Here is a 72,089-nt window from a genome sequence, read left to right as displayed (position 1 = left end):
AGAATTTTAAAAACTATATTGACACAATATTGAAAATATGAAGAGTTCAGGCGCAAAACGCGATATAAACCATTTTCTTTCTTGTTTTAGTTAAAGCCATTATTGTATGTCAGTAAGGGCTAATTGTAGGCCCGCTGATTTGCCACAAAACTCGATTGATCCTTATGAAATTGTATTGGGTAAATCCCGGTTGTTGTTGTTTTGTTTGTTGTTTTGTTTTGTTTTTATCAAAACGCGATATACGCCAATTAAAAAAATCACTTTTAATGAATTTATTTTTAAAATGTATATATCGCGTTTTGCGCCTAAACTTCATATGCTTTCTGAAGCTGTTTAATATTCGCAGATAGCACTGACATATATGTCAATTGCTTGAATAGAATACACCAAACGTACCTAGACAATTTTGACTTGACAGCTAATTCAGGCGATCATTCATGAGATCAGAAAAATTCGAAGAGTATGCCTTCCAAAACTCGAAAGCACAAATAAAAAAAATAAAGCTGTTTGATCTGCCAACAAACACAAATTGATGAAGACATGATGTTTAAATACACTAAAAGAGAGTGTAAAAATACATTCTAAAATAATTACTTTACCAAAGCCTGAATTGACAGAATATGGAAAACACAAACTTTATTTTTGGCAGCCCATCAAAATTGCTCAAATCATTTGAAACCTTTTCGGCCAAGCAATAAAAAATATATTTTGGGACTTAACCTTTTTTAGTTCCAGAAATGAGTAGAATGATCAGTTCTCCATTTTTTAGGCCTTAGGTCTTTGACCTAACTGATAAATTTGTTCCAAATTCCGCCCACATCAAATCCCCCCCCCCCCCCCCCCCCCCACACACACACACTCCTGTCCTGTCAGAGGTTACGTCTGGGATGAGTGTGTTGGAAACCTGTGTGGTATAACTAGCATCCTATCCTATCCGAACATTCAGACCAATTGTAGGAAGCCATAAGTATTACACACCTGTCATTTGTTTGATCAAATATTACAACATTTTTCTGCTAATGTATCAAGTTACATTTGAGATGATATTGATTTTTTACGTATCGGACATTAGAGCTGCTATGAATACACTAAGTGACGAATATGATACGTATCACGAATATGGGGTCTCGAATACGAATAATTATTAACGAATACCAATATTTACAGTGAATTTATCAATACTGTACTACTGACTTGCTGAATGAAGCAACACACCAGTGAACATAAATCAAAAATAGCATTTAAACAGTTGGCTGTGTTTAACATTAAAATTGGAAATATTAGGCGTTGAAAATTAAATAATTAAATGCCAGTTATAAAACCAAAATTATAATTAAAAAAAAAAAACATAACAAGACGGAAAAAACAAAACAAGCATGTAAACACTGTCTAGAAGAAAAAGCGGCTCTATAGGCAATGATCATATCTCCTGTGCTGAACACCCTTTATTAGTAAAAATTGATGTAGTCAGTTTCCATTCAGGTATTATGACAACTCATTTAGATATAGATCCATAAAGTCCTGGCTTAACAACAGCAGGTATATAATTGACAGTAGATTTAGTGAGAATTTCATTTCTGAAGCTATTGCTATTGTATTGAAAAGAAATACAGGGTACAGGTATGGGTACTAAAATAACACCAACGTATGCCACTTTATTTCTTGGCTATTATATCATAAATAGAGAATGTAAATATGGAGATCATTTCAATATGTTTTTTATACAAAAGTTTCAAATGAGTTTTAGATTACAGTTTCGTCATTTTGGACATCCACAGTTGAAGTGCATACATTTTATAATAAACTTAATTTATAACACCCTTCTTTGCAATTTACAATGAGATCCGAAATTGATAACACACAACATATCAACTGACATTTATAGTAAACCTACTGATACAAGAAGTTATTTAAACTATAACTGATGCTACCCAAAATATACAAAATTAATATTCCGTTTAGTAACAATAGTGTCGGATAAAAGTGAGAGAAAACATGGTCTCAAAAAAAAACAACGAAAAAAACAAAAAAAACCCTGGTGCACGGGTGAAATATTATCTATGAGAATAACTAATACAGTACAACTCCTCTTTTGAGGCACCTTGTTGGCCGTGAGGTGCATCCCGTAATGCTGGATGATGGGATCCTGGTGCTTGAGTTGGGAGCATATCTGCGGGTATGTTTTCTGGCAACACACCACTTTGACCTGGAGTTCAGCAGCTAGACGGGTGGTCAAGGAAGTCCTACCTGATCAATTGGCTGGTCACGCCAAGCTCAAGAGCAATCACCTTTTCTTTTGTTATATTTGCCAAGAACAAACATTGCCTGAATGAATTGTGTTTGATCTTGCGCCAGATCAAACAGAATTTTAGGTGGTGTAATACACCAAGGTGGTAAAACAAAATATGAAGGAGTTTCCAAAGTGTCAATTAAATCAATGTTGGAAAGCGACAAAAAATGCTTAATGTGAAGATCAAATGTACGGATAGCATTTGGCCTTGCATCAAACAACATCATATATCAAACACTGCATTATGTGTAGGATGTTTTGGTAATGATCTAATCTTGGTAGCCTACTGCAGAGAAAGCTTTGCACATCTAGCACCCAAACAAGATTCGTGTGCATCCATGTGCAAGCTCTCTACAGTTTTTACCTCTGAAGAGGTCTATACAGACAGAGCATAACCTTGTGGTCTGCTCCCCATTATGTATAGCCAGTAACTTTTAACATATTGAGAGCCTTTAAGCCCTTCTTTTTAACATATTTAAGATGGGGGGCACAAAGGATAGTGTCCTGTCAAATATAACCCCCAGACATTTAGTCTTGTCCACAACTGGAATTGGATTTTTGTCCAAAAACAACTGTGGATCTAAGTGAAGACCTCTTTTCTGGCAGATATGCATACAGACCATTTTTCCTTTGAGAATTGAAAGCCATTGTCAGTTGCTGATTGATGAAGTGTATTCAAACAAAGCTGCAACTTACTTTCAGTGATACTCATATTGGACAATCTATAGCAAATCTGGAAATCATCGACATATAACGAGCAATCCACACCAGGTGTTAAATGCTGGGTGATACTGTTAATTTTCACAGAAAATAAAGTTACAGACAGGATGCTACCTTGACGCACACCCATCACTTGTGGGTGAATATCAAACAAAGTCGACACCACCTGGACTTTAAAAGATCTATCTTTTAAAAGTTGATATATAAAAACTGGAAATCGACCTCTAAGGCCCATGACATACTTCTACGTGGTATCGTAAGTTTTCTCCAAATGAAAGAGCACTGAAACCAAGTGCTGATTATGGATGAAAGCTTCCCGACAAAACGTTTCAAATCTAACAAGATAATCAACTGTGCTACGTTTAGATTTGAACCCACATTGCACGTTAGTAAGCAATTTGTGGGATTCAAGATACCAGAGAAATCTACGATTGATAATTCGTTCCATGGTTTTAAAAAGGCAACTTGCCAAAGTGATAGGGTGATAACTAGTAGGACTTGTTGGAACCTTACCAGGCTTTGTAATAGGAATAACAATTGCTTTCCTCTAATCAGACAGTCACCAGAAAGTCAGATGTTATTAAAAAGATTCAAAAGAACCATCAACGATGATTTCGGTAAATGTTTCAATAACTGATAATGAATTTCATCTGGTCCTACTGAAGTATTGTGGGCTCTACGAAGAGCATCCTACAATTCATCCATAGAGAAATGTCTGTTATATACTTCAGCATTTTCGGATGAGAAATTAATGGACTGCTTTTCAGCCATATTTCTGACCGATGTAAAAACATCTGTACTGAAAGCAGAAGTTGAGTTATTAGAAAAGTTGTCTGCCAGTGCATTAGCAATGTCACGATGAGACGTAACATCTGTATCATTGACAGACAAATGATGAACTGTATTACTGGATTCTTTACCTTTGATTTTAAGGATCCTATTCCAGGCAGATTTTACTGATGTTTGTGAATTCAACATGGAGACAAAACTTCTCCAAGATGATGTTTTACTCTGTCTTCTCTCTCTTCGAACCTTAGCAATACAATAAGCATCCAGGTTATCCACAGTAGGTTCACGTTTGAACCTCTCAAGGAACCTGTTTCTCTCTTTAAGTGCATCCTTGCATGTATCAGTGAACCATGATTTATTGAAGCACTTTGGCACTGTGAAAGTCTTAGGAATAGTTCCATCTGCAATGTCCTTCAAGATGGAAGTGAACAAAGACATGGGAACATCAGCATCAATAATGGCAAACTGTTGCAGACGAGTGCTGCACAGATGCTGAAAATGACCCCAATTTGCCATCGCCAACTTCCACCTTTGAACCCTTTCAAGCAATGGAGGTCCATCATTCTCCAAAATAATGGGAAAGTGGTCATTACCACAAGGGTCGGAACCACCTTTCCAGGAGAAATCAAGAAAAGGTGAAGGATACAAAGGGTAAATAACATTTGCAGCATGAAAATATGTATCACTTATATCATTAAATAAAAATAAGTAATTCTTGAGAATTCCACTTGTTTACCTCTAATATTAATATCCTCACATCCCCACAAACTCCCATAATAATAAAGAGAGTAGGGAGCTGGTCAATTAGATCTTGAAGATCTCTTGGATTAAAATTAAAATGATTTCGACGTGGCAAGTAAACAGAACATAGAGTAATAGTTTTATGAGTCGCGTTTTTTACAGCCACAGTTTGTAAATTAGTATTTAATGACACTATAATCTGAGAAATGTTTTCATTAACAAGAATGGAAACACCCACAGATGTTCTATTTTCAGATTCTCTAAACGTATGATAGAGGTTAAATCCTCTCATGGTAATATGATCAGTGTTCTCCAAGAAAGTTTCCTGAAGACACACTGCAAGAGGACTATGTTTTTTAATTAAAAAACTTAATTCATCAAAATTGGACCTAAGCCGACGGCAATTCCACTGTAGGAATTTATTTGCCATTGGGTAGAAGTATGGGGTTTAGTTTTACCGTTTCCTTTGTCCTAGGTCGTGATGGTTTTGTGACTGAAAATAATCCTGACTTGAGACATCCATGTCATCACAAACATCCATCGACAAAGGATCAAAATGTGTTATGTATTGGGACGGATCTCTGCTCAATCTTCTTCATCTGTCTTGAAGAACTATTTTTATTACTTTTAGTGTCTTTTCCTGTCTGAGGGACACTATGACCTGGCATCCCAGTATTCAACCTACTTGATGGATTCTCAGAATCCAAAGACACTTGAACTGACTTACATTCTTTCTATTATTCAACAGCATCTTTCATTTCGTTAACAGCTTGATGTTGTCCCTGAACTTGTTTTGCTATCTGCTTTTCAGCTTTTTCAATATCTGAAAGGTTTTTTTTTTTTATATTGACTTTCATCATAACACCATGTTATATCAGAATTGACTGACATACTTCTGGTAGACACCTTAGCAGCAGCATATGACTGATATTCAGTGACAGGTCCTGTGGCCTCCGCCAGTTTCCTGGCTTCAGGAAAAGACAAGCATTTCTCAACTTTCACCTGTTGAACCTTTTTTCCCCCAACTTCCACGTTGCACACTCACGAGTATGCAAAGTGACTTCCCTTGCAATTGATGCAGTTGATGTCATTATTGCATGACTTGCTCTCATGATCAGCCTGCTCACGAGCACAGGTCAGTTTATTTTTCAGTGTTTTTTCCATGACCATACTGCTGACACTTAAAACAATGCAAGGGATTTGGTATATAAGGCTCAACAGGTATATCTAAATGCCCAGCCTTAATCGACTGTGGAAGGATTGGCTTTCCAAAAGTTAGGATAAAGGTATTCATAGGAATTAAGTCATTATTCCTATGAACCTTAATCCTCTTGACAGCAGAAACGCCCTGTAATGGCAAAATTTCACAAACTTAGTCATCACTTACACCTTCCAAGTCACGAGACCGAATCACCCACTTTAATATGTTTGGGGAGAAATGTGGTGTTACAATGATACAGATATTGCCAAAACTGGTTGACTTCAACAAGCACTTTGAATGACTCTCAGTACTGCATTCAACCAACAGCGATCCATTTTTCTTCTCTTTTTTTTTAAATCTTTACAGTTTTATGCTCGCCAGCTAAGCCAACACGCCCTTTCTGTACAGCAAAAGGTTATAACCTCTTCAAGGCTCCGTCATCAGATGAACTGATGACCAAAAAACTTGGCTAGGAATCTGACGTTAACAACTTCGATTTTTTTCACAATTAAAGGATTAGTCATAGATACTTTATCAGATGATGAAGAATCTGAAATCTCGGTGTGGACCCTTTTCAGGCATGGTTGGAAGCCATAATGTAGGGAAAGTGATTCATCAACTATGCTCCCCACCCAACATGGGGACATGGAGCTGCAGATAACCAGCAGACACCCATGCCAGGGATACATGGTTAATATACTCAGGCAATGAAATAATCAAACACCTGATTGACCCTAACAGCCGCCCAAGAGCATCAAATACGAAAGGTAACTAAATCAATGTTTGTTCTTGGCTACTATAAACAAAACACAATTTGTGTGTTCTGGAGCTTGGCGTGACCAGCCGATTGATCAGGTCGGGCCTCCCTGACCACCCGTCTGGCTGAACTCCAGGTCAAAGTGGTGTGTTGCCAGAAAACATACTCGCAGATATGCTCCCAACTCATTACGGGATGCACCTCACGGCCAACAAGGTGCCTCAAACGAGGAGTTGTACTGTATTAGCCATTCTCATAGAGAATGTTTCACCCCTGCACCACGGTGAGTTTACAGTACTTGCAGGGGCAGTAGTAGTAGTAATAGCAGTATTACTACTAGTAGTAGTAATAGTAGTCCTAGTAGTAGTAATCGTAATAGTGGTAGTAGTAATCGCAGTAGTAGTAGTAGTCATAGTAATAGTAGTAGCGGTAGTAGTCATAGTAGTATTAGTCATAGTAATAGTAGTAGTCGTAGTAGTAGTAATATTGGTAGCAGTAGTGGTAGTTGTTGTAGTGGTAGTAGTACTAGTAAACGTAGGCATGGTAGTACTATGTCCAGTAGTAGAAGTCATATTAGTAATATGCCTAGTGATAATAGTATTTTTTATTTATTTTTTTATTATTATTATTAAAAATAATCATAATAATTGCCTTGATCCGAAAATATTTAAGTTTTTCTCTTGTTCTTAAAGGGACATACCCTAGTTTCAGCTCATGAAAATTAGCATTTAGTTTCTTTAATCTAGAAACATGTAACCCATTTGGATAAAGTTACAATAGAGTGAAACATGAGTCTGTGACTTTGAAATGGTGAAATACCCTCTGAAAATAGACTAAAACTCGACTCCATAATTGTTACCTCTCAGACACACGTGCGTGTTTAAACATATTAAAAATGCATTATGTGGTATTAAAAACACCAGGGTGACCAAACACACCTCGAATGTACGGAAATGGATAATCTAAACAATAAAATCTAAGTAAAGTATGATTTCACTTATCAAATAGTTAAGAATATGCCATAATGTTTAAAACTAGGGTATATTCCTTTAATATGTAACAAACAAAGCTAGCATTCAAATGGCAGATTATATTAATAATATATGTGAGAAATTGTTAAAACACATTAAAACATAATAAGGTATAAACAATGTTTTATGTAATTTTTCTTTTTTCTATAGCTTCTGCCGAAGGAAATGATGGTAAGTATTATGGAGTTTTTTTTTCTTATTAACGAACTTTGTAACATATGCATTGATGTATCTATGAAGGAACTGTAATAGGAAATGTAAACTTCATAGCTGTACAGGTTGTCACGCTCATATTTTCAACTTAGTTTGATGCTTGCCTTGTTCATTCAAGTTATTTAAAACTTGTGTAGTCGAGGCTTAACGAGCACAGCATATACTTTGTCAAACAGAATGCAAGTAAGTAAAGATTCATGAAATATGTAAGTTATACCATTTGATAGAACCGAGTCTCGGTGTATTGTGTGATTTCATGCAACAACAATCCAAATAGGTTCGTTTTAATACAATACAATGCAATACAGTACAACCTGCTTTATATGTTTTATTGCTCCTGACGTTATTGGTCAATTTTTGCTATATGTTTTGTTGTTACTTGTGTTTTATATTTTATGTTTTATTATACAATTACCATACTTAATTACAAGTAGTTACCCTTTTTTCTACAAAATTATGTTGACTGGAACAGAAAGACCAAATAACAAAATATATGAACGTCAACTGATGTAAAAGAGGCAACATCTTGATGATAAAAAATAACTAAAATGTATATCAAGTAAGTTAGATATAATGAAACTCATGCATAATGATCTGTTACACACCGTAATGTTTTTTTGTTTTTTTTAAATTTGGTATTTGTGATGGAGTACATACTGGAAAAAACAGAATTCCAAACGGATACTATTTTCTTTTGAAAACGGCAAACCGAATTTTAAAATATATATTGGCACAAGTTGGAAACGTTCATTAAATGAATGTAAAGATGTTTTCTGGAGCTGTTTAGTATTCGCATATAGCGCTACAATATATGTCAATTGGTTGAATAGGAATACACCAAATGTACCTAGACAAGTATGACTTGACAGCTAATTTCAGACATGAGTAGAATGATCAGATTTCCACATTTGGCCTTAGTTCTTTGACCTAACTGCTAAACCTATTCCAAATGTCTTTAATACTAAATTTCTTTAATACCAAATTTCTCTATTCAAAACTTTAATATGTAAAACGTGTGGTGATATTTACGTACAAAGAAAAACACTGGAGACTTAAACCTAAGCATTAGTGGTCACAGATAACAAACTAAATCAAATTAATTACGTTTCTTGAATGTTAACATTTTCATTATTGTCCAGAAAACTATTTTTAGTGTGTCCCCCATTCAAAATATTCTCTGAAAATATTGTATAGATAGAAATATAGATAGATAGATAGATAGATATCAAAGGTCAAAATTGGCTGAAATTTCTTCTGCTGGCCAAAAACCAGATGGACCAAACGATTGACTCCAATTAATATGAAAATATAAACGTAAATTAAACTCCCAGTCCGTGATGATGTTCACCCTCCATATACTAATATAGCGCAGATATATGTAGATACATATTCTTGTTTCAGGTGCCAGTGTCCATGTAGCATCAACTTATATGGTTATCTTCTGGACCGTTGCAGGGTAAGAATACATATACACACACACACACACACACACACACACACACACATACACACACACGAACAAACACACACGAACACACACACACAGACACGAACAAACGCACACACACAGAGAGAGAGAGAGAGAGAGAGAGAGAGAGAGAGAGAGAGAGAGAGAGAGAGAGAGAGAGAGAGAGAGAGACAGACAGACAGACAGACAGACAGACAGACAGACAGACAGACAGAGAGAGAGAGAGACGAACGAACACACACACAGACACCCAAACCCACACACACACAGGCACACACTTACACAGACACACACAAACACAGAGAAACACACACACACACACACACACACACACACACACATACATACATACAGACACACACACACATGCGCACATACACACACGAACACATACACACACAAACACACACGAACAAACACAGACACACAGGCATACACATATAAACACACATAGAGAGACAGACAAACACACACACACACACACACACACGAACAAACACACACGTACACATACACACAGATACACGCACACATACACACGTATACACAAACACACACACACACACACACACACACACACACACACACACACACACACACACACACTCATTAAAAATGTTTTACATGCCACCTTTGAAATATGGCTGTATATTCCTATTGTTTCAACACGATTCAGTATTAATACATTTTACCAACACGTCATATTCGTGTCATGTCTAATTTACTCCTCAAATTATTTAAATATATTAATTAGCAGTCATGTGTCCAGGGCAGGTGGGTGTCTGATGCCGATCAACCTAGTCAAACTGAATGTATTGATTTTTTTTTTCTCGTTCCAACTGTTGCACCACAACTGATCAAAGGCTGTGGCATGTGATCTTCTGTCTGGGACGTTTTATAACTATGTGATCTGGGCCCTTGCTTATAAGACGTTTAGAGTGTGTAATGACGTCAAGTGCATACAGTTTCTATGGCGTTGTAATGACAGACTCTATTAAGAGTCTAGCCTCTAAACATTTTATAAACACCAGTCCAGAAGCTGAACAAAATTCAAATAGTAGTTTGATGTAAGGTTGTTGTTTTTTTTTCTATTTTTATTTGACGTTTCTTTCTCTCTATTTACAGACTGACCGCAAACTTGCAGAGGACTATCTCCTTTTTCTTCAACTAACTCAGCTCTGAAGACATCGTTCATTTTAACATATTTTAAAAACCTACCCAAGCATGTTTATAGTGGAAACATAACACTTTTTTTTATAGCCTGACCATAAGTCAGCTGAACATGATCGCCATGGTCTTTTACTAATTCACATGCTAGAGACAAGATTCAGAAAACAGAGAGAGAGAGAGAGAGAGAGAGAGAGAGAGAGAGAGAGAGAGAGAGAGAGAGAGAGAGAGAGAGAGAGAGAGAGAGAGAGAGAGAGAGAGAGAGAGAGAGAGAGAGAGAGAGAGCATGAAGCCCGACATTGTACACACCTGGACCCATATTCACAAAAAAGTGTAAATTTACGTCTACGACTAGCACTTACGTGTGCCGTAGATTTACGTTTACGTGCAAGAAGCACCTTATTCTCAAAGATGGTTGTAAATATACACGTAACTTAGTTGGACGTAAATCTACGATTTAACATTATCACTGGAGTAATTAATAAAAACACATTAGAAACGATGGCTACTGGGTAAATAACAAATGCGCAAAACGCAATTTTGTTTGTCGTCTGCTAACAATAACATTGCGAACAGTGAACCATGGCATTTTGGTATTGGTGGGGATCCGCGTTTTGGTACGAACTTGAGGACATTTCTTAAAAAGGAAAAGATAACTCAGGAGAAATTGGCCAAGTCGAAAACATCCGTTCGATCACGAACAAAAATATGTTCAATCCGTGGGCTTTTGCCATAGCAAACTGCTTCATTTATTGGAAATGCTGCTAGTTTCCATAAATAATAGTAAATAACGGCGATCGTGCTTGATTTATTATATGTACACAACTTACGTACAGCGTTAGTTGCAACCTGAGGCACTCTTATATTTACGTCCAACTTTACACGTAACTTACGTTTTCGTTGTTTCGTGAATAGCTCTTGAGTCGTAGATTTACGTTTACGTGTAAAACTAGGCTTACGATATTTTGTGAATATGGGTCCTGTCCTTTCTCTCTGCCTCCCTCTCTCTCTCTCTCTCTCTCTCTCTCTCTCTCTCTCTCTCTCTCTCTCTCTCTCTCTCTCTCTCTCTCTTTCACTGTCTGACAGCTTGCATTGTTTTGCTTTAAAATAGTGAAGATGCTATAACTTGTTAGCATTGGAATTCAGTATTTTTTTATCTTGAATTTTTCTCCCACCATCTATTCACTACTCTTTAAAGTGTTATTTTTAGAATTTGTTCAGGTCCACTGGGTTTCTGTCTTCTGTATGGGAAGTCTGATATTATACATGCTGGTTTTTATAGTTTAACCTAAAGGTTTGCTTGTTCCTTGCTACTTGTTTTGTTGTTAATTGGTTCTTTTGCATTTTAATTGTCATCAAAATTCTTTGATGTGTATTATGTAATGACACTCCGTGTCCGGTGGTTTGGCACACTCACTATTTGATATATCCTCATTCATTGATTAACCCCATGAAGAAGACGAAATATAAATAGATCAGATGTTGATAAGTGATTTTTTTTTTTTTTTAAATGCATACATAAATAAATACTCTTCAACATTTTTTAATTTGACATTGATTTTCAAAGTTTAATTTTTTTTTAATCTGGTACATATGATACAAGCAGCCATGGGAAGAAGATTACCCTGTACATGTCTAGAACAGTATCTCTGGGAATTCACCTGAAACATGTACACAGGCATATGTGTGACATAGGGGAGGGCAAAATGTCAGTATCTGTTATGACCACCACGAGGCCTGACAACGGCGACGCATGGAAGCAATCAAACATTGCACAACACGTTGTGGAATGTTCTGCCACTCATGCTGCAGTACAGTAAGAAGTTGCGGAAGTGTCTGGGGTGGTGGATTCTTCCGGCACACACGCTGAAGCAGTGCATCACATAGATGGTCTACTGAATTTAAATCCGGCGAACTGGCAGGCAAAGGTAATGTCTGGACATTGTGGCGCTGCAGAAACTCATGACTAACATGTGCGGCATGTAGTCTGGCATTGTCATTCTGAAACATTCCACCGTTGACGTTCATGTGCGGAATGAAGTGATGCTGTAGGATTTTGTCTCCATCTCTGATGCCCGTCAGTGCGTTTATAGACATGTGTGCGTCCATCAGCACGTGCCAGGAGAAAACGAGACTCATCTGAGAACAAAACAATCCTCCACCTGGCAAGTGTCCATGCTACCATCTGCTGGCACCACTGCACACGCTCCGCTAAGTGACGTGGATTATTTTTTTTTTAATTTTTTTTTATGTCGCAATGGTCTTCTAGGGAGAATTCCTGCCTTCCTCGGCCGATTACGAACTGTCTGGTCAGAAATTCTGTATAATCCAGGGATATCACTATGGTTGTTGCTCTTGTGGTTCAGTTTTGAAGATGAAGCATCCGGATGTATCGATCTTGAGCGGCAGGTGTTACTCTGGGATGACCTGACCTTGGCCTGTCATTAACACCTTAAGTGGTGTTGTACCGTGCCCATAAAGCAGAGATGGTCTGTCTGGAGACACACAAAGTGCCTGGCCACAGCTTGTTGAGTTGCTCCAGCTTGCAATCTCCCAATGGCATTATTCTGTTGATCTGACATCAATCTTGGCATTATTGCGTTACCTACAGTGTCATTATGCGGTCTGTTTGAATCACTGCTGATGGTACAAATATACCAAATAAAATCCCATAGGCGACCATGTTAACATTTGTGTTTAAAAACACTATATGCAATATATCAACCAAACTAGGACCCATAAATACCAGTACTACAACCTCTAAAAGTATTAACTACAGGAAATGGTACCTTCCATGGCTCATTTTCGGTATAACCAGATGTGTTTACAACACACCTAGTTTCGCAAAAAATTTGTGTACTTTCTTTTACAGATACCCCATACAGGTTCCAAGCACAAGGCTACTTGACACAGTGGTACTAGATGAAATAAAATTGCATACATTTTTAGCCCAGATGAAACTGTTTTTTGTTGGTTTTTTAACAACCAAAACACTCACATTTATAACCAATAGCAGGACTTGTGGCGTTAACTTCTCTATCAAAAGTTCGGTGCACCTCAAACTTTGGCACAACAGGTAGTTATTTGGTTTAGTGCTAGCTATAGTGGTTTTTTATGTCCCACCAACGGAGGGCTCGGCATGCAAAGTTACAGAACTTTATGATGCATGTGCTTCCCTGAGGGTTGCGCTTTCGAGTTTCAGTACAAATGTTGACTGGCTACGTTTATGCGAATTGAACGTATTTGCTAGTGTTTTTGCATCACCATTCGCTCACTTTCGTGCTTGTCTTTACGATGTCCTTGATTTTATAATTTTTTTGAAGTGTATATATAGAGAGAGAGGATTCGTCAGAGCGTTTTTTAATATGAGAAATATCTGGGATATAACTTATCTGGGTATACACTGGCGTTTGCCAGTGGTACAATGTTGCCCCATGCACTGAACGTGAACAATGTGGTGGCAAAAAGTCATGGAATTGGACAAACAACCCTTTTTTCATCATTCATGGGAATCTGAATGCTCAGTATTACAGTGTTCAAATCATCATATTAGTTGTCATTCCGTTTACACTGTGCATACAGGAGTTGCTACGAGCTGACGTCACTTCGCCGCAAGCTAGAGTACCGGACGCAACCAAAACAAAGTGGCTGACCCCAGTTATCTGGTAAGTGGTAAGTGCATACAAAAATATAAAAGACCCCTCGCTGCTACAGGACAAATTATCTCAAGCTATTGAATTATTATTATTAACTCATCATCAAGTATGTCCATTTTGCAATTCTCTTTTTGGTTGGGCGCGGATGCGGTTTAGCTCAGTCGGTTGAGTGCTTGCCTGAGGTGCTTGTATCGCAGGATTGAACCACTTTGGGGGATCCATTCAGTTGTTTTGTTTTCCTCGTTCCAACCAGTGCACCACAACTGATCAAAGGCCGTGGTGTTTGTTTTCCTGTTTGTGAAAATGTGCATATAAAAAGATCCCTTGCTACTAATGGAACAAGGTAGCTTATGATCTTGTGCTCTCAACTTATTATCTCAAGCTATGTATTATGTCAAGCGCTCAGCATATTAATTATCGTCAACATGTATGGGTGGGGTTTTTTCTGTCTTTTTTTTTTTTTTTTTTTTTGCAATTCTTTTTGGCTGTACAGTTCTGATGCAGAATTCGAGAGCTCAAGATAATAAGTTGAGATAAATTTCAATGTTGCATCCTGGAAGATCAATTGCTAAAACAGTAGCAATATTCGGTGTAAGCAGTGATCTAACACCAAAAATAATATTCAAAAAATGCAAGTTTATTTTATTAAATTTTAAATAATCACCCCCATGCCAACAAAAGAAAAGAAAGAAAAGAACTAAATAGACACTGAACAATCAAACATTTTATTTGTTTAAACAAAATTAGCATAATCATTTATCAAGCACATGCTCATTTAAGGAGGTGTGAGAGTTGTGGTGGTCTTCGTATTCTGTCACCTGGTAATGATTGGCATAATGCCACCACTGATTTTAATTTAAAATTTCAATTTTTTTCTGGATATACATATATGGATCAAGGACAAAGTCACCGGCTCTCCACAATAATCTACCCTAATTGACCCAAGTACAATAAGCCACTCTACACACCCAGCCAAATCAATAAGTTTAACAAGTCCTCCTTGCAAACTATGATGACACATTCTTTTAATTTAATACATATTCAATACTCTGCAAACCCATAGATTTTGTTATACTAGTATATATATATATATATATATATATATATATATATATATATATACACACATGTGGCGAATGTCTGTGGCGATTTTTTTTAACTAAAAAATAAATAAATACGAGCTCAATTGTAGGTATGAATGAATGAATGAATGAATGAATGTTTAACGACACCCCAGCACGAAAAATACATCGGCTATTGGGTGTCAAACTATGGTAATGCAAATAAATAAAGTGATGATCAACATCAATATAAATATTCAAGGTTTAAACAAAAACAGTATAAAGAACTGTGCAAAAATACAAATACAAATATCACAGAATTTTACGGACACCGAATTTTACTCTAAACTTCAATTTGTGCTGTATTGGCCATTCTCAAAGAGAATGTTACACCCCTGCACCACGGTGAGGTTACAGCACGCGCAGGGGTTGTAGGTATCAAGTAATAAAGAATCATTCAACCATTATATAAAAATTTGGGTCTGTCGGGCCAGGTTATGGAATCTCTGACTGGACAAATAATGCATGGATTCGTTTTATTTTCTTTGTTTATTGCTATATGTAGATTTCTGTCCATTGTTATTTAAACATATAATAGCACCAGACACCTGAGCACATTGCATATTGTCAGAGCACATGATATCAGATTCTGACGAGTTTCATTCGATAGTGTTCCCGTTTCTTGTTCACCCTCGTGGCAAAACAAAATAATCGCCAATCAGGCTTGACGAATATTTCATCTTACTGTTGATCTGCATAGAACACAATGCGATATAACTTTTGAATAATTCTGAATCACAAATATTATTGGTAGTAAATCATAGTATTGGATAGTCACGAGGAGTGAATTTCAAAAAAAATCCAACCATTATATTTCGGCCGAACCGTTCAAAATTAGCGTCCAAATCAACTAAACTTTCGACCTAATACCAAAATTAAGACAAATTGTTTTGGCTTAATTCTCCTACTTGGAAACATTGCAAAATCAGGCTACCTCCTCTCTCGTTTATATCGGAACCGACATAGCTGCAGTGCTCATTTTGGGAGAGTTTTGTAGTTTGAAATCTCTCCCTGCTCAAGCAAATTTTCTTTTTTTCTAAATATGTTTTCCGAGGAAGCATGACTCGACCGCGTTACAAACGTCGGTCGCCAGTCTAGACATACCCTCCCTGCTAAAATTCCTGTACACGTGCCTGCTTAAGATAAACTAATACTGTATTATCGTTTTAAGATATAAAAATATTGTGTGACATGATTCGTTTTAAGCCTCGTACATGCCTATAGTGACCATTATATACAGGTTCGACTATTACCCCCCCCCCCCAAAAAAAAAAAAAAAAAAACAAACAAAAAACAAACAAACAAGCCAACCAAAAACAACAAAACAAAACAACAACAAACAAAAAAAACATCGCTAATGGTAAAAAGTGGGGGCATATATATATATATATATATATTCTTGTTTTAATATTTAGATTATTAGTGTCTGTATAATCAATGCATGTTTTGGTACGCCGATAACTAGATTTGGTATTCCAATACCTTCACAAATCTCACATTTGAATTGTTTATTACCACAATGAATAAATATGTTGTCTTAAGTTCTGTACTGAATTCTGTCCTGATGGATACAACCGAGATGTGTCGCAGGTAGCGATCAGGACGGACGTGCCTGAACCTTCAGTCGAGATAGAGTAACTAGAGTTTTGGTTGGTTGGTTTATACTGAAAAAAACAACAAAAAAACAACAAAAAACAAACACCACAAACAAGCAATAAACAAAGATTTGAAAAACGTTTTTAAGACCTCTCACACTTCGTTAGCTTTTTTCACCAGAATGAATCAACGTATGTTCTTTCAGGCTGGGACTTTGCATAAAACATTTTGCGCACATATCATATTTAAAATGCTTCTCCCCAGCATCAATCGCTATACGTTTCAAGTCTGTTGCACTTCCAAAGTATTTTGTGCACATATCGCATTTGAAAGTTTTGTCACCAGGTTGCATTAATATATGGCGTTTTAAGTCTGCAGGTTTTGAAAAACATTTTTTGCTCAGCTCACATTTGAAAGATTTCTTACCCTTATGAAGCCTTTTATGTTTTTCCAAATTGTAACTCCGTGTAAAACATTTTGTGCACAGATCACATTTGAAAGGTTTCTCACCACTATGAACCAACATATGACGTTTTAAGTCTGTAGTGCTTGTAAATCCTTTTGTGCACATCTCACACTTAAAGGGCCTCTCACCATTATGCGTCCACGTATGGCGTTTTAAGTCTCTACCGCTTGTAAATTCCTTTGTGCACATTTCACATTTGAAAGGATTTTCACCATCATGAAGCCTTTTATGCTTTTTCAAAATTGAATTCTGTGTAAAACATTTGGTGCACATATCACATTTGAAAGGTCTCTCGCCGGTATGAATTCTCACATGGTGTTTCAAGTCTGTAAATGTTGTGAATCCTTTCGTGCACATGCCACATTTGAAACGCTTATTGACAGAGTGTATCAAAGCATGAGTCTTCAATTTCCAGTGGTCGGAGAACGTTCTCTTACACATATCACACTCGAAGTTTCTGCCAGCGTGCACCAAAACATGAGCTTTCAAGCTACTGCTGTTTGCAAAATTCTTCTTGCACACACCACACGTGTGTTTCTCTTCAGTGTGAAGCCACATGTGTTGTATAATGTTACTCCTGTAAGTGAAATCCTTCAAACATATTCCACATTTGAATGGCCTCTCTCCAGTATGAACGCGCATGTGTATTTCTAGATCGTATATACTCCTGCAACACTTTGAGCAGACTTCACATGTGGTAAATTTCCCACCAGCGTGAATGTTCATATGCTGTAGAATGTTACTCTTGGTAGAGAAATTCTTCAAACACATTCCACATCTGAACGGTTTCTCTCCAGTATGGACGCGCATGTGTATTTCTAGATTATGTTTACTTATATAAGACTTTGAACACACTTCACATTTGACAGGTGTGACACGTTTGAACGGCATAATGGTTTGCTGGTGGCTGGTGGATGGTTTCAGGTCACCCTGTGCATACAGGTCTTCTTTTGTCCAATATTAGGATCACAGCGTATAGGTTCCTGATGAGCAAGAGATTCTCTCAAACTAGAAAGGAATACACGTCTGGTGTATCTCCAGCATTGTAGTAGGAAGACATCAAGTACTGAAATAAAAACAATAAATGAATACATAAAACAGATTGATGCACACTGTCAAGTACTGAACTAAACACAATAAATGAATACATAAAACAGATTGATGCACACTGTCAAGTACTGAACTAAACACAATAAATGAATACATAAAACAGATTGATGCACACTGTCAAGTACTGAAATAAAAACAATAAATGAATACACAAAACAGATTGATGCACACTGTCAAGTACTGAAATAAAAACAATACATGAAGACATCAAACAGATTGATGCATACTGTAAAGTACTGAAATAAAAACAATAAATGAATACACACAACAGATTGATGCACACTGTCAAGTACTGAAATAAAAACAATACATGAATACATACAACAGATTGATGCACACTGCCAAGTACTGAAATAAAAACAATAAATGAATACATAAAACAGATTGAAGCACACGGTCAAGTACTGAAATAAAAACAATAAATGAATACACAAAACAGATTGAGGCATACTGTCAAGTACTGAAATAAAAACAATAAATGAATACACAAAACAGATTGAGGCACATTGTCAAGTACTGAAATAAAAACAATAAATGAATACATAACACAGATTGATGCACACTGTCAAGTACTGAAATAAAAACAATAAATGAACACACAAAACAGATTGATGGACACTGTCAAGTACTGAAATAAAAACAATAAATGAATACATAACACAGATTGATGCACACTGTCAAGTACTGAAATAAAAACAATAAATGAATACACAAAACAGATTGATGCATACTGTCAAGTACTGAAATAAAACAAATGAATACACAAAACAGATTGATGGACACTGTCAGGTACGTAAACAAAAACAATAAATGAATACATAAAAAAGATTAAATGCACACTGTCAAGTACTGAAATAAAAACACTAAATGAACAAGAATTCTGAGAGTACTGCTAAAGAAATACATGTCACCTACCGGGCTCACCAAATGTTCTTAACTCTATGTTTAAGTTAAAGTTTGTTTTGTTTAACGACACCACTGAGAACATTGATTTATTAATGATCGGCTGGTGGATGTCAAACCTTTGGTAATATGATATATACTCTGCGAGGAAATCTGCTATGTTGTAATTAGTAACAACATATCTTTTATATTCACCCTCCCACAGATAGGACAGCACGTATCATGTTCTTTCAGGCCTCTACATTTCGAATGAATTGGTCGCACATGCGACAATTTGTTTTCGTTTCGTGACTGTAATATTTTATACGGTAGCTCCCCTGGCGACTGAATCAAAGTTGATAAAACCGACCAGCAATATTCATGCAAGGGGAAAATTCTGGGGACATAGTCATTATATACCACTAAACCTCACCTTGTTAAGCGCATACGCGAATCGAATTCAATTTCGCGGAGCTAAAAATCATTACATCATCAATAGTATGATCACTACGAAAACAGACAGCAACCTTGTTTTCGTCAAGCAATCTAAGTCAAATTGTAACAAGTATATAATATCAGAGAAAAAATAACTAAATAATTATAAAACGTTTCTTGGTACACCTTATAAAACACTTTATTTAAAAAGGAAAGTAAAAGTCTTTAAGAAAACGTTACAATTGTATCAACAATTAAACAAATAAATGAATAATTGATCACGTGACTGACATAGACCGAGATCTGTGGCAACCATTTATATGCAGCACGCAAACACATCGTCAGAATAAAGTAGAAAACCAGTTAACTATCGGCGAATCGGAATCCTGAATATATACACAAATTCCCGAACGTTCTTGCGATGTTACGACTATGAGGCACCCCACCCCCCACCCCTCCCCCGCCTTTTCCATGGAAAATACTTAGTACTTGTATTTTTTCAAATATAGTTACAAATAAAATGTCACATTGATGCATGAATTACAAAGCAAACGAAAACAATTTTCAAACTTGTATTTCTGCTTATCACATATTTATAACAGCATACATCAATCAATTTAAATACTGTGTAGCGTTTTGTAAATAGGACTCCTTTTAGTAAAGGGTTATTTCAGATTATTAGAATGTACTTTCTGATGTAATACTAAACGGACAATTAAAGATGCTAGTCACCCCAGCATATAATACATTGCATAATTTTTGTTTCTCTGATACACTTCATGCTTTTCAAAGTTCATTGATATTTGTACCAATGGGTAGACTGTTTAAACACACACACACTGGGAACACTTGATATCATCACTGTTTTGACAGTGATTCACGAGTGCATGTCATCACACCTGTAATAGGTATTTATGGCAATGATCTCAGTCCTGTGCTAGTTTTGATTTAGTAAACTAGTATGGGAATGGCAATACTCTTTGTGGCGGTGCAGGAAGGGTGGAATCCCCAGTAGAGGATCCCTAATCAGATGTGGCTGTCCTCCTATAGACAATGCACTAGAAGGATCATAGAATCGACCACTGTTTTGATTTAGTAAACTAGTCTGGGAATGACAATACTCTTTGTGGTGGTGCAGGAAGGGTGGAATCCCCAGTAGAGGATCCCTAATCAGATGTGGCTGTCCTCCTATAGACAAGGACCTAGAATCATCATAGAATCGACGACTGTTTTGATTTAGTAAACTAGTCTGGGAATGACAATACTCACTGTAGCGGTGCAGGAAAGGTGGAATTCCCTGTAAAGGATCCCTAATCAGATGTGGCTGTCCTCCTATAGACAAGGAACTAGAATCATCATAGAATCGACCACTGTTTTGATTTAATAAACTAGTATCTGAATGGCAATACTCTTTGTGGCGGTGCAGGAAGAGTGGAATCCCCAGTAGAGGATCCCTAATCAGATGTGGCCGTCCTCCTATAGACAAGGCACTAGAATCATAGAATCGACCACTGTTTTGATTTAGTAAACTAGTATGGGAATGGCAATACTCTTTGTGGCGGTGCAGGAAGGGTGGAATCCCCAGTAGAGGATCCCTAATCAGATGTGGCTGTCCTCCTATAGACAATGCACTAGAATCATCATAGAATCGACCACTGTTTTGATTTAGTAAACTAGTATGGGAATGGCAATACTCTTTGTGGCGGTGCAGGAAGGGTGGAATCCCCAGTAGAGGATCCCTAATCAGATGTGGCTGTCCTATAGACAATGCACTAGAATCATCATAGAATCGACCACTGTTTTGATTTAGTAAACTAGTATCTGAATGACAATACTCTTTGTGGCGGTGCAGGAAGGGTGGAATCCCCAGTAGAGGATCCCTAATCAGATGTGGCTGTCCTCCTATAGACAAGGACCTAGAATCATCATAGAATTTTGATTTAGTAAACTAGTATGGGAATGGCAATACTCTTTGTGGCGGTGCAGGAAGGGTGGAATCCCCAGTAAAGGATCCCTAATCAGATGTGGCTGTCCTCCTATAGACAAGGAACTAGAATCATCATAGAATCGACCACTGTTTTGATTTAGTAAACTAGTATGGGAATGGCAATACTCTTTGTGGCGGTGCAGGAAGAGTGGAATCCCCAGTAGAGGATCCCTAATCAGATGTGGCTGTCCTCCTATAGACAAGGCACTAGAATCAAAATAGAATCGACCACTGTTTTGATTTATTAAACTAGTATGGGAATGGCAATACTCTTTGTGGCGGTGCAGGAAGGGTGGAATCCCCAGTAGAGTATCCCTAATCAGATGTGACTGTCCTCCTGTAGACAATGCACTAGAATCATCATAGAATCGACCACTGTTTTGATTTAGTAAACTAGTATGGGAATGGCAATACTCTTTGTGGCGGTGCAGGAAGGGTGGAATCCCCAGTAGAGGATCCCTAATCAGATGTGGCTGTCCTCCTATAGACAATGCACTAGAATCATCATAGAATCGACCACTGTTTTGATTTAGTAAACAAGTATGGGAATGGCAATACTCTTTGTGGCGGTGAAGGAAGGGTGGAATCCCCAGTAGACGATCCCTAATCAGATGTGGCTGTCCTATAGACAAGAACCTAGAATCATCATAGAATCGACCACTGTTTTGATTTAGTAAACTAGTATGGGAATGGCAATACTCTTTGTGGCGGTGAAGGAAGGGTGGAATCCCCAGTAGACGATCCCTAATCAGATGTGGCTGTCCTATAGACAAGGACCTAGAATCATCATAGAATCGACCACTGTTTTGATTTAGTAAACTAGTACGGGAATGGCAATACTCTTTGTGGCGGTGCAGGAAGGGTGGAATCCCCAGTAGACGATCCCTAATCAGATGTGTCTGTCCTCCTATAGACAAGGACCTAGAATCATCATAGAATCGACCAGTTTTGATTTAGTAAACTAGTATGGGAATGGCAATACTCTTTGTGGCGGTGCAGGAAGGGTGGAATCCCCAGTAGAGGATCCCTAATCAGATGTGGCTGTCCTCCTATAGACAATGCACTAGAATCATCATAGAATCGACCACTGTTTTGATTTAGTAAACAAGTATGGGAATGGCAATACTCTTTGTGGCGGTGAAGGAAGGGTGGAATCCCCAGTAGACGATCCCTAATCAGATGTGGCTGTCCTATAGACAAGGACCTAGAATCATCATAGAATCGACCACTGTTTTGATTTAGTAAACTAGTATGGGAATGGCAATACTCTTTGTGGCGGTGCAGGAAGGGTGGAATCCCCAGTAGACGATCCCTAATCAGATGTGTCTGTCCTCCTATAGACAAGGACCTAGAATCATCATAGAATCGACCAGTTTTGATTTAGTAAACTAGTATGGGAATGGCAATACTCTTTGTGGCGGTGCAGGAAGGGTGGAATCCCCAGTAGAGGATCCCTAATCAGATGTGGCTGTCCTCCTATAGACAAGGACCTAGAATCATCATAGAATCGACCACTGTTTTGACAAATACTCGTTCCACTCTGCATTGTGCAGATATACGGCCTTGATTACGTATTACTATTACGCTAAAGCGATCTTAGAGCTAAGATCACCTTAAGTTAATTTAAGCACTAAGACCGTTTTGTGGAACAGGGTCCAGACAGTGGCGTATATACGAAAATATAGTGTGCCCCCCCCTCCCCCGGTAATATTTGGTTCTCCTAATATCTGATATGATCACTGCTTTCACAGTGATTCAAGGGTGCATGTCATAACAGCTGTACTTATTCCAATGAGCTCTGCCCTGTGCTAGTTTTGATTTAGTAAACTAGTCTGGGAATGGCAGTCATTTTTGTGCAAGAAGGACGAAATCTCCAGAACGAGAGGAAATCTCGTTCCTCAGAAGTGGCTGCCCTCATACATACGTACATACATATATACGTACATACATACATTCATACATACATATATTATTGCAAATTAAATGTAAATTAATCAGGTCACAGCAGCATATATAAATAAACGTACTACGGCGAGGAGAACAGCATGAGGAAGGGAATGAATGAATGAATGAATGAATGTTTAACGACACCCCAGCACGAAAAATACATCGGCTATTGGGTGTCAAACTATGGTAATGCAAATAAATAAAGTGATGATCAACATCAATATAAAAATTCAAGGTTTAAACAAAAACAGTGTAAAGAACTGTGCAAAAATACAAATACAAATATCACAGAATTTTACGGACACCGAATTTTACTCTAAACTTCAATTTGTGCTGTATTGGCCATTCTCAAAGAGAATGTTACACCCCTGCACCACGATGAGGTTACAGCACGCGCAGGGGCATGAGGAAGGGAGATATCACACAAATATACAGTCACCCAAAAAACCGGATATCATCATGTGGGTTGAGTAGTGGGAAATATGTTCACTGTAAGATAAGTTCGATCATTAAATATACTTGAAAGTCAACATTAATTTATCGCCAAAACTGGGAAATGTCCAAACATGCACACGCAAACACATTTACATAACTAGATACACATACAGATGCGCATGAACAAACACGAATAAACACGAACAAACATGCATGCATCCTATCCATCAATCCATTCATTCACCTGCTAATGAAATGTGTGACAGGTTTCCTCTCAAGACTTTATGTCAGAATTACCAATTGTTTGACATCCAATAGCCGATGATTAATTAATTAATGTGTTCTAGAGGTGTCGTTAAACAAAAACAATTTGAACGCTTTAAACAAATGTAACAAAGTGTATATGACATCTCTTGGCCCAAAATGTCCCGACTGGGATATCTTGGGAATTTGGGACATTTGTCACAGATAGAACTCCTACCATCCCTCACCCTTTAAGTGAATTAGAAAAAATGGGGGTCAAGCTGCTCATTTCTGAGATAACCGGTCGTGTCTATGACTACCCTAGTTTCGCACAAATACTGATAACACACACATTTCAAAAAGTGTCCAGCTATGTGTTTTCTTTTGGGTTTTTTATGACAACCTGGATCTGGTGTATTCTGACATAAACTGACAACCTCAATGAAACTGTTGTTTATACAGTGCAACCTAGCATAATGTACACCTCATAAGGCATATATATTGCATAGTTTTGTACAAGTGTCGTATTAAACAACAAAATGTTTTAAAAAAAAACGCCCTGAAGATATTTACTGTCAGTTGGGTGTGTGTACTTAGGTATATATGTAGAGACAACAAAGATAGTCACAGTATCTCTACCCCTTTAAAGAATTCCATTAAAACACATGCACTTTGCTGACCCCTAGATTATGAAGACCTTAACAGGCACATCAAAGAAATATCAGTATTAAAAAAAATACACTGTTTGAAGTAATGACTTAATGTCCTGAACATTAGTTTTAGGTGGAAATCCTGTATGCTGGGTGTGGGTGTCTTCAAGTTACCAAGTGTGAGAATTTCAAATCCATACGCCATGCTGATTTTCATAATGAACCAACAAAACCATTGGCAGCCACCAATATTCCTGACTATATTTTATTTATAGCCTACTGTAGTTGGAGGTTTTAATATTTGTGATATCTGGAATTATCATCCAACTTTCATACATTTATTTTTGATTAATTACTGAAAAAACCCCAACTATTTTTAAATGACATAATTACACAAACATCTATTTTCTTGCATTATTTTCTAATCCAGATGAATACAATATGTATATTGGATGTATTCCTGCTATCTGTAATCCAGTATTTTATTTATCTAGTAACATTGGGTAATACAGCTCTAACAATAAAATAAATTATCAACTTACTCCAAGGCAGATAATCAAATCAGCAAAAATTGGTTCTGAATCTAGTATAAACTTAAAATGCTCTTCATGAGAGCAAATTAAGTGATTATTTAAACAAAACAAATTGATTTGGAGAACTTAATACATGTTTAACAAGCTTATTTTTATGTATAAATAAGAACAGAAGGCAAAATAGTGACAACAAATTTAATTATGTCTTTAGTAAAGCTTTTCTTCAAATTTACTTAAAATTTGCAAAAAACTACAAATTTGTCTAAAATATAACTTAGCACGCTATAAATATGTCAAAATGACAATAAAAATCAAGTTGTTTACAATTTGAGTTTTCAGAATATCATACATGAAAAATTAACTATGTTAATGGAAACTAAAGACATTAACCCACCATTGGCACATGCTATTTTTAATATAAGAATAAATTGCTATTAAAATCTAAGTTGAGGTTGCCTATATACAATACCATATTTAAGAGCAGTTATATATGGCAAGTCAAATACCATGTAAAAAAGAAATTATTGATATCTTTACAGTATGAATTATAGGCCAAAACCAACTTTTCATCGGTGCTAACTTTGAATCAAACTCCATCCAGAGCCATGTACAGTGATTATTGCAAAGGTCAAGGTCATTGTGAACTTGCATGGTCAAGTGACGGCTATTCAACCAGTATAGTTTAATTAAATAAAATGACAAAATCATTTTTTTTTTTAAATTATGCACTGAATATGTGCTATAGGGTGTATACTATCAAATTAAATCCCATAGATGACAATAGTAACATATGTGGCTAAAACTCCTACATGCAGTGTATCAATCAACATAAATGCCAGGATATAAATACTACCACCATTAACCCTTAAAGTGAATCAGAAAAAATGGGGGTCAAGCTGCTCGTATCTGAGAAAACGGGTAGCGTCTACGACTACCCCAGTTCCACACAAAATTTGAGTACTTTTTTTTACAGGTACCCCATACATGTTTCAAGGAAAAGGCTACTTGACGCAGTGGTACTAGATAAACAAAATTGCATACATTTTTTTGCCCAGATGAAACTTTTTTTTTTTTTACAACTAACACACTCACATTTACAACCAATCACAGGACTTGTGGTATTCACTTCTCTATCAAAAGTAGGATGCACCTCGAACTTTGACCCAGCCGGAAGTTATTTTGTTAAGTACTACTATAAACATGGCTCCTAATTTTGTTATTTGATGCCTAAAAAATAGAAGTAGGCGCCATCTGGCAGATAGAGGGTTGCCTTTGATAAACCAACCTGCCTCGGTTGCGTCATAGATAAACCATCGGGCAAAGGCTGGTAGGTACAGGGTTCACAGCCCAGTACCAGCTCCCACCCAGAGCGAGTTTAACTACTCGATGGGTAAGTGTAAGACCACTACACCCTCTTCTCTCTCACTAACCATTAACAACTAACCCACTATCCTGGACAGACAGCCCATATAGCTGAGGTGTGCGCCTCGGACAGTATGCTTGAACCATAGGATTTAAACACGAAAATAAAGTTGAAATGAAAAAAAAAATTAAAATGATAAACCAGTCTTGTTTCACTGGGTGAAACAAGAAATAGCCCAACGGGTTCCCTGGTGGGGATCGATCCTAGAATGACTGTGCATCGAGTGTGCTTTACCACTGGGCTACATCTCATCCCAAAATAAACTAAGATAATTAAAGTACTGTTGGAAATAGAATAAAAATTATTTTCGTCGATTATTTCAGACATCAAACAGAGAAATAAATATTTTGTAAATACCTATTTAATAATAGTCTACCTAATTGAGTATTTACTTGTTTTGGCTCTCATTGATGTACAAGGTGGTGTTTATTCTTGAAAGTAAAAGAAAGATGTCATTAAACAGGTGATTTGTGCACTTTATTTTAACAGAATATAACAAATTTTGCTCACCATGTGTCAATTTCATTGTCTTTACAATATGTGAGGCACCTTTTCTGATGACCGTTTACCCCTATCCCTCTCCAAAACAATTGTAGACATTTATAAGTAACTTTTGAGCAAAACTGTCAAGAACCATTCTGAGTTTGTGATCTATTATACCGGTATTAAAGGAAAGAAGGAAATGTTTTATTTAACAATGCACTCAACACATTTTATTTACAGTTATATGGCATCGGACATATGGTTAAGGACTATGCAGGTATTGAGAGAGGAAACCCGCTGTCGCCACTTCATGGGTTACTCTTTTCGATTAGCAGCAAGGGCTCTTTTATATGCACCATCCCACAGACAGGGTAGTACATACCATGGCCTTTGTTACATCAGTTGTGGAGCACTGGCTGGAACGAGAAATATCCCAATGGGTCCACCAACGGGGATCGATCCCAGACCGACCTCGCATCAAGCGAACTCTTTACCACTGGGTTACGTCCCGCCCCTCGGTATTAAAGGTGCTATCTCAAAGTTGCATAATGACAGCTATTATAAATCATGTTTTTATTAAATTTTGCTTTAACATTTAAAGACTACACCTTTCACTATATGCTTATAAATGATTATAGGAAATAATTTTATTTACTAGTAGAAAATACATTTTTATTGGAGAATCTTTATCACAAACAGATGCTCATATATAATTGATATAACATATAACTGATATAGCACCTTTAAGTGGTTGCAAGATTGTGTAAATTTCTAATGTACTTATAGTGAATTTATATTCACTAAATATGCTGGTCATGATTAATAATTTATGCTGCAATTCAAAATAATCAGTTAATTTGCAGTTTTAAATTAAAAGTTTGTTTAAGGGTAAATGAAATGGACACATATCATCAAAATGTGTTATAGTCTGTTCCAATAAAGGTCACAAATCTCCTGTTTACTGATATCTTTATTTTAATTTCAAGTGTAAACACCACCTTGTACATCAATGAGAGCCCAATCAAGTAAATGCTAAATTAGGTAGAGTATCATTAAATAGGTATTTACAAAATATTTACTTCTCAGTTTAATATGAAAGAAATAATTGACGAAAATAAGTTTTATTCTATTTCCGACAATACTTTAGTAACAACCTTCTCCCACTAAAGACAGAAACAAAGAACAACAACAATGTTAACATATTGACTTTTAAATCATTTTGTCTCACCAGTAACCCACTCACCTGCATGTGTGGTGGTGGTGGGGGTGGTGGGGAATCCCCTATACAATCTGCTTGACTGTTTCCCATTAAAAGTTGAATGGGTCTCCCTAAGTCAAACCTGCTAGCAACGGGCTTCGTTAGCGTTATTATTATTTTAAAAAAAATTATATATACAAATATGACGTCCTACAATATCAAACTACAGACTTGACGAACAGTCCGGTTTTGCGTTCCGTTCCGTTTATCAAATACTATGACTGCTGCAATGCCCGTCATCTACATTAAACTATCTTTGTTTAAAAAAAAAAAAAAAAAAGTGACCATGCACAATGTATGTAGTTACTTACTTCAATGTTCGTTTGCATTTTACAGGTGATTGTCCAACAAAAAACAAACAAAACAACACCAACACTCTGTAAACAAAACATGGCTTACTAAAGAGGAAACAGATATCAGAAAGCTATTCCGACCTCATGTTCGGACTATACGGTGTATTCATATGCGGATTTAGATTAATCTCTTCAAATACACTTCTATAATTAGTTTGTTGCTACAGTGTAAATCAAATGCGCTTATAAATAGTAATTCATGTTATATCATATGGATTAATTTCTTAATGGAGTGTTATTACATAAAAACACCTAAGTGGGGGGTTTTGGGGTTTTGTTGTTTTTTGTTTTTTTTAAACTAGTGCAAGGCAGACATTAATGGTAACATTAATATTATTATCTTATTTGTTGTATTAGTACAACAGATATATACACAGTAGAATTCAATATGGTAATTAATCATGATAAAATATAATTTTTAGACATTGATATTACAAAGGAAGAAAACATAATTAATTACAGATATTTATTACATATTATATATTAATGACATATATAGATCTACGGAAACCATAAATGTGATATCCGGTGAAAAGTCATATTTTCACTGTATTTTAGCTACAGTGAAAATATAGAAATCGTATTTACTTTTTTGTAAATGTGCATGCTTAAATTATCTCCCTTTGTCTCGTTTCTTCGTATTTAAGTTTGATGATTACCAATACATCTGACCGTATTTGATTTTTTTTTTAAATTTGTTTAATGTAATTTAAATAACTGTACCAATATAAAAAAAAAAAAATGATATGAAGAAGAAGAAGGATGTGTGTTATTTAACGACGCACTCAACACATTGTATTCGAGGTTATATGGCGTCGGACATAATTATGGTTAAGGACCACAGAGAGATTGAGGGAGGAAACCCGCTGTCGCCACTTTAGGGGCTACTCGTTTCGGTTAGCAGCAAGGGATCTTTTATATGCACCATCCCACATACAGGATAACACATACCACGGCCTTTGATATACCAGTCGTAGTGCACTGGCTGGAGCGAGAAATAGCCCAATGGGCTAGAATCGATCCTACACAGACCGCTTTACCACTGGGCTACATGCCGCACCAGGGATATGAAGTACAATTACGATAAAATATCTAAAGCGAATTGAATAGGAAGCTAAATAATGATGACAAAATGTAATGTCACTGAGTTAAGTATAAGAATTTAACGCCGTTCGATTCGTTTTGTTTTTGGAAGATCGTTTTGTCAGGTATGTTTGCACAGCAGTATTATTAAATAAATGTTAATTTAATAATTAAATAAAGATACCTATTATTCAAATTTATTTTAAAATGTCTATGGTCAAGTAAATGTTCTGGAAAAGTTCCACAGGAAGAAATATATTTGGCGGTACGTGTTTTCGACAGGATAAGCGAAAGATATTAACTAAAAACGAATATATTGTCAAAAATTATGAAACATGTATATAATAAATGTAATAACACATGTGTGAAAACCATATTCACACATCTCTCGTTGACATTCGATAAAACCCCAACATGCAATTATAAATCAACCGATACCCGCCGATATCTTCACTTTGAACTCTTGTCACACAAGACTTACTAAACTAAGTATCCCATACACTAACCGGCCTCGGTGGCGTCGTGGTTAGGGCATTGGTCAACAGGCTGGTAGGTACTGGGTTCGGGTCCCAGTCGAGGCATGGGATTTTTAATCCAGATACCGACTCCAAACCCTGAGTGAGTTCTCCGCAAGGCTCAATGGGTAGGTGTAAACCACTTGCACCGACCAGTGATCCATAACTGGTTCAACAAAGGCCATGGTTTGTGCTAGCCTGCCTGTGGGAAGTGCACATATGGGAAAGAGTAGCCCATGAAGTGGCGACAGCGGGTTCCCTCTCAAAATCTGTGTGGTCCAAAACCATATGTCTGACGCCATATAACCGTAAATAAAATGTGTCGAGTACATCGTTAAATAAAACATTTCTTTCTTTCTTTTCCCACACACTATGGCAAAACATATATGTACTATTATTAGCAACCCTGGTAGAAGAACTAACCTGAAACAAATATTCTGTCCCTCTGTATTAGTTCCAACTTGTACAAACCAGTCAGTAAATGTGGTGATAAAAGATGCGGTACTTGTGATATTTTAGTTGAAGGTTCCACATTTAAACTGCAGAGGCCAAATCATTCCTGGCTGATGCATGCATTGTGCTTTCTTCCTTTTAATTAGTATTTAATTATCTAAGCGATATTTATCACAAGTTTCTTACTGTTATCAATATTAGGGGTGTGTAACGCAATATGACACATTTCGGGAGAATGACTCGAACAACGTTGGATATCTTACAACTCAACACATTTTATTTATGGTTGTATGGCGTCGGACATATGGTTAAGGATCATACATATATTGAGGAAAGAAACCCGCTGTCACTATTTCATGGGTTAGTCTTTTCGATTAGCAGCAGGGGATATTTTATATGCACCATCCCATAGACAGGATGACACATACCACGACCTTTGCTATACCGTCATGGTGCAATGGCTGACGTGAGAAATAGCCCAATGGGCCCACTGACAGGGATCGATCCCAAACCGACCGCGCATCAAGCAAGCGCTTTGCCACTGGGCTACGTCTCTCCCCACTAATTAAAAACTCGCAGAGAAATTTCATAGCACAAAGGCACCTGAATTTATGAACAAATATTTCATTTAATATGATGAAAAACCTGAAATGACCATGACACAAATCAAGGCCTTGAGACTGAACCTAAATCAAAATAACGCAAAACTGATTTCATTCAGTATTTTATAACAATCAGTCCATTAATAAAGACCTGAAGATGAAACACGTCTTCTTAGGCTGAAATTGCATTGATGGTTTATTTTACAAGATTATCCTTCTATGCAAATAACACGTCAACACCGTAACGCCGGTCAGCAATCATAGCCTATGATGTATACTGATAAATCAAGACATGCCACTAGACTTCTTTCAAGTAGAGGAAACCACAATCTTGTCAAGTGCCGTCAAATTTATTTTTTCTAAATGTTCAGACAAAAACGGGAGGGTTCACTCATATGTTTATTTTCTGTCAACACCGTAATGGGCATAATTAATATATTGATGAATTAAATACATATTATTCTTTCAGCGATCATCATAAATGGATGCATCGAAGATAGCTTGGCAATTCAACATAGCTAATCAACAATAATGAGATAAACATTTGTGCTTTTGTTGTGTCAACACCGTAACGGTCAACACCGTAACATTATCACGTGACGATTTTTATCAAGTGTCAAAACAACCACATGTTCACCATGATTTAGCTTTAAAATGTACTGAGGTGTCGCTAAACAAATATTAATTGTTTAAGCCATTCAATGTTGTGAACATGCAATAATTGCGTCCAACATTATCTTTTCGGGGCATTTTAGGCGAGGAGGCCAGGTGACACGCCCCCTCTATTTTTGTCAAACAATATATATTACGAAATACACAAAAAATGAAAACTTATCCCATCCACCTGTTCAAAAGCAACAACGGGTTTTGGACCCGCACAATTAAAAAACTTCTGGATCTGCGCCTCCTATGTCATTAATGTAATAAACTGAAAGAAAGAAATAAATGTTTTATTGAACGACGCACTCAACACATTTTATTTACGGTTATATGGCGTCAGACATATGGTTAAGGACCACTCAGATTTTGAGAGGAAACCCGCTGTCGCCACTACATGGGCTACTCTTTCCGATTAGCAGCAAGGGATCTTTTATTTGCGCTTCCCACAGGCAGAATAGCACAAACCATGGCCTCTGTTGAACCAGTTATGGATCACTGGTCGGTGCAAGTGGTTTACACCTACCCATTGAGCCTTACGGAGCACTCACTCAGGGTTTGGAACCGGTATCTGGATTAAAAATCCTATGCCTCGACTGGGATCCGAACCCAGTACCTACCAGCCTGTAGACAGAAGGCCTACTACGGCGCCACCGAGGCCGGTGTAATACACTGATACATGTACACAAATAAATACGTTGCTACTGGGGATAAAAAATTGTAAAGTAACTGTGAGATAGGTTGATACATTATGACTGTCAGGTTGTATGTCCATGAATAATATATATTTATTATTCACCAATGTACGGGCAAGTGTTCATCTGAAGGTCACGTTCCCTTTTAGGGACGGGGGCGAGTGGGGGGCGGGGTGAGGTCTCAATCTCGTGATGCTCATTGTGACATATTGCATACACACGTGGCCATACTATTGTATACCCGCGATTGATGGAGGCGTGGCCCTCTGCTCAACCCCACACCACACTCTGGCTTCGTATGTAGATGCATTTTATACCGTTTTATATGGATTGTTAGTGCTTTGTAATACATGTTTGTATTTGTCCAACTGATATGTTGTTTTATAGTGACTGATAATGAATGTCATGGGAATAAATTGTGTTCAGTGTTAAAGACTTAATAAATGCATTGAATGTTATATGATTGATGGGTAGGGAGAAGCAACTTAATCATTCGACAAACTCAATTTCTTCATCACCGTCTTCGTTAAAGGAGACTATCACAGATAGTATTTTATTTCTTATAAAATTATTTTGCTTTCTAAAATCTTCTTCGATCGTTATTGCATGTTTAACGGCGTCAAAGAAGTTTGTAAGCGTGACAATTAACGTACCGTGGCCGTTTTACTATCATTATAAGCGGCTGATATTAGTCTTCAAAATAATCAAAACACTTCTCAATACAAGATTTTACATCGACTGAAATGCTTTTCGATTTACCCATATTTTTACTCAAATAGCAATAATGCATGGAATGCCCAGTAATACAAGCAATGTTATCGTATGTTGGACATTTGGGGCCTTGTCTAGGGGATGGGCAAGTGGTGGATCCCCCGAAAACATCTGAACAATAGCTTTTTGGTTTAAAAATGTGCTTTGTGCATAATGCAAATAGCAGTAGTTATTTATAGGAGAAAGAACCTGCATTCAAAACATACATAGATGTTTGTAAATGTCAACTTCGTGCATTTTAGATGATGAATTATATATAAACCTGTCGGGTTTTGGGTTTATTTCCATGCAAATGTAAAGAAAAAAGGACTTAATAGGAATTAAACGTAACATCTGCAAAACACTTAGGGTCTGAACAATAGAATAGGACTATAGTTATTGCAACGACTGGTTCAACGTGATATGAAGATTTCTTTTTATTAGCATATGGACTAAAATATCTGGGATAATACGTTCTCTCGATAATTGTATAATGTGGAGATTACTTCTACAGACACTGACTGGCAAAATATAACATATCCTCTTGATAATTGCATAATGTACAGATTGCTTCTACAGACACTGATTGGCCGACTATAATATGTTCTCTTGATAATTGCATAGTGTGCAGATTGCTTCTATACACACTGATTGGCCGACTATAATATGTTCTCTTGATAATTGCATAGTGTGCAGATTGCTTCTATACACACTGATTGGCCGACTATAATATGTTCTCTTGATAATTGCATAGTGTGCAGATTGCTTCAACAGACACTGATTGGCCGACTATCGTAAGTTATCTTGATAATTGCATAGTGTGCAGATTGCTTCTACACACACTGATTGGCCGACTATCATAAGTTCTCTTGATAATTGCAGTCTGCAGATTGCTTCGACACACACTAATTTGCCGACTATAATATGTTCTCTTGAAAATTGCATAGTGTGCAGATTTCTTCTACAGACACTAATTGGCCGACTATAATATGTTCTCTCGATAATTGCATAGTGTGCAGATTGCTTCTGCATACACTGATTGGCCGACTATCATATGTTCTCTCGATAATTGCACTGATTGGCCAACTATCAAATGACGTTTGATTGGTTCTTTGCTAAACCCAGAGTTTGACTTTCGCCAAAGGTTCGGGTCTACAACATTCACTCACTCCAGCCAGATCATCCATAATTCCTACTTGTTAATAGATAGTTGTAAATTATGTAATATGCAAGCTAACAAAAAGGAATATCGCTTTGTTTTATAAATATTTACGATAAATGTATTTGAATACAATTTATAAAATATGTTTAATATCTTGTGATAATCCCAAAATTGGACTAATTTCACATACACGCACGCACGCACACACACACACACACATCTTGACATATGATCCTCGATATGGCGTCAAAGTTCCACAGTGTTTGAAATGAGTTTTCAAACTTCACACATTTGACAAGTTTCTAACCTGTGTTGTTTTAAGTCACAAACTTTGGAGTAAAACGTTTTTGAAACATCATATCTGAACAGTTTGTTACCAGAATGTATGGGCATCTGTGTAAAACATTTTGTGCCAATCTCACATTTGAATAATTACTCGCCAGATTGAATCGATATATTGTGTTTTAGGTCACATTTGAAAGGTTTCTCACCATAATGAAATATTTTATGGATTGTTAAACTGGAAGTTTGTGTAAAATAGTTTGTGCATATATCCTAGTTGAAAGGTTTCTGACCACTATGCAGCATCCTATAGGTTTTCAAACTGGAACTCTGTGTAAACATGTTGAGCACATACCACATTTGAGGTGTTTCTCACCAGTATGAACTAACAAAAGCAAATGTTTTTTTGTTTTTGTTTACATACATCACATCTGAATTGTTTGTCACCAGCATGGATCGTCATGTGTGTTTTAATGTTACTCTTGTAAGAGAAATCCTTTAGACACATGCCACATGTAAACGGTCTCTCTCCAGTATGGATGTGTGTGTGTGTGTGAATTTCTGAGATCACATTTACTTATACAGCACGTTGAGCACACTTCACATTCCATAGACATAACAGGATTGAGAGACATCATACTTTTCCGATGGAAGACTTTAGTTGGTGTTTTGCAAATGCATCTCATTATGTACCAGTAAGGATAAAAATGTACCAGTAGCGTCACCGACATGTTTGTCCAAATGACTACTCTATGCAAACCACTTCATGTGTGTACTTCATATGGATCCTAGCAATGGATATGGACCAACATACGCATATATCTCATTTAATGTTTACGTTTTCCCACACAATCCTTAAACGTTCTACTGTGTTTGATATGTGTTTTCAAAATCAACATTTTAAAGGTTTCTCTCCTGCATTAATTGACGTATGTTGTTTTAGGATAATATTGAGAAGTACGCTATCTACACATCACACGTGAAAGGTTTCAAGCCGGAATTCTGTGTAAACCATTTTATGCACATGTCTTATTTGAAAGGTTTCTCACCAGTATGAATCATTATATGTCGTTTTAATTTTGAAGTTGTTGTACAATATTTTGTCCACGTATCACATTTAAAAGGTTTCTCACCAGTATGACGCATTTTATGAGTTTTCAAACTGGAACTTCTTGCAAAACACTTTGTGCACATATCACATTTGAAAGGTTTCTCACCAGTATGACGCATTTTATGAGTTTTCAAACTGGAACTTCTTGCAAAACACTTTGTGCACATATCACATTTGAAAGGTTTCTCACCAGTATGAGTCAACATATGGCATTTTAAGTCTGCATTTCTTTTAAAACAGTTGGGGCACATATCACATTTGAAAGGTTTCTCATTGTTATGGAACATTTTATGTCGTTTCAGAAGGTTACGGTGTGTAAAACACTTTGTGCAGATGTCGCATTTGAAAGCTTTCTCACCAGTATGAATTGACATATGATATTTTAAGTCTGTAGTGTTTGTATATCCTTTTGAACATATCTCACATTTCAACAGTTTCGCAACATAATGAAACATTTTATGTTGTTTCAAAAAGGTGTTTCGTGTAAAACATTTGGTGCAACTATCACATTTGAATAGGTTTTCACCAGTATGGATTCTCATATGAATTTTAATGCTCCTCTTGGTTGAAAAGGTATTTAAACACATTCCACATTTGAAAGGTTTCACACCAATATGCAACATTTTATGTTGTTTCAAATAGGATCTCTGTGTAAAACATTTGGTGCAGATATCGCATTTGAATGGCTTTTCACCAGTGTGGATTCTCATATGCACTTTTATGTTTCCCTTAGAAGACAAATTCTTTAAACACATTCCGCATTTGAACGGTCTCTCTCCAGTATGAACTTGCATGTGTGCTTCTAATTTGGATTTAGTTCTACAACACTTTGAGCAGACTTCACATTGGTTCACTTCACCACCAGCGTGCATCATCATATGTTTTTAGATGTTACTCTGGTCAGAGCAATTCTTTAAACACATTCCACATCTGAAGTGTTTCTCTCCAGTAGGGATGCGCATGTATGTCTAGATCATGTTGCCTTCTACAACACTCTGAGCACACTTCACATTTGATAGCTGTAACAGAATTGAAAGAAAGAAAGAAAATGTTTTATTTAACGACGCAATCAACACATTATTTTACGGTTATATGGCATCAGATATATGGTTAAGGACCACACAGATTTTGAGAGGAAACCCGCTGTCACCACTACATGGGCTACTCTTCCGATTAGCAGCAAGGGATCTTTTATTTGCGCTTCCCACAGGCAGGATAGCACAAACCATGGCCTTTGTTGAACCAGTTATGGATCACTGATCGGTGCAAGTGGTTTACACCTACCCATTGAGCCTTGCAAAAGACTCACTCAGGGTTTGGAGTCGTTATCTGGATTAAAAATCCCATGCCTCGATTGGGATCCGAACCCAGTACCTACCAGCCTGTAGACCGATGGCCTAACCACTACACCACCGAGGCCGGTCTAACAGGATTGAGTGACATACAACTTTTCTGATGGAAGGCTTTAGTTCACGATTTGGACACACGTTATTTTTTACCAGTAAGGATCAGAATATAGTTTCCTGATGATCTTCAACCAAACTAAAAAGGATTATGCACTCGACACATCTTCATAATTGTTGCATGAACGCAGCAGGCTGTGAAATAGAAAACAATAAAAAAATAAAAGGAAGAGAAACTAAGATTGGTACACAGTTGCATTCGTGGCATGGCCATTATTGATTGATTGAAACATATTTTATTGCATATAAGGTACAAATGGATTGGGCACAAGTTATCCAACTTACGAGGCCCTCTCCTAATAACATACAATAATGACAATATGACAATATGAAAATAACAGCAACTACAATTATTAGAAGAATATTATACATTAAAATATATATATTCAAAGAGAAGTATATACATGAGAGAAAAACAAAACACAGGAAAAACAAAACAAAAGCACCCCAAAACAAACAAAATAATAAATAAACAATGAATGTTCAGGTCAGGTCTAGAAGGTGAAGGGTACAACACTCAAACTGCAGGGGAATCCAATAACTAAGACATGGGACGGTATAGATATCTGCCAGAACAGCTTCCTTTGTCATTTTCCAAGACCCGCTAGGCAGAGATACGAAAACAGAGCATTTGTGTTGGGGTTGTTTTTGCAATGCAGTGCTTACAGCTACACTAGTGTTCGGTCCGAATATTTGCGAATATTCGCTTGCTATTCGAAATATTCGAATAGTATTTTCAAGTATTTGACCATCTGGGATTTCTCTAGGTCGAATGGGGAAAATTACTCCAAAAGATACAGATAATGTGGTTTCTTTTAATTCTAACTTCTAAGGATGGTTCTGCATACGACTTGCCACCTGTATTCCATTGGGAGCATAAAGCATGTCTCGACTTTCATAATAGTGTATTAGTACTGACGTCTGATGCGCGTGGCTGCAATTCACGCAAAAAAACCGAGAGTATGTTTGATAACACAGAAGATTAGGCAGAAAAGGTTGGACCTTGGCCATAGAAAGATTATACCAAATTAATTATTTTATTAATATTTTAGATTATTTAGGGTGAAAGGGTCCCATTGAGGAGTTGAGTGTGCAGAGGGTAAGGGAGGGGGGGGGGGGGTAAGGAGGGAGAGGGAGGGAGACCAGTCTAGCCTAGCTGCCTGCGCCTAACATTAGACTCCTCAAACACACCCTGACCATATCCCTACCGTTGTCCGCTCCTTTTCCAATTCCCCTTTTTAATAAATTTAACAACATTTGTTAATTTTAATATTATCTATAATTGTTTTTTTGCCCCAATATGCAATGGATACAGAGAAGAAAAACAATATATTCTAATTACAATATTTTAAAATCATGTATAATAAACATAGTAAAATGAGTATTAAAAAGCATGTTGGTAACCTAATATCTAAAATACAATATTTATTAATGTTAAAAATGAGTACTAAAAAGGAACTCCAGTCGGGGGCTGAAGAAGCCACTGCTGGATGGTGGCGGAGACAGAAAGCTATGAGGGTAAATTCATTAATTTATTTATTTTTTAGTAGATAATAACTTTAGTATTTTTGACATATTTAATAATTAATTGATCTATAACATTTTTGGAAAATTATATTTAGATGGATTGAATAAACTATCAACACCAAAGTTTATATTATATTTAGTTAAATCCTCTTTTAAATCATTGCGCTCAATATCTTTCTTCTTTTTTTTACTTTCTAACAGATAATGTTGGACATTATTAAAAAACTCCACACTTATTACAGTTAGGTGTACTGAATGTTTATTTATAAAAAAATTAGTATCCCCAAGACTAACGGTGACACCAAGGCTAAGTCTTGTTGGGTTATATCTTTTGAATCGTTGTCACTGGAAAGTGGACCTTGGGAAGTTACAGTTGGTTTGATATTATAATGGCACGCTCTGGTTTTGTAGCTCCATTCGTCCTGCCAGAGCGTATTAAGGCATTTTCTTGTTATAGAATTAATTTAATTAAAATTCAGTTTAACTCTTAATATTAATTACTTTATCATTTAAACTTTTCTTAAACATTAAAATCCGCTGTTTCATTGCCCGAATTGCCTATAAGGATGGGGACCCATTCAAACATTAGGGTGATTGATTAATATAATTTAAAACATGTCATAAATTACTTGAGGTCCAATTGATTTAGACCCACTGATAGCCTGCAGAGCACTCGGGCTACTAGAAGAAATTTTTATTTATACCTTTGCCTGGTGGGGGGATAATATCAATTTAATAGCATACGAAATACCCATTAGTTTTGTGGTGTATACTGAAATATTATCTGAAAGTCGGGCTCTACAAATCATAGGTTTTTTAAAAATATCGTTTTGTTCAACACAGAAGGCTTTTTCCGTTTTACCAGTTACTGGATCCTTAAAGCCGTCCGTTTATATATTGGTAAACTCACTATATTCCATACACAGCCGCCCAAAAGACCACATTTAAAAAAAAAAAAAATTTTCAATAGTATTTAGTTCTTTTTTAAATTTTATTTAATACCAAAAGTTTATTTATTGCCCAGAGTTTTTTAAATTTAATATAGCGGCCTCGGTGGCATCGTGGTTAGGCCATCGGTCTACAGGCTGGTAGGTACTGGGTTCAGATCCCAGTCGAGCCATGGGATTTTTAATCCAGATACCGACTCCAAACCCTGAGTGAGTACTCCGCAAGGCTCAGTGGGTAGGTGTAAAACCACTTGCACCGACCAGTGATCCATAACTGGTTCAACAAAGGCCATGGTTTGTGCTATCCTGCCTGTGTGAAGCGCAAAAAAAAGATTCCTTGATGCCTGTTGTAAAAGAGTAGCCTATTTGGCGACAGCGGGTTTCCTCTAAAAAAAAGTGTCAGAATGACCATATGTTTGACGTCCAATAGTCGATAATAAGATAAAAAATCAGTGTGCTCTACTGGCGTCGTTAAATAAAACAAACTTTACTTTACTTTACACTCCAGCCATTGCACCACGACTGGTACATCAAAGATCGTGGTATGTGCTATTCTGTCTATGATTTGTACATACTGTTTTAATAGCATAGGAACGGATGTGCCAGCGGGTTTCCTCTCTCGGTGGTGTATATGTCTGATGCCATATATCCTGAAATCATAGCCGAGTGCGTCGTTTAAAACATTTCCTTCTTTTTTTGCACTCAACATTATTAAAAAAAAATCACACTTAACAGTTACTTAGTGTACTTAATTTTTACTGAAAAAACCCAACATGTTTTAATAGCATAGGAAATAGCCATTAGTTCGGTGGTGTATACTGAAATATTATCTGAAATCATAGGGTGCTTTTAATTTATTTTTTTCAACACAGAAGGCTATTCCCGTTTTACCAGTTGCTGGATACTTACGAGTTATCCGTGTATATATGGTTAAAATCGCCATATTCCATACACTTTTCAATTTTTTTTTAATTTTTTTTTTTTTAAATTTAATACCGAGGGTTTATTTATTGCCCAGAGTTCTTTAAATTTAATATGTTCAATCCCAACAGGTAGGCCTTTAATCCAAAATCATTGACAAATTTGTTTCAATAGAGACCACAGAGTTGTCCTTATACAACAAATAAAAATTACTCTGGACTTTCAAAGAGTAGACCGGGTTGTTTGGAACTATTGTGGGGTTTTTTTCAAGTTTAAAAAGATAATTAATGCCCTGTTTAATATGCCTAATCGTAAGAGGGGAGATTCTAAATTCAGTTAAGACATTGTCATTGGGTGTGCACAGGGAGACTCTTGCAATGACATGGGCGGCTTTATTATAAGTAACCTTCCAGTGAATTAAGTTGAGCCCCCGCCTGTTACCAACTATGGTTGGACTCCTGGTGCTCCCTTGCACCCGCCAGTGCAGGCGGTCCCTCCTCCACCCACCCCAACCCTTTCCTGTCCTGGAGGCCGGTACTTGTGCCCAGGACAGGCGTGCGCTACAACAGCTTGCTCTGAATGTGCACGTTAAACCATTTTCCAATTCCAATAAGTTGAGCCTGCGACCCATATTGGAGTATAAAGACTATGTAGGCTAAGCCTCAAAGATCATGGGTAAGGTTTTAGGATAAGAGCCCAATGGGGTGCCAGCCAATACTATTAATATAATATTTACAATTATTGGTAATTTCAGTTATATGAAGTTTAAAGTTTAAGCTCTGGTCAAAGATATTTCCCAGGAACTTGACTTTAAGCACTTGACTTTAAAAAATTGTTATTTAGTGTTAGCTTAAGTCTAAGTTTAGTAGTGCTCAGCAGTATAGTTAGCCAAAAAAAACCCATACTGACTGTTTTCGACTTGCTGTAACACGCGAACGGTCATTCAGGTTACGTCGGTTAAATACGTAGGTGTTGACGGGTTTCTAGTTGTAGTGTGTGTATTAATGGTTGGTATGTGCAATATTTGCCGCCAGTGAACTCGAACGTGACCAACGCAGTGATATTTAGCATCAAACGTAGGTTTATTGTTGTATTAGAGTGGTCCCAATCTTTACAGCCACTCCATGTGTTCGCAATAGATGTATCTCTGGCTAACTCTGGCGTAGCCATGATTTTATATGTGTGTGTGTGTGGGTGGGGGGGGGGGGGGGCATATTGGGAGGCCAACGCACAATAAAAGAAATAAATGTTTTATTTAACGACGCACTCAACACATTTTATTTACGGTTATATGGCATCAGACATATGGTTAAGGACCACACAGATTTTGAGAGGAAACCCGCTGTCGCCACATAGGCTACTCTTTTACGACAGCCAGCAAGGGATCTTTTATTTGCGCTTCCCACAGGCAGGATAGCACAAACCATGGCCTTTGTTGAACCAGTTATGGATCACTGGTCGGTGCAAGTGGTTTACACCTACCCACTGAGCCTTGCGGAGCACTCAATCAGGGTTTGGAGTCGGTATCTGGATTAAAAACCCCATGCCTCGACTGGTATCCGAACCCAGTACCTACCAGCCTGTAAACCGATGGCTAACCACGACGCCGGTCCAACGCACAATATGTATGTATGTATGAATTTATAAAATTTAATACTTAAAAAACCCATTAATATTTGCTTAAGGGGGCATGACTCCTATGCACACTTCCCCACCCCTCCCTACGCCACTGCTGGCTAAGAGAACCACGAATAACCGTCCAAATGTCTGTCTAGCTTTTAAAATTAGCCACAACTTATACTGAAGTTGTGTATTGAAGGGACATTCCTGAGCTTGCTGCAGTGTAAAATGCTTCCGACTAATAAAATATTTCTACGATTAAACTTACATATTAAATATAGTTTCTTGTTTAGAATATCGGTATCTGTATATTCAATGTGTTTCTGATCGTCGTAATATTTGTAAGAAGCCCAAATTGGATATTGTCTTCAAATAATTTCATTCTATCGTATTATTATTACTATTATTATATTTCGTATTATTATTAAAATATTGTTTTGTTATTATTATTATTGTTTAAGGTGGTGTTATAAGTATTTATTACTAATACCATGTTTAACTAACTTGAGGCAGAACATACACTGAAACAGTCCGGATCCGTGTTCCACTCCGTTATCAAATACTATCATATTGCAACAATAGCAGTCATAAAAATAAATATTTCTGTTACAAATTGTGAAAATGAACAGTGTGTGTAGTCATGTACTTCAAACTTACTATACTCCGGCGTTCACTTTGTAGTTTATAGCCCACAATTACACAAAATACTGTCTATATACGTGCCACGAAACAAACAACTTACTGAAAACTAAACGGGTATCGGAAAGCGGAAGTCTATTCAGATTTTGACCTCAGGTTCGGACTATTCCGTTGTATAGATATGCGGACTGCAATTACTAATATTCACTGTACAGCACTTCTATTAACATGCTTATACAAGACAGTGGGTACTAGCGTTTCACCCTCAAGTCAGCTCACCCCCAGTTTTGCACCGGTTCGCCACAAAGCGTTGGACCAGCCGCACAGAGTTTGTCCCCAGTCGGTTCGCCCCCAACAATTGTTAGTTCCACCCCCTAGTTGGACCTCCCCCAATATTATACAGACGGTCGGAGGTTGTTTTGTCCTACCCAGTCGGTTCGCCCCCAACAATTGTCAGTTCCACCCTAATATTATATCAGGTAATTCTGGCGGAGGTTGTTTGTCAGCCCGCCCCTCCCCAATATTATATCAGGTAATTCTGGCGGAGGTTGTTTGTCAGTTCTCTCCTACCCTAATATTATGCCAGGTAGGCCTAATTCTGGCGAAGGTTGTTTGTCAGTTCTCTCCTACCCTAATACTATGTCAGGTAATTCTGGAGGAGGTTGTTTGTCAGTTCGCCCCTCCCCCAATATTATATCAGGTAATTCCGGCGGAGGTTGTTTGTCAGTTCTCTCCTACCCTATTATGTCAGGTAATTCTGGCGAAGGTTGTTTGTCAGTTCTCTCCTACCCTAATATTATATCAGGTAATTCTGGCGGAGGTTGTTTGTCAGTTCGCCCCTCCCCCAATATTATATCAGGTAATTCTGGCGGAGGTTGTTTGTCAGTACTCTCCTACCCTAATATTATGTCAGGTAGGCCTAATTCTGGCGAAGGTTGTTTGTCAGTTCTCTCCTACCCTAATACTATGTCAGGTAATTCTGGCGGAGGTTGTTTGCCAGTTCGCCCCTCCCCCAATATTGTATCAGGTAATTCTGGCGAAGGTTGTTTGTCAGTTCACTCCTACCCTATTATGTCAGGTAATTCTGGCGAAGGTTGTTTGTCAGTTCTCTGCTACCCTAATATTATGTCAGGTAATTCTGGCGAAGGTTGTTTGTCAGTTCTCTCCTACCCTAATATTATGTCAGGTAATTCTGGCGAAGGTTGTTTGTCAGTTCACTCCTACCCTAATATTTTGTAATTCTGGCGAAGGTTGTTTGTTCGTGTTTTGTTTGTATCTATTTTGCAATTATGGGGCAGGGCGTAGCTCAGTGGGTCAGGACTCACCTGATGTGCGATCGATCTAGGATCAATTCCCGTCGGTGTGCCCTTTGGGCTATTTCACGTTCCACTATGTTTATTGGTAAGTATATGTAAGTCAACTATTCGGACTGGTTCTTCATGACTAGTACATTCTTTTCAACTACTGTGGTATGAGTGGAAGTGTATAATTTATAAAGGTTAACATGGTAATAAAAGTAGCAGCGATGTTTCTTGCAATCTAATCAGTTTTGGACAAGATATCCTAGTGAACAGAGTCCCATGCTCATGGCGGCAATTTTGAACCTTAATAGAATGTCATCACTAAAATGCATTATATCCTCATCCGATTCAGATGCGGAAAAATCAGTGTTCTTATAAAAAAAAATGTGTTGCTTGTTTGAACGCTTTTTTTGTGATTATGTCCACTTAAGTTTCAAGCACGCTAACCTGGACACATACCTGTAGCGATCTGACATTTCCCCACAGTTGTTAAAACCTCAAACGTAATAGTACTCTAGGTACCTTACATTCCGCAATTATGCTATTACCTAACGATACTTACAACACATGGCGGCTTGATGTCCCACATACACTTGTACAACAGATAGCGACAAACATAACAGATGGCGATTCGAAGTCCCTTTTTCAGCTACTAAAGATGTCGAACCCTATCACAGATAGCGGCAGCAACTGCAACGCTAAATGTAGTTACTGTAGATAGCGTTGTATCTGCAGATGGCTGTCGCTCACTTGTTGGGATTGTCACTCTATAAACTATTTATAATGCAAACATAAAATGAGCTAGCCTAAAATCCTTTTAATTGACTTTTAAATAACCTTTTTTATCGTTACCATATTTTGTTGTTGTTGTTTAAATGACTTGTTTCATCACAGGCCCGTAGTCAGGGGGAATTGAGAGTTTCTGAAATGAAAACACTAGATGAATACATAATACAGATTGATGGACATTGTCAAGTACTGAAATGAAAACAATAAATAAATACACAAAACAGATTGATGGACACTGTCAAGTACTGAAATAAAAACAATAAATGAAGACATAAAACAGATTGATGGACACTGTCAAGTACTGAAATAAAAACAATAATTGAATACATAAAACAGATTGATGCACACTGCCAAGTACTGTAATAAAAACAATAATTGAATACATAACACAGATTGATGGACACTGTCAAGTACTGAAATAAAAACAATAAATGAAGACATAAAACAGCTTGATGGACACTGCCAAGTACTGAAATAAAAACAATAATTGAATACATAACACAGATAGATGGACACTGCCAAGTACTGAAATAAAAACAATAATTGAATACATAACACAGATTGATGGACACTGTCAAGTACTGAAATAAAAACAATAATTGAATACATAACACAGATTGATGGACACTGCCAAGTACTGAAATAAAAACAATAATTGAATACATAAAACAGATTGATGGACACTGCCAAGTACTGAAATAAAAACAATAAATGAAGATCTAGAATTCTGAGATCACTGCTAAAGTAATACATGTCATCTACACGGCTCAACTAATTTTCTTATCTCCTAAGTTCGAGTTCAAGTTTAATATGTTTAACGACACGACTAGAGTACACCGATGTATTAATCATCGGCTATTGCATGTTAAATACTTGGTAATTCTACACATATTTATCAGAGGAAACCTGCTATATTTTGTTAATGCAACAAGGGATCTTTTATATACACTTTACCACAGACAGGAAAACACATACCACGGCTTTTGACCAGCTGTGGTATACTGGATGGAACGAGAAAATAAAACCAGATTGATGCACACTGTCAACTACTAAAATAAAAACACCAAATGAAGAAGCATTCTGAGACTACTGCTAAAGTAATACATGTCACCTACACGGCTCAACTAGTTTTCTTATCTTCTAAGTTCATAGCAGATTTTTGCAATTTACTGCAGTGTTGAAAAAGTGATGTCCATGCCAATAATCTAAAACGTCTTGAACAGTTAAGAAGAACATTTTCTTTAAGTTTCTATAATGCTTTCTGGATGTAACTGCCACCCTAATGTTGGTTAATCTACAAAACTGTAACTCACTTAGATCACGTTTTTATAAAAAAAAAAGAAAAAAAGAAAAAAGTGAAAAAGCAGGTTTTATATCGATAAATTCCATGAGAATCCCTGTGACCCAATTACTTGAAATAATTTTTAAAGTCAGTATTCTGATGTCACCGGTAGATGTCGCTCGAAGCACAAAAATGCCCATGTCAAGCTAAATTTTCTAGAGTGCACCTCTCTTGGGCATGTTCCAACTGTTCTGTCCTGCACAGCGAAAGGAATGAGTTTGGAACAGGAAGTTACTTTACCAACATGGGTGCTTCTGTTGAGGAAGTGACTGCTGCAGCAATCATGATACTTGAATCGGAATAAGACGACAATGATAGTCCGTCACTGACCATGTTGACTATACTACAGTGCTTGAAATAATAAATTTTATATATAAACCACAATTAGCCTACATTTGGTATTCGGCACCGGGTACTAGTGGCTAGCTAGGATCGATTCCCGTTGGTGGTACAACTGGCCTATTTCTCGTTCCAGCAACTGGTTTAACAAAGGACGTGGTATGTATTATCCTGTCTGTGAGATGGTGCATATACAAATATCCATTGCTGCTAAACGAAAAAGAGTAGCCCATGAAGTGGCGACAGCGGGTTTTCTCTCCCAATATCTGTGTGATCCTTAACCATATGTCCGACGCCATATAACATTAATTAAAATCTGTTGAGTGTGTCGATAAATAAAACATTTCCTTTCGCCCGCTACCGATTCCGGTAGGGCTGCTGATGTTCCCATGTACTTGCTAGCACGGGCGGTCCCCTCTTACACCCACCCCAACCCTTTGCTTTTCCTGTCCATCAAACTAACCCAAACCCCACCATATTCATTGTGTATACATGAAAACTAACTTAAAACAACAGCATATTCACATCAGTTCTATTATTCAAACTGTAAGGACAATTACAGTTAATATTTCTGCAAAGACTGTTCACGTACGGGTAGCGGTAGTATAGCACCCAGTAAGGGGTTGGTTGCGGGGTCCCTGGACATAGAAGCAAAAAGAACACGCCAGTATGTCGGAGAATATTCCGTCTTTTTTAAGATTGGATGACCACGGGGGGGGGGGGGGGGGGGGGATTCTTATTAGACCTGTCTGATACAACGAGTAGAGTTGAGCCCCAAGAATAATTTCGATTTTAGAACAGAACAGAACATAACATAATAGAACAGAACTTTATTCAACTCCGATCACCAAACGGTGATGCATTGAGGTGGTTTACAAACATATTATACACTGCTGCAGATGCTTGACAATTTATATACATAATACACAATAGGTATAATAATATAACAGTGTTATAAGCAGTGGTATACTTTAGATGTTAACCATTACGTATTGTCTATAATTATGCTGTATAAGTATGTTTGAGAACAGAGTTAATCACATTTAGGAACATACATAATTTCTTTGTCGTTGATAGCTTTTTTCGAAGTAAATAATTTACAGAATGTATAAGTATTGGGTCTGTCATAATAATATTGTTTTAGATATATGAATCTTTCATTTGGGAAATATATACACTGAAATAAAGAATGATATTCATCACCTAAAGTGGTGTTACAGAGAGGACATTTTCGTTCTTGTCTATCGATGTTTTGCCATCGGCCAGTTTTAATTGGTAGATAGTGATTACAAGTCCTGAATCGACAATATATTGTTCGTAGTTGTTCAGGTAAATATAGAAAATAATTTTTGCATCAATGAGTCGATTTGAAAATTCTGTATGTGGAACATTTCGGATATGAATTTAAATTATAATCCCAAGCTGGTCTATACTGATCTTGTAGTCTTTGACTTACAATATGAGTGAATGCTTTCTTACTTGTAACATGTTGATTTAACCAATAATTCCCCAAGCCTAACATGTTTAGGGTATCTTTTATCTTAATTAACAATTTAAATCTATATCCATGATTAATAGTTTCACATATCATGGTTCTGTATAATATTGCTGATATTTTAGAAGCTGTTTCAGTTATGAGCGAGGCCCAAGAATTTAGCATCTAGGGGGAAACCTCCCAATTCACCATAAAGCATAGGGAGTGGGGTACTATTTCCAAGCCTCAGTATGTCTCTTAAGAAATTAATTGAATTTGTTCGATATTTTGGCTATTACCAAATCCTCAGATTTCTGAGGAATACTTGAGAATTTGGGACAATAGTACTATTAAAAATGCCCAGCTGGCAATGTATAGGTAGATTTAAATTTCTAATTCTAATGTTTAGTAACGTCATTGCTTTGTTAGCCTGCGCTATAAAGAGATTTTTTTGTTTTCTTCAACAAATGATCCAGTTCTAGAAAATAAAATGCCTAAATATTTGTATGTATGAACAATGTTCAATTTGATGTCTTTAATATAAAACGAGTTATTTCTTGGTGGTTTTGAACCAAATATAAGTATTTTAGATTTCTCAATATTTATTTTTAATTTTCATTTTTCACAATATTCTGAAATTTGTTTTAATGATTTGTGTAGGTCCTCGGGGGATTCCGCTAGAATAAGAGTGTCATCAGGGTATAGTAATAAAAAAAGAAAGAAACAAAGAAATGTTTTATTTAACGACGCACTCAGCACATTTTATTTACAGTTTTATGGCGTCAGACATATGGTTAAGGACCACACAGATTTTGAGAGGAAACCCGCTGTCGCCACTACATGGGCTACTCTTTCCGATTAGCTGCAAGGGATCTTTTATTTGCGCTTCCCACAGGCAGAATAGCAAAAACCACGGCCTTTGTTGAACCAATTGTGATTCACTGGTCTGTGCAAGTGGTTTACACCTACCCATTGAGCCTTGCGGAGCACTCACTCAGGGTTTGGAGCGGTATCTGGATTAAAAATCCCATGCCTCGAAGTTTGTTTTGTTTAACGACACCAATAATCGGCTATTGGATATATCAGTTCTGGTTCACTGACTGGAACGAGGAATACCTCAAAGGGCTTACAGACTGGAATTTCCAATCACCTTCTCCTCATCACTGGGCTAAGTTCCGCCCCGCATCCAATTCAGATACACTCATATTGTCGTGTTAAAGCAATGTATATAAATTGTGTTATAAATGTTAGCATACATACATGCATACATGCATACATGCATGCATGCATGCATGCATACATACACACATACATACATATATATATATATATATATATATATATATATATATACATACATACATACATACATACATACATACATACATCCATCCATACATACATCCATCCATCCATCCATCCATATATATATATATATATATATATATATATATATATATATATATATATATATATCTATATATCTATATATCTATATATCTATATATATATATATATATATATATATATATATATATATATATATATATACTAGTATATGTAGACTTCAGATCTGCAACTCGTACTTGCTTAAACCTATACGTTAATTGGGAATTTGCATACTTTTAATGGTATGTCAAGGTCAATTTGTGTTCGATCTGCTGCTACCCGAAAGCAACAGGTTTAGGGGAGATTAAACTCTTTAAAAATGTTTTGTGTCGCTTAATATCCAAACTTTCCATTTTTATTTGCTTGATTTTCATAATTTGTTGATTTGACCTACATGTTCACGGTCAAATGAAGGTCAATGTTTCTGAATATATAATATGCTGTGTATGACACAAATCATTGGTTTCTTTTAATTCTTTTCAATAATATTGATCAATAATGATCATAGTATTACTTTGGTTTATAGATATATCCATTACACATTTAGTAGGGGTGCTTACTCATTGAAATTTCGGCTGGTAGGTACTGGGTTTGGATCCCAGTCTAGGCATGGGATTTTTAATCCAGATACCGACTCCAAACCCTGAGTGAGTGCTCCGCAAGGCTCAATGGGTAGATCTAAACCACTTGCACCGACCAGTGATCCACAACTGGTTCAACAAAGGCCATGGTTTGTGCTATCCTTCCTGTGGGAAGTGCAAATAAAAGATCCCTTGCTGCCTGTCGTAAAAGAGTAGCCTATGTGGCGACAGCGGTTTCCTCTAAAAAAAACAGTGTCAGAATGATCATATGTTTGACTTCCAATAGCCGATGATAAGATAAAAAAATCAATGTACTTTAGTGGCGTCGTTAAATAAAATAACCTTTTTTTCATTGAAATTTCAGGGGCAGATCCATAATTTAACAAAATCGATCGCTCCCTGTCAGTGGGCCCATTAGGCTATTTCTCGCTCCAGGCAGTGCACCACGACTGGTATATCAAAGGCCGTGGTATGTGCTATCCTGTCTATGGGATGATGCATATAAAAAATCCCTTGCTGCTAATCGAAAAGAGTAGCCCATGAAGTGGCGACAGCGGGATTCCTCTCTGGATATCTCCGTGGTCATTAACCATATGCCCGACGCCATATAACCGTAAATAAAATGTGTTGAGTGCGTCCTTAAGTGAAAAACATTTCCTTCTCTGCGTTAGATCCAGAATTTGATCAAAGGGGATAATTTCGAATGGGTTATATCCACATTTTGTGCATGGTTTGTTAGAAATGGGTACCCATACTAATGAGGTCTTTACAGGGTGTAGTTTATGATGAGTGTAGATATAGTTTATGGGGAGGGGAGGTACCCATGCGAAATTGGCCCTTAAGGTAATTTTGTGGTCATTTACGGTTATGTTAGGATTTTGTTTTTTTAAATTAATTTTTGTTCTTCTTATCTTTGCGGGTAGGGTTTGTTTTACAAAATGTGTTACTTAAAATTCGCTTTTCATAAATATGATTATAATGGATTATTATATATTACAATTTTATATGTAAATTATAGGGCAACATGATATAAAAATCACCTGATCACGAAATTATGTGTTTACTAATGTCTCAAACATGTTTAAAAATAATTAATAGTAGGTTTGTTAGAAATGGGTACCCGTGCTTATTCATGTTTATACAGGGCACGGTTTATGGTAAAGGTAAGGTTTATGGTGAGGATAGGTACCCACGCAAATTTACCTGTATTGAAATCTGTTTAAGGCAAAGTTTATGACAACAGTAGGTTCTCACACCATTGTGACATTTAAAGGTCACTTTAGGGGTCATTTTAGATGTCAGTGGAACTCAAAATCAATATTTTGGGTGTTTTTTTTATCAATGAGTTTAAGTCTCTATTTTTAAAGTGTTGTTTAAGGTTTATTCTTGATTATGACTAATTGATATATCACACTATTCATATAAACTAAGGGGAATCTGGAATGAAAAATGTGTTTATTTGACAACATCCTTCCCCAAAACTCTTAATGCAGGTTTTAGACCACTTTCAATGTTTATAATCTTTTCATGTACCAATATGTATGGTTGGATATAGGTCTTCCCACATATAACTCAGTGGCATCCTTACTAGATGGAAGTATCTTAGAAGTTCTGGTTTTTTTTAAATATACTTAACCTGCGTATCAATCCCAACATCTCATTCATTAGCTCCATACACGTAGCACACATATACCTCAGTTCAGGAGGTCCATAGCAGTTCCACTCTTTAAGAATGGCAAGAACAGTTGGTTTCATTAATAATTAATGAAACATTGGAACTACACTTGTGTCAAATGAATGACACATCTATAATTTTGCAAAATTTACCTTTCTCTGTCCTACTCCTTAGACTGTTTTTTTGTTTTGTTGTTGTTTGTATATTTTTTTTTTTTTTTTTTTTTTTTTTTTTGTGGCCTGATGTATTGTTTCTCAATACGAGTGACAAACATCCTAATTTTTTTTTTATTTTTTTTATTTTTTTATTAAATTGAAAAGAAAGATAGAGAAGAAAAAGGAAAGAAAAGAAAGAAATAATGAAAGAAAGAAGGAAAATAGTTGTTTCGTGCATAATTGCACATATATGACAGTACAGTCACAGAGATACCCACATAGATAAATGCATACATATATATATTATACATGTACATATATTCGCACATGTACCCACGTCTACCAGAAATATATTATACGGAAGAGATTAAATTAAAAGTATTTTATTTGTTCTAAAATGTAGTCTGAATGTTGTTTCCAAACAAGCTGTTTCCATGTCTATATTATCTTTAAGTCTCAATAAAATAGTGTTTGCCACGTTATCCATTCATTAAATACATCGCATTTACAAGATTTAAAAGAATATACCTTTCCATTTCAATTTTGTTTTGTTTGTAGTATGCCATGCAAAGCGTTAATACTTAATCATTTATTTTGCATACTGTATATATACTTGCGGAAAAAAGTTCTTGTGCACCAAATAATTGCATATAGAGTATAATTTACTATAAATCTGGTCATAAAAAAAATCAGTAAATAAACGTGTAACCACTTCTATATCCCAGCAGTGCCTAGTCAATTGCACGAGCTATTCATGCTTTGTGATCATAAGTTGCATTACTAGCATTCTTGGTCACGTGCTCCTCTTTGACGTCATTTTTCTTACCATTGGACTCTAAAACTATTGTATGGATTATTATCACTCAGAAAAATACTTTTGTTGGCATCTGATCGTCATCAGTGTGATGTCACGCCTCCAAGAAAATTAACTTCTTCGAAAGATGGGCATGATTGCAATTAGAATGGCACAAACGTTGTTGCTAGTCATGTTGGTGTTCATTAGTGTTCATCAGAACACTATGCAGTGTCTGCGGAGATGTTTTCGATAGTTCAGGAATACTAGGGATCGTCCATATTTAGTGAGTCGACACGTGACGTCACGTTAACCAATCGTCAATATAAAGCGGGTACACATGTGGAATCATTTTAAAATGACAAGTTTAACATCCCAATACATCCCTGAGTTAAGGCCAATCAGTGGAAGAACTTTACGCAACCGATTAGGTGATCACAAAGTACGACCATGACATGACGTCAATACGCTGTTCTGTTATATCGTCACCGACGGCGCACCAAGCATTGTATAGACCGTATTTCAGGTTCAGAAGACAGGAGGGGATCACTTTACTTTTGACAGATAAATAGTACATCTATGTAAAACACAATATATATATATTTTTTAAATAAATATATGTCTCGCTGAAATTTTAATGATGCACGGGAACCTTTTTCCGCGAGTATATATATATATATATATATATATTAAAACACTTCCATGTTCGTCTAATACATCGTCTATAAAAATAATGCCATCACCAAGAAGGTTTATGGTTTATGAGCTATTATTATTTTACTGTTAAGCCATATATTTGTTCCAAGTATGTCTTCTACATTATTGGGATTTTGTTTTTGTTGTATTTCTGCCCAATCTTCCAGAGTATATTTCTAAAACATATTTTCCATGTGCAGTGTTTTACGAACAAAACAATTATCCCGATATAAGATTAGATCCTTTGTGGATATATCTATAATTGATTTAAATAGGGTTATCCATTTTGAGTTTTCTGAAAACAACATTCGACCCCATACACATTTTAAAGCTGTCGTCCTTTCTGGTGGAACCATCAATCTTTCCCAAAACTATGTTGACAAATGTGTTTGCAATTGGTTTGTTAAATGGATATGGCAGACCATAACCATCAAACATGTACATGTGTAAGGTAAGAAAAAATGTCAGTCTACAAATTATCACTCTATGTAACATTCCCTTGCAACAAGTATTATTTCAGTTTATATTTCAGGATCAGAGTAACAATGAGTTTTTTTGTTTTTATTCTATATTCTATGGAACATGAGGTTATATTAGTTTGTAAGTGTGGGGCTCATTATTGGAGATGGTTGATGATTCACAAATGGCACATTCAACCAGATAGGAAATTATGACGTGGCTATATATACACGATTTTTTTTCCTCCAAACATGAAGCATATTCTCCAGTTGTGGTTCAATGCAGACAGACACACAATGCTATTAATGGTTTGCTATCTTGGTCACCCTAGAGACGAATCTTTGGTACCATTTGGGTTGTCATCAAATAGTGGGCAGGACATACTCCACTTGAAACACACTGGTGTCACTGACCGCAGTGGACATTTTAGATTTACTGAACCAGTTGATAATGTGTATGGTGATACAGAGTCATCGAAAAAGCCAGGAAGGAGAGAAGGCTCTGGAAGTGTTTCCATCTATCAATAATGCCTCAGTTACATTTGAAAAAAGCTAATTTCTAAACGAACTTTCAAAGCATTCCATCATAATTGGACAGTAGTTTACCTCCTGCTTAATGAGATTGGAAAGATAATTTGAATGCACAAAACAAAGCAGAAGACACATGTACTCCAATCCAGTGCTACTATACATCAATCATAATATGAAACCGGTTAGTTATATAGCAATTGTTCATGTTGAATAAGTTCATTGCATAAAGTATTACATAACACTTATAGCAAACATGCAATGAAGAATACAAATTAAATGTAGAGTCAGTGACTTAGTAAGAAGGTTAGTTGAAGAAAATACATAGAAGTATAAAGCTGTGAAGAACAGATACAGACCAATTATAACAATAACTGGCGTCTCTGCATAGCAAGATGTACATATTTTGCTAAATTAGTAACAATTATAGGGGTATCACATGATATTAGCTTATGAAACTTTTGGATATTTAGCCATCTATTGTAAATCTTATTTAAATAATGTTGTCTTAAATCTCTGTACGTTGGGCAAACTAACACAAAGTGATATTCATTTTCTATAACTTTCATGTTGCATAATGTACAAAATATCTGATCATAAGGTATATTATGATATTGACCCGTTTCACATAATAGACTATGAGAGGATAATCGTAGTCTGGTTAGTGAACGTTTTAAGTGTGGTGATGAAATAAAAGATAACTATTTTTCACACTCAAAACTGTTTGAACTTATTATGTTTTAATTTAGAAATACAATGGCGTTGGTCATTCCATTCTTGTAAGTATTGATCCATTATCCGTGAGTACGGCAGCACTTGATCTTGACTCCACCAGACATCTGACATACCAATACTATCCAACATTTAACACCATACGCCCAGTTCAATCCGTTATATGAAATATTATTATTTGCGTCTACTCTTAAAATATTGTAAACATGATATAAAATGGAGTTTCTAATCGAAGCTATATGTAACTAATATTTAATAATGTTTTTCATATCTGCTAATAAACATTGGCATACTGTCCAGTTCACTATATACTGAGACACTGGGTGTTGTCTTTTTTAAATGTTGAATGTTAGTTTAATCATAGAAACCAATTAGGACATACCATTTTAATTGTTGCTAGACTAACAGTGATATTGTCTTTAATTAGATAATAACATTTTATTACCCTCCTGGTGAAGATATTGCGGTGTCGTACAAATTTCGTACGCACCACCAGGTGCGTATTACAAACTGTATTTTGATTTGTCAACAGGGAACAGAGTCAATTTCGATTGGCTGGACAGCAACCTTATTAGCATAACGGGACTATTTTATTCATTCATAATTAATGTCAAGGTCAGTAACATCCACAACTGTTACTACAAATGTCATTCAGCGATTCAGCAATGTCATTCATTAAAAGTTTATGTAAACTGGACCGCGCGAGAATTTTTTTTAAATAAAAAATAAAAATAAAATAATGAACAGAACAATAATTAAACATATTTATTTTATTTAGTATGTGGATTTTTGGTCTACAAATTGTTATTGTCAGTCTACGACAGTCACTTTTTGGACCCTTGTTTTGGCTTCGTACACAATAAATGAAACATATCCAACGTTAATTTTTTCATATGATATATTTGACAAAAGGTAGTTTTTTTTATTGTTTTAAACTTAAGCTTAATATTTTTTGTAGAATTATGAAAAAGTAAAATATACCGACCTGTAAAGAGCGTTGTTTGCTTGTTGTAGAAATTTAACAGGGGTCAAGGTTAGTAGACCAGTTTTTAGTTTAACGTGGCGATGCATTGTAATAATATAGCTAATTTTGAATTTGAATGACGTCAGAATTCCAATGACGTCACTTTTCACCTGCTTACAATAACCACAAACTGGGTACATGACGTTTCCGTTTTAAGAATGCTGGAAAAAATCCAATGCAAAATTCCTATTGAATTTCTTTTTTTTTCGAACATTACTGAAGCACCTGAATGTGTTTGAAGAAAATTCTGTGATTAAAAAATTGTACCTGTTAAGAAATATGGATTTCAAGTGAAATTATGGTAAGATATGCTACATTTGCTGTGTTTGTTTTTGTTTGTTTTTTTGTGGCCTGATGTATTGCTTCTCAATACGAGTGACAAACATATCCTAATTTTTTTTAATTTTTTTATTTTATTTTATTAAATTGAAAAGAAAGATGGAGAAGAAAAAGGAAAGAAAAGAAAGAAATAATGAAAGAAAGAAGGAAAATAGTTGCTTCGTGCATAATTGCACATATATGACAGTACAGTCACAGAGATACCCACATAGATAAATGCATACATATATATATTATACATGTACATATATTCGCACATGTACCCACAACTACCAGAAATATATTATACGAAGAGATTAAATTAAAAGTATTTCATTTGTTCTAAAATGTAGTCTGAATGTTGTTTCCAAACAAGCTGTTTCCATGTCTATATTATCTTTAAGTCTCAATAAAATAGTGTTTGCCACGTTATCCATTCATTAAATACATCGCATTTACAAGATTTAAAAGAATATACCTTTCCATTTCAATTGTGTTTTGTTTGTAGTATGCCATGCAAAGCGTTAATACTTAATCATTTATTTTGCATACTGTATATATACTTGCGGAAAAAAGTTCTTGTGCACCAAATAATTGCATATAGAGTATAATTTACTTGAAATCTGGTCATAAAAAAAATCAGTAAATAAACGTGTAACCACTTCTATATCCCAGCAGTGCCTAGTCAATTGCACGAGCTATTCATGCTTTGTGATCATAAGTTGCATTACTAGCATTCTTGGTCACGTGCTCCTCTTTGACGTCATTTTTCTTATCATTGGACTCTAAAACTATTGTATGGATTATTATCACTAAGAAAAATACTTTTGTTGGCATCTGATCGTCATCAGTGTGACGTCACGCCTCCAAGAAAATTAACTTCTTCGAAAGACGGGCATGATTGCAATTAGAATGGCAACGTTGTTGCTAGTCATGTTGGTGTTCATCAGAAAACTGCAGTGTCTGCGGAGATGTTCTCGATAGTTCAGGGATACTAGGGATCGTCCATATTTAGTGAGTCGATACGTGACGTCACGTTAACCAATCGTCAATATAAAGCGGGTACACATGTGGAATCATTTTGAAATGACAAGTTTAACATCCCAATACATCCCTGAGTTAAGGCCAATCAGTGGAAGAACAAAGTACGACCATGACATGACGTCAATACGCTGTTCTGTTATATCGTCACCGACGGCGCACCAAGCATTGTATAGACCGTATTTCAGGTTCAGAAGACAGGAGGGGATCACTTTACTTTTGACAGATAAATAGTACATCTATGTAAAACACAATATATATATATTTTTTAAATAAATATATGTCTCACTGAAATTTTAATGATGCACGGGAACTTTTTTCCGCGAGTATATATATATATATATTAAAACACTTCCATGTTCGTCTAATACATCGTCTATAAAAATAATGCCTTCACCAAGAAGGTTTATGGTTTATGATGTATTATTATTTTACTGTTAAGCCATATATTTGTTCCAAGTATGTCTTCTACATTATTGGGATTTTGTTTTTGTTGTATTTCTGCCCAATCTTCCAGAGTATATTTCTAAAACATATTTTCCATGTGCAGTGTTTTACGAACAAAACAATTATCCCGATATAAGATTAGATCCTTTGTGGATATATCTATAATTGATTTAAATAGGGTTATTCATTTTGAGTTTTCTGAAAACAACATTCGACCCCATACACATTTTAAAGCTGTCGTCCTTTCAGGTGGAACCATCAATCTTTCCCAAAACTATGTTGACAAATGTGTTTGCAATTGGTTTGTTAAATGGATATGTCAGACCATAACCATCAAACATGTACATGTGTAAGGTAAGAAAAAATGTCAGTCTACAAATTATCACTCTATGTAACATTCCCTTGCAACAAGTATTATTTCAGTTTATATTTCAGGATCAGAGTAACAATGAGTTTTGTTTTTTATTCTATATTCTATGGAACATGAGGTTATATTAGTTTGTAAGTGTGGGCTCATTATTGGAGATGGTTGATGATTCACAAATGGCACATTCAACCAGATAGGAAATTATGACGTGGCTATATATACACGATTTTTCCTCCAAACATGAAGCATATTCTCCAGTTGTGGTTCAATGCAGACAGACACACAATGCTATTAATGGTTTGCTATCTTGGTCACCCTAGAGACGAATCTTTGGTATCATTTGGGTTGTCATCAAATAGTGGGCAGGACATACTCCACTTGAAACACACTGGTGTCACTGACCGCAGTGGACATTTTAGATTTACTGAACCAGTTGATAATGTGTATGGTGATACAGAGTCATCGAAAAAGCCAGGAAGGAGAGAAGGCTCTGGAAGTGTTTCCATCTATCAATAATGCCTCAGTTACATTTGAAAAAAGCTAATTTCTAAACGAACTTTCAAAGCATTCCATCATAATTGGACAGTAGTTTACCTCCTGCTTAATGAGATTGGAAAGATAATTTGAATGCACAAAACAAAGCAGAAGACACATGTACTCCAATCCAGTGCTACTATACATCAATCATAATATGAAACCGGTTAGTTATATAGCAATTGTTCATGTTGAATAAGTTCATTGCATAAAGTATTACATAACACTTATAGCAAACATGCAATGATGAATACAAATTAAATGTAGAGTCAGTGACTTAGTAAGAAGGTTAGTTGAAGAAAATGCATGGAAGTATAAAGCTGTGAAGAACAGATACAGACCAATTATAACAATAACTGGCGTCTCTGCATAGCAAGATGTACATATTTTGCTAAATTAGTAACAATTATAGGGGTATCACATGATATTAGCTTATGAAACTTTTGGATATTTAGCCATCTATTGTAAATCTTATTTAAATAATGTTGTCTTAAATCTCTGTACGTTGGGCAAACTAACACAAAGTGATATTCATTTTCTATAACTTTCATGTTGCATAATGTACAAAATATCTGATCATAAGGTATATTATGATATTGACCCGTTTCGCATAATAGACTATGAGAGGATAATCGTAGTCTGGTTAGTGAACGTTTTAAGTGTGGTGATGAAATAAAAGATAACTATTTTTCACACTCAAAACTGTTTGAACTTATTATGTTTTAATTTAGAAATACAATGGCGTTGGTCATTCCATTCTTGTAAGTATTGATCCATTATCCGTGAGTACGGCAACACTTGATCTTGACTCCACCAGACATCTGACATACCAATACTATCCAACATTTAACACCATACGCCCAGTTCAATCCGTTATATGAAATATTATTATTTGCGTCTACTCTTAAAATATTGTAAACATGATATAAAATGGAGTTTCTAATCGAAGCTATATGTAACTAATATTTAATAATGTTTTTCATATCTGCTAATAAACATTGGCATACTGTCCAGTTCACTATATACTGAGACACTGGGTGTTGTCTTTTTTTTAAATGTTGAATGTTAGTTTAATCATAGAAACCAATTAGGACATACCATTTTAATTGTTGCTAGACTAACAGTGATATTGTCTTTAATTAGATAATAACATTTTATTACCCTCCTGGTGAAGATATAGCGGTGTCGTACAAATTTCGTACGCACCACCAGGTGCGTATTACAAACTGTATTTTGATTTGTCAACAGGGAACAGAGTCAATTTCGATTGGCTGGACAGCAACCTTATTAGCATAACGGGACTATTTTATTCATTCATAATTAATGTCAAGGTCAGTAACATCCACAACTGTTACTACAAATGTCATTCACCGATTCAGCAATGTCATTCATTAAAAGTGTATGTAAACTGGACCGCGCGAGAATTTTTTTTAAATTAAAAATAAAAATAAAATAATGAACAGAACAATAATTAAACATATTTATTTTATTTAGTATGTGGATTTTTGGTCTACAAATTGTTATTGTCAGTTGTGATTTGTGATTTCATCATTATTAAGGTCTACGACAGTCACTTTTTGGACCCTTGTTTTGGCTTCGTACACAATAAATGAAACATATCCAACGTTAATTTTTTCATATGATATATTTGACAAAAGGTAGTTTTTTATTGTTTTAAACTTAAGCTTAATATTTTTTGTAGAATTATGAAAAAGTAAAATATACCGACCTGTAAAGAGCGTTGTTTGCTTGTTGTAGAAATTTAACAGGGGTCAAGGTTAGCAGACCAGTTTTTATTTTAACGTGGCGATGCATTGTAATAATATAGCTAATTTTGAATTTGAATGACGTCACTTTTCACCTGCTTACAATAACCACAAACTGGGTACATGACGTTTCCGTTTTAAGAATGCTGGAAAAAATCCAATGCAAAATTCCTATTGAATTTCTATTTTTTTCGAACATTACTGAAGCATCTGAATGTGTTTGAAGAAAATTCTGTGATTAAAAAATTGTACCTGTTAAGAAATATGGATTTCAAGTGAAATTACGGTAAGATATGCTACATTTGCTGTATACAAATTGTAAGGACCGTAGACACTTTCAGAATTTTGTAACAATCACATATATTTATAGCTGTAGTGATGGAACACATCCCAGATAATTATAATGTAAAAAAATATTTTCAAAAATATTACTTTGATCCCCCAAAATTAAACTTTTTGTAATCAAGGGCAGTAACTCCGTTTGGCAAAAAATTACACAAGACCTAAACAAATTGGCACAGTGCAAATTATTTAACTTGGTGCCTTATTTTGGGTTAGAATACATCAGTAACCATTAAAAGCATCATTAAATCTATATAGAGAGTATCTATTTATGGCTTGCAGTTCATCAATAACAAGTTTCTCAGTGTCATTGAGTATTTGTGGAAAAATGTGATCAAAAAAGTCAAACACCTCTGTTGCATTGATTTGGCCATTATCATAATTTTCATACACTTCTAAATATTCAAACAACGCTTGAAGGTTCCCCATCAACATATGCATAAAATTATTAATTTTCTACAGTGTTAACAGTACCTGTAGAATAAATAGCAGGGAAAGTGTTTCAAACGAAAATGTCCTCCATCTTGGATTCCAAGAAAATCTCAGTACACCTAGCAATGTTTTTATGGGGTCTATAAGTTATATAAAAGTTTACAACAGTAAACTAGTGTCATATATGGCTTCAGTGATGTATTAAGTTGTTGTGCTTTGATAATTTGTTGTTCTTAAATCATGGAAACTTACAAAATAAAATATTTTCCTGCAGAAAATGGCGTGATATTCTTCAACTTTCGGTTTTGGCCTGGAATACGATGTGAAAACAAATCTGAAACCGGTTTTTGGAATCGAGCACAAACAATTTAATCATTTCCGTACCTTCCATAATTGAAGAGTTCTTCGTTTAATTCCGGAAACACATCGTAAAAGGACCTAAAAGACAAGCCTATTTTTAGACCAAAAAACTAATAGACCGACTAGCGGCGAGTTGGGGCGCTACTAGTCTTCCGGTACGGTCCCTACAAAGCCAAAACAAGGGCGCGAAAAGTGACTATCGTCGACCTTAAAGTTATAACTTTAGTTTTCCCGTGAACTCAGCTGTTTTTGCAAGCTACAAGTTTTTAACTGTAAAAACACTTGTTATTCTCTTATTGGTTGGATTTTTGGTCAACAAATTGTTATTGTCAGTTGTGATTTGTGAATTCATCATTATTAGCATAACCAGTGGGGTAACGGGAACATTTCTTTCTTGGGGGCGTTTTGTTAAAATATGGAATTATGCATTAGTTTTACCCATTTTCACCCAATATGAAAATAAACATATATTTATGCATGCACCTTACAGCTTTCTTTAAATTAAAAAAAGAAACCCGATGGAAATTTATGGAGAAGTACGTCTACATCACTCCCCTGAAAACGTCACTGGGAAGTAGCGGAAGTACAACGAACTATTTCTCAATGCGCCGGTACGTAGTCGTGCACCGGCTAGTTATGCAAATCAACATCCGGTCTTGAAATACAAAACTGATTGATTGATTTCTTTATTTTTCATAATTTGCGTGATTTAAAGGAGGGTAATACATAAAATACCACACTCGTTTTCGATAGATATCATTTTTACGAAACTCGTGATTTTCCCAAACGTATCTGACCTCACTTTCGTTCGGTCAGATACGTTTGGGAAGTTAACTCGCTTCGTAAAAATGATATCTAGCGAAAACTCGTATAGTAATCTATATATATCTTAAATATTGGTGATATTCAATCCCCCCCCCCGTGTACCCATTTTTAACAAGACATGCCTGAAAATGTTTTTACCCAGTCGTTTAGAAAGAAACGGGATCTGTTTCAATTTCCAATAATATTGTATGAAGCATATTTCATTTCATTTTACACCAAAACCCAAAAATTAAACGAAACATATATATGTTACTTCCCCCGAACAGATAACTGGACTCGGTGAATATGGTTTTATGGGTTTTTTTATTTCGGAGAATATTGATATATATATATAGTCAGTCAAACAAACCCTATAAGCAAAAACACCATATTAAAACACATTATAATATATAAATATACACTCTGCAGTCTAGTTATTAGCTACAGATAATAGCAAATCGCTTAACCAAAAGAAAGAACCATACACTGAGCAATAGTTAACATCGCCACAGTAAACATCAAATTTAGGCCTAATACACATACAGAATTACCGTACGTTAAACGACTGAACATTAATCAGTCGTCGGTAATCTTAAATCATTATTTGCAGCAAACAATTACATATATGGCTATATACAGTATAATAAAATAAAAAGTAAGGTACACAAATATTATTTTCATAGTTTACCTACACACTGAAATACTGTGGGCCTTAGGGCGGTAACATCAAAAAGTCTACAAGAAACAAGTAAAATAAAACTAATACTATTCTAATTTAATATACACACATACACAATATTCACATACATTCCTAAAACAATAACGACTCATTTAACTATAGCTTGGCTATAGGAATACCCATTATTGTTACAACGTAAGTGCCACGCCCAAATTCTAATACTTTAATTCGGTTTATTTCTTTATCAAGGTAAATCTTAATAGAAGTATTTATTTATTTAAACCTTATTTGTAATTTATAAAATGTACTTTATATATGTTAGTAAAATAGTAAATTGAATTAGGAAAGTAGAAATATAACTCGCCAATTATCCCAGTGCAGTTTAAAGGCAGATCAAGAGTGTGTAGCCTGTGCAGATCGTGGCATGTGAAAAAAAAGTCAGGTGAGTTACAATGAATAGCCACCAACTGGGTCAAACACAGCTGGCCAGTCTATTGGTTGATCGTCACTGTCCTTCTTTAGACAGGTAAATGCATTTCCCTACAGCTCCAAGCCAAAGGTTTAGGTGCATGTGTTTTGTGCATACTAAAATCATTAAAACAATAAAACCCACATGGTTACATATTTTCTTTTTTTATATTTCATATTTTATTCATAAACATTTTAGAACAATTGGATTAGTTAACTTAAAAATATCATTTGACTTTATTCAGGTTGAGAAACAGTCAAGTTAGTAAGTACTTCTTTGTTTTGGGGGCAATGGCTGAGAGAGAAAACAATTTCGACATACCATTAAAATATACACATTCCCAGCTAACGCACAGGTTTATTTTTGTATAACTCCTATACCAATGTAAATTATAATAGCCTGTCAGTTTGTATGCAATGTAGAGCCAGTTATTTATATAGAGTATCTAGAAGAATGTATCGCATGAAATTATTATTGTAAAATAAATACAATTTCCGTTCCATATTTCCCAGTTAACGTGCAAATTATACCGACCAATTAGATACATTTAGTAATCAAAAGTAAACCTTTCTGGAAAGAATTACAGATAGATTTTGCTTTTTAATTTCGATTTTGACCCCAACTAGCTTCTAAAGTGACACCCTAAAGGTCAAAATGGCATGAGTACCTACCTTTACCATAAACCATACTCTACATAAATCTCAATAAAGATCAATTTAGCGTGGGTACCTTCATTCTCCATAAACCTTACCCTGCACAGATCTCAATAAGCATAGGTACCATTAATGTTTTAAAAGACATGTTTTAGACACTTGTAAACACATTGTTTTGAGATAAATTGATTTTAATATCAAGATTCCCCTACCTTCAAAATTGAAAAATGTAAAAACTGAATTTTCTATAATTTGACCTTAAATGACCCCTAAAGTGACATTTAAAGGTCACTTTTGCATGGGTACCTGTCCTCACCATAAACTGCACCCACACTCACCATATACCATACTCTGTACAAACCTCAGTAAGCATTGATAACCATTTCTAACGAACCATGCCACAAAATATGGATGTAACCTTGTCCTAAACATATCCTCCTTTTGTTAAAGTATGGATCTGCCCCTGAAATGTCAACCAGAAAGCATATATATCTATAAATCAAAGTAATACTATGAACAATATTGATCAATATTATTGGAAAGAATGAAAAGAAACCAATTATTTGTGTCATTTACAGCATATTATATATTCGGAAATAATTACCTTCATTTGACCTTGAAAATGTAGGTCAAATTGCCCAAGTATGAAAATTCAGCAAATCAAAATGGAAAGTTTAAATATTAAGTGTGACAAAAAAACAACCCAAAACAAACAAAAAAACCCCCAACAACAACAACAAAAAAACAAATAAAAAACAGTTTTAAAAAGTTTAATCTCCCCTATAACTGAAATTTGGTGTCTGTCCCGTGGACTGTTGCTTTTGGGTAGCAGCAGATCAAACATAAATTGACTGTGACGTACCATTAACAATATTCCAATCCTCAATTAACGTACAGGTTTAGACAAGTAAGAGTTGCACACCTGAAATCTACACATATTGTTGGGGTTTTACATAAGAATCAGTGTTCAAACCAACATAGGGAGCGGGACGTAGCCCAGTGGTAAAGCGCTCGCTCGAGGCGCGGTCGGTCTGGGGTCGAACACCGCCACTGGGCCCATTGGGCTATTTCTCGTTGCAGCCAGTGCACCACGACTGGTATATCAAAGGCCGTGGTATGTACTACCCTGTCTGTGGGATGGTGCATATAAAATATCCTTTGCTGCTAATCGAAAAGAGTAGCCCATGAAGTGGTGACGTCGGGTTTCCTCTCTCAGTATCTGTGTGGTCCTTAACCATATTATGTCTGACGCCATATAACGGTAAATAAAATGTGTTGAATGCGTCGTTAGATAAACCATTTCTTTCTTTTCTTTCCCCGACATATAGATAAATCGACCTGGCTCCTGGACTATTAACAATACAACATTAACGACGTTATTATAGCGCCCGTCTTTGTCCTATTCAGTACAGACGAATTTCAAACAGCAGGCGATTCTGATATGAAATTCACAGACGAAACTCGCAAATTTGTGTCATTAGTAGCAAGGGATCTTTTGTATACACTTAATTACAGTAAAAGACAGTATATATCAAACCGGTTGGTATACCCATTGTGGAGCACAGGCTGAGACGAAACAAATACCAACAGGTTCCGCAGGGGAGGTTTGATCCTACGACATGCACCTCAGGCGACCACTGTACCAAGAGCTAAATCTCTCCCCGAAAAAAATAGTAAAAAAGGTTAAAGTATGTTTTGTATATCGACACCACTAGATTTATTAATAATCGTCTATAGGATGTCAAACATTTAGTAATTTTGACATTTCGTCTTAGACAGGAAACCCGCTACATTTGTTCCATTAGTAGCCAGGGATCGTTTATATGCACCATCCCACAGACAGGGATTGGTCCCAGACTGACAGCGCATCAAGCGAACATTTTACCACTGAGACACGTCCCCCCCCACCCTCTAAAAAAAAAAAAAAAAAAAAAAAAAAAAAAAGTAAATAAAAAATCAGGAATGCTGAAATGTTGCTCGGTAAACCTCTCGAATTGACTAATTTTCCTCTTCACAAAATAAAGACAATACCCTTAAAGGCACAGACCTTAGTTTCAACCCGTAATAAATGGACACCAAGTTTAGTCAATTAACAAACCTGTAACTCATTAGGCTAAAGTTACAACAGACCCTAGTTTCAACCCGTAATAAATGAACACTAAGTTTAGTCAATTAACAAACCTGTAACTCATTAGGATAAAGTTGCAACAGACCCTAGTTTTAACCCGTAATAAATGGACACCAAGTTTAGTCAATTAACAAACCTGTAACTCATTAGGATAAAGTTGCAACAGACCCTAGTTTCAACCCGTAATAAATGAACACTAAGTTTAGTCAATTAACAAACCTGTAACTCATTAGGATACAGTTGCAATACAGTGAAACAAGAGTTTGTGACGTTGGAAGCGGGAAATATTCTTAAAAATAGACTAGAGCTCAAATCAATAACCGCTACTTCTCAGAGGCACGTGCGTTATTAAGAATATGAAAAATGCAATTTTATTTTGTATTAGAAACACCAGGATGACCAGAAACACTTCGGTTCAAAGGAAATGGATAATCTAAAAAAATAAAATATAAGTACTGTTTGGATTTAGTGATCGTAAACGGCTCTAATAGTGAAAAATACGTTGTAGTGTTTAAAAACTTGGGTCTGTCCCTTTAACTAATTAACCTGTTATTCTGTAGGTCTACAGTGTGCGAGTATAAGCAATTATGCTAGGGGTCTACTGAGATGAGACATTGCTTTATGTTTTGAGTGGGAAGGTTGTGTTTTGTTTGTTTTGTTTGTTTGTTTATTTCTATGTATGTTTTATTTTCATCCAGTTTGACTACTGTTTTTCTGTGGCATCCAGTGCTAAACATTATTATAGGACATTATTGCATTGTTGTATTAACATGAATGAAGATCCGGTGATGCTGAAGTATGCATCGTTTAATCATCCAGTAATAGATTGGCGGAAAGTTTCGTTACTGACACATGAGGGAGCGATACCTAGCCCACTGGTAAAGCGCTCGCTTGATGCGCGGTCGGTTTGGGATCATTGAGCTATTTCTCGCTGCAGACAGTGCAAAGCAACTTTTACACCAAAGGTCGTGGTATGTGCTATCCTGGCTATGGGATGGTGCTTATAAAAGATCTCTTGCCACTAATAAAAAAGAGTAGCCCATGAAATTGCGACAGCGGGTTTCCTCTCTCTATGTATGTGTTGTCCTTAACCATATGTCCGACGCCATATAACCGTAAATAAAATGTGTTGAGTGCGTCGTTAGATAAAACATGTCCTTGCTTCCTGACATACGAAGATAATGCCAGTTCGTACTCAATGTTGCGTCCTGCAGTGATACAGGTACTCAAGGACATGGCATCCATATAAAAATAAAAGTTTAGATGGTCTCTGTAGAGTAGAAAGTCTACAATATAAACGTGATTTTATTTTAAAAAAATTAACCTCATAAAACCCCCAGATATATATCTCGGTATTAAGACTTTAAAACTGGATTATGTCGACTTAGCAACAGTTTGTAAAACTAATATGTATCGTCTCTGAATAATGGTATTAAGACTGTAAAACTGGATTATGTCAATTTAGCAACAGTTTGTAAAAATGATATTTCTGATATGGTTTTCTTGGTAAGTCGTAAATCGGTCGTGCATGCTGAACATTCGTTCCTGGGTTTTCAGCCTAGAGAGTTCCTGGTGGTGGTAGATGGACGTCAGGTCTCTGTTGAATAAATCATTTCCCTTAAGATGTCTGGAGCCTACATCTCCACAGTACACCAGCATTGCGTCTCCTGGAGCGAAAGAAAAACAGGAAATGTTTTATTTAACGACACATTCAACACATTTTATTTACGGTTATATGGCATCGGACATATGGTTAAGGACAATAAATATACGAGGAAACCCACTGTCGCCAATACATGGGCTACTCTTTTCGATTAGCAGCAAGGGATCTTTTATATGCACCATCCCACAGACATGATAGTACATACAATGACCTTTGTTACACCAGATGTGGAGTACTGACTGGAACGAGAATAGCCCAATGGGCCCACCGACGGGAATCGACCCTAGATCGACCGCACATCAGCCGAGCGCTATACCACTGAGCTACGTCCCCCCCCCCCCACCCTCCCTCAAAACGAAAGAAGAAATATACAGAACCAGATAGCAGTTGTTTTGTCATGTTATTTATTGCACGAATTTATAGTGAATATTATCTGAATAATATTATAATAATAATACAATTCTGACCGTGCATAAAATTGAACCAGCTTTCCAGATGAAGTGCTTCATGTTATTTAATTAGCCTGTTGTTAATCATACTATACTTAGAAATTATTGGATACATTTTAAACTTTTCAGAAATACGATAGTGAGGGAACTGTTGTTTAAAATGTGTAAAAGTTACATTCAATGCGGTGTCCAATTTCAATATATTTCAATGTATTACCTAGTAAGGGTACTTATGATCTGTTTTGTTTTTATTACGTACAATCAATGTAATGTATTTGGCAGAACGCCAAGCTGGGAAACGAAGGACGCAATGTTTTATTACCGGTGTCGTGGTTAAGTCTTCGGACACAAGGCTGGGAGGTACGGGGTTCGCAGCCCGTTAACAGCTCCCACACAGAGCGAGCTTTGACTCAGTGGGTAGGAGTAAGTCCACTACACGCTGTTCTCTCCCACTAACCACTAACCAACTATCATGGATAGACAGCCCAGAATAATAGCTGAGGTGTGTGCTCCAGGACAGCGTGCTTGAACCTTAGTTGGATACTTGGGGTTGGCTGTCGGCGGGTTGGTGGTGCGTTAAACAAAACAAACTTTCTACAAATCGTTGCTAACATGACTGAAAACCTCATACCTCCAAGGCTCCACAACTGTCGCATGGTAAGCAACCGGAGATCTCCCAGTCCTTTTCGTGGGTCTTCGAGAATGACACTCCTTTCATTGAAATCCACAAACATCACGTACACCTTCGTTCTTGGTATGGACGGGAGATCGTCGTGTCGGTGAACGGTGAATCCAGTCACTTCCGGCGCATGCGCCATGGTGCTGCAGATGTCTCTGACACGTTGGAGATGTTTCCGCTCTGTCTCTGTACAGAAGCCGATCACACACACTGCGTTGGAAACAGTTTTAGGCGTGGCATATATCGACGATATTTTCTATAAAAAGAACAGTATTAACAGTTTCATCTTGGCTAATTAGCAAATATGACAGAAGAACGTATTGAATAAGGTATTTTTTTTAAGTGTATGACGTCCAAAGAAGAATAGAAATAAATGTTGAGTAAAAAATCTGTTCGATGCGCCCACTGCATTCGTCATAACCACAGTCAAAGTGGTAATTCACAAGCAGGATCGTCACAGGTTCAGTAGCGCGTATGCCCTTCATATGTAGCAACACTTGTAATGCAACGCCTCCTCATTGATTGCCTGATGCGAGTAAAGACTGCATTTGGAATACGGCGCCATTGTTCCAGTAATGTGGCAAAAAGTTCCTGTACACTCTGTGGAGGTTTCCTGAAAGTGCGCAGGCGTCTTCCCAGGACATCCCAGGCGTGCTAGATGGAATTCAGGCCAGGCGACCTCGAAGGTCAATCCATGACATTGACGCCCGCGTTCTTCAGGCAATCCCTTTTCACGATGGCCTTGTGGGGTCTGGCGTTGTCATGCTGAAAGAGAAGGCCTGGACCATGAGCTGCCATGAAGGGTACGAGTTCCTGGCCCAGCATCTGGTCGCGTTATACTGCAGCGTTGAGGTTGCCACGTATGAAAAGAAGTCAAGAACGTCCATTGCCACAGAAAGTACCCCAAACCATTACACTTCGTGCTCCGAATCTGTCAAGTTCACAGACATACCACTGAACATGACGTTTCATATGTCGTCTCCAAAACCTCTTCCTGCCATTGGAAAATCGCAGTGTAAATCTTGATTCGTCGCCAAACACGACTCTATTCCATTCCCTCTGAGTCCATCGAAAGTGGCGTTGTGCCCACAATTGTCGTTGACGTCGATGAAATGGAGTCGAAACAATATGCAACACATCTCAACCGCGCGTTCTAGCCAATGAACTAAATCATCCATCCATCCATCCATCCATCCATCCATCCATCCATACATACATACATTCATGATACATATATACATACCTGACTCCAATGCAATACATAGATATGCATACATGAATGCATAACTATCGTATACACACGCACACACACACACACGCACGCACACACACACACACACACACACACACACACACACACACACGGGTGTGTGTGTGGTATCAGTAATAATCAATCCAAAGAGACTTAAAAGTATGGCATTACCTCGAAACTGTGTCTATAGGGTTGTGCACACAAGTTCTTGTTAATTTCTTGGTTGAATCTTGGAACAGCCGTAGATTGTTTGTTTACACACAGTGTAAGGTACACCATCCATACAAAAACACCAATAAGGAGAAAGTTGAACAACGCTAGAGGAAAAAAACAAAAGAGAAATTTTTTGAAGCTGGCTGCACTGATGCATCGATTGGAACGAAATCATTTACTATGTTATTTTACGACATATCAGAATAAATTAAACTACAGCTATTTGGTGGCTAATATAATATCACAAATTCGGAAATGTCAAGGAGCATGTTGATTGCTTCTGTTAAAGCGTTACCTTTTCCTTATAAATCATGTCAAATTGATTGCAATATCACAAATAGGGAAATGCCAGTTTAAGTCAATATTCAGTTTTGTTGTATAAGTCACAACTGTTCAACCTTGCCGAATTCGAAAAATAGATGTAGTATTCTCTTCGGATGATTGTTACAAAAACTAAACGTATTTGAATCAACATAATGCATGGTGTATTTTAAGGTAGTAGCAGCTAAGATTCGGTGAACTAATCTGTATAGTAACCATACTGTGCAAAACTAAAATCTTGATTTCTGGTATTAGAATGTTATGGTGTTTTAGACTGGTGTTATGGATTTACATTTTAGCAAGAAATACATCTCCTTGTGAACTGATTGACTTTTTAATAAAGGTTTGAGTTTAAATGCTATAATATGATTATTTATCATTATAAAGTTTTCATCTTTCAAATTATCTAAGTTTTGACTGCTTTGGTCAGCGAAGCATAACTTGAAAAATTAATAGGCTCTTACTTGTTGTGTTGTTTGTTTTGTTTGTTTCTGTGTTTGTTTTGTTTGTTTGT

The 72,089-nt window shown here is 36.3% G+C and overlaps 4 protein-coding genes across 5 annotated transcripts in view; 1 reads left to right on the top strand and 3 right to left on the bottom strand.

The window, feature by feature from the left end:
- The window catches only part of LOC121386418, a 29,189-nt gene extending 18,378 nt beyond the window's left edge, over nt 1–10,811 (top strand). For both annotated transcript variants that reach the window (XR_005959649.1, XM_041517306.1), the window contains exons 8-10: nt 7,680–7,700; nt 9,144–9,198; nt 10,336–10,811. Coding sequence is in view for 1 of the 2 variants with exons in the window: in XM_041517306.1 (XP_041373240.1) it covers nt 7,680–7,700; nt 9,144–9,198; nt 10,336–10,381 (122 nt within the window). In the remaining variant the exon portion in view is untranslated. The remainder of the gene's footprint in view (nt 1–7,679; nt 7,701–9,143; nt 9,199–10,335) is intronic.
- Nucleotides 10,812–16,465: 5,654 nt separating this feature from the next.
- LOC121386415 (zinc finger protein 271-like) lies at nt 16,466–29,011 on the bottom strand. Its single transcript, XM_041517303.1, has 2 exons — nt 28,914–29,011; nt 16,466–18,282 (listed from the first exon to the last, which is right to left on the bottom strand). Exon 2 carries the CDS (start codon nt 18,105–18,107, stop codon nt 16,914–16,916), a length of 1,194 nt encoding a protein of 397 aa, XP_041373237.1. The 5' UTR covers nt 18,108–18,282; nt 28,914–29,011; the 3' UTR covers nt 16,466–16,913.
- Nucleotides 29,012–32,862: 3,851 nt separating this feature from the next.
- Nucleotides 32,863–43,491, bottom strand: LOC121385740 (zinc finger protein 235-like). The gene is made up of 3 exons (XM_041516509.1): nt 43,401–43,491; nt 37,765–37,863; nt 32,863–37,284 (listed from the first exon to the last, which is right to left on the bottom strand). Exon 3 carries the CDS (start codon nt 37,141–37,143, stop codon nt 36,184–36,186), a length of 960 nt encoding a protein of 319 aa, XP_041372443.1. The 5' UTR covers nt 37,144–37,284; nt 37,765–37,863; nt 43,401–43,491; the 3' UTR covers nt 32,863–36,183.
- A 24,968-nt stretch (nt 43,492–68,459) lies between these two features.
- LOC121386596 lies at nt 68,460–69,928 on the bottom strand. Its single transcript, XM_041517546.1, has 2 exons — nt 69,742–69,928; nt 68,460–68,665 (listed from the first exon to the last, which is right to left on the bottom strand). The coding sequence occupies exons 1-2, from the start codon at nt 69,926–69,928 to the stop codon at nt 68,460–68,462; spliced, it is 393 nt and encodes a 130-aa protein (XP_041373480.1).
- Between the last annotated feature and the right edge of the window lie 2,161 nt (nt 69,929–72,089).

Source organism: Gigantopelta aegis, chromosome 12 (genome assembly GCF_016097555.1).
Source record: "Gigantopelta aegis isolate Gae_Host chromosome 12, Gae_host_genome, whole genome shotgun sequence".
Classification (NCBI taxonomy): domain Eukaryota; kingdom Metazoa; phylum Mollusca; class Gastropoda; order Neomphalida; family Peltospiridae; genus Gigantopelta; species Gigantopelta aegis.
Note: the sequence above shows the minus strand (reverse complement) of the source record. Positions and strands in the feature narration are given on the sequence as shown.

Coding starts and splice junctions, on each gene's coding strand:
- LOC121386415 (XM_041517303.1), bottom strand. CDS start 18,107: ATGCCGTTCAAACGTGTCACACCTGTCAAATGTGAAGTGTGTTCAAAG.
- LOC121385740 (XM_041516509.1), bottom strand. CDS start 37,143: ATGATGATGCACGCTGGTGGTGAAGTGAACCAATGTGAAGTCTGCTCA.
- LOC121386596 (XM_041517546.1), bottom strand. CDS start 69,928: ATGGCGCATGCGCCGGAAGTGACTGGATTCACCGTTCACCGACACGAC. Junction 68,666..69,741: donor ACAGTTGTGGAGCCTTGGAG/GTATGAGGTTTT, acceptor CTTTCGCTCCAG/GAGACGCAATGCTGGTGTAC.